The 72,089-nt window shown below is 28.7% G+C and overlaps 8 protein-coding genes and 1 non-coding gene across 12 annotated transcripts in view; 4 read left to right on the top strand and 5 right to left on the bottom strand.

Moving 5' to 3' along the window:
- The window catches only part of LOC101511464 (uncharacterized), a 5,109-nt gene extending 4,720 nt beyond the window's left edge, over window positions 1-389 (bottom strand). Inside the window, exon 1 of the mRNA XM_004485688.4 lies at window positions 232-389. Within this exon, the coding sequence (XP_004485745.1) occupies window positions 232-297 (66 nt within the window). The 5' untranslated portion in view covers window positions 298-389. The remainder of the gene's footprint in view (window positions 1-231) is intronic.
- A 1,064-nt stretch (window positions 390-1,453) lies between these two features.
- LOC101511152 (COP1-interacting protein 7) lies at window positions 1,454-6,404 on the bottom strand. Its single transcript, XM_004485687.4, has 8 exons — window positions 6,100-6,404; window positions 5,805-5,981; window positions 5,246-5,373; window positions 4,997-5,049; window positions 4,864-4,913; window positions 4,603-4,755; window positions 2,084-4,010; window positions 1,454-1,994 (listed from the first exon to the last, which is right to left on the bottom strand). The coding sequence occupies exons 1-8, from the start codon at window positions 6,156-6,158 to the stop codon at window positions 1,779-1,781; spliced, it is 2,763 nt and encodes a 920-aa protein (XP_004485744.1). The 5' UTR covers window positions 6,159-6,404; the 3' UTR covers window positions 1,454-1,778.
- A 10,546-nt stretch (window positions 6,405-16,950) lies between these two features.
- Window positions 16,951-18,036, top strand: LOC101510834 (probable 2' cyclic ADP-D-ribose synthase BdTIR). Its single transcript, XM_027334033.2, has 2 exons — window positions 16,951-17,518; window positions 17,714-18,036. The coding sequence occupies exons 1-2, from the start codon at window positions 17,082-17,084 to the stop codon at window positions 17,784-17,786; spliced, it is 510 nt and encodes a 169-aa protein (XP_027189834.1). The 5' UTR covers window positions 16,951-17,081; the 3' UTR covers window positions 17,787-18,036.
- A 5,714-nt stretch (window positions 18,037-23,750) lies between these two features.
- On the bottom strand, window positions 23,751-23,822 carry TRNAQ-CUG (transfer RNA glutamine (anticodon CUG)). Its single transcript has one exon. It is a non-coding gene; the product is annotated as a tRNA-Gln (tRNA).
- A 919-nt stretch (window positions 23,823-24,741) lies between these two features.
- Window positions 24,742-36,351, bottom strand: LOC101510831 (helicase-like transcription factor CHR28). 3 transcript variants are annotated; one of them, XM_073368993.1, is made up of 13 exons: window positions 35,843-36,351; window positions 35,536-35,600; window positions 34,668-34,741; window positions 34,082-34,384; window positions 32,731-33,965; window positions 31,085-31,156; window positions 29,466-29,543; window positions 28,493-29,369; window positions 28,107-28,237; window positions 27,734-27,955; window positions 26,453-27,070; window positions 26,046-26,255; window positions 24,742-25,168 (listed from the first exon to the last, which is right to left on the bottom strand). In XM_073368993.1, exons 1-13 carry the CDS (start codon window positions 35,969-35,971, stop codon window positions 25,064-25,066), a joined length of 4,119 nt encoding a protein of 1,372 aa, XP_073225094.1. In that variant the 5' UTR covers window positions 35,972-36,351; the 3' UTR covers window positions 24,742-25,063. The 3 variants fall into 3 exon arrangements, with proteins under 3 accessions (XP_073225094.1, XP_004485743.1, XP_027186047.1); XM_004485686.4 differs by lacking the exon at window positions 35,536-35,600 and having other exon boundaries at window positions 34,668-34,746; window positions 35,843-36,350; XM_027330246.2 differs by lacking the exon at window positions 35,536-35,600 and having other exon boundaries at window positions 35,843-35,984.
- A 3,653-nt stretch (window positions 36,352-40,004) lies between these two features.
- LOC101510080 (protein GID8 homolog) lies at window positions 40,005-44,479 on the top strand. Of its 2 annotated transcripts, none has more exons than XM_004485684.3 (7): window positions 40,005-40,192; window positions 40,307-40,433; window positions 40,965-41,124; window positions 41,217-41,323; window positions 42,553-42,684; window positions 42,892-43,048; window positions 44,134-44,479. In XM_004485684.3, the coding sequence occupies exons 2-7, from the start codon at window positions 40,383-40,385 to the stop codon at window positions 44,250-44,252; spliced, it is 726 nt and encodes a 241-aa protein (XP_004485741.1). In that variant the 5' UTR covers window positions 40,005-40,192; window positions 40,307-40,382; the 3' UTR covers window positions 44,253-44,479. The 2 variants fall into 2 exon arrangements, with proteins under 2 accessions (XP_004485741.1, XP_004485742.1); XM_004485685.4 differs by having other exon boundaries at window positions 40,009-40,170.
- Window positions 44,480-55,730: 11,251 nt separating this feature from the next.
- Window positions 55,731-57,113, top strand: LOC101509433 (F-box/kelch-repeat protein At1g16250-like). The gene has a single exon (XM_004485681.3). The coding sequence runs from the start codon at window positions 55,892-55,894 to the stop codon at window positions 56,999-57,001; it is 1,110 nt and encodes a 369-aa protein (XP_004485738.1). The 5' UTR covers window positions 55,731-55,891; the 3' UTR covers window positions 57,002-57,113.
- A 5,050-nt stretch (window positions 57,114-62,163) lies between these two features.
- Window positions 62,164-66,077, top strand: LOC101509108 (uncharacterized). The gene is made up of 2 exons (XM_004485680.4): window positions 62,164-62,713; window positions 65,655-66,077. The coding sequence occupies exons 1-2, from the start codon at window positions 62,393-62,395 to the stop codon at window positions 65,832-65,834; spliced, it is 501 nt and encodes a 166-aa protein (XP_004485737.1). The 5' UTR covers window positions 62,164-62,392; the 3' UTR covers window positions 65,835-66,077.
- Window positions 66,078-70,231: 4,154 nt separating this feature from the next.
- LOC101508789 (uncharacterized) lies at window positions 70,232-71,023 on the bottom strand. The gene has a single exon (XM_004485679.2). The coding sequence runs from the start codon at window positions 71,021-71,023 to the stop codon at window positions 70,232-70,234; it is 792 nt and encodes a 263-aa protein (XP_004485736.1).
- Between the last annotated feature and the right edge of the window lie 1,066 nt (window positions 71,024-72,089).

Below are 72,089 nucleotides of genomic sequence, written 5' to 3'. Positions count from 1 at the left end.
ATCTCTACACATCTTATCATATACATCTTCTATACTAATTGTCACATAAATCTTTGTGAAATCATGGTTTAAATTACGGCAATAATATAATAATTTTAGATGTTTGCAACGGGTTTGCAATCACATTTATATTCGATAAGATAATTCACAACATAATAGTTCACAACATAATTGTAACCGAAATTTAAAATATTTACATAATTAAAAAAGAACAAAACCTTAATTAGTTACCTCAAAAGAACTTGATTTTCGACGAAATAGACACGGCTTCAAACCACATAATCTCACACTAGACATGCCTTAAGTTAAGTCCTTAATTGCTTATATTGCCTAGAAACTCTGGAATAAAAGAAACAAACATATGACGCCATGATGTGCCAACCATAAACATCACAAAACGCGTATAAGCTTGCTCAATCAATTAATTAATGTTTATCATATAGTCAAAACCCATAAAAAATATTTAAAAATAAAAATAACTTACAAGCAAAATATTATTTTATTTTTTTGTGAAAAAAAGGTTCAGAAATGAATATTCAAATTGGGTTGACAATAGAAATACGAGACATGCATGCAACTAAGGGGGCTAGGACCTAATGGTGGGGTAACAAGTTTTTTTTTTTTATTCATATAAAAAGATGATTGATTATTAATTTTAAGCTGAAAAGAAAATTGAGGATTGTAAAGTCACCTTTCCTTTCATGTGTTGTGAATTTGACACGAGTTTGGTGTTTATGCTTTGTATCTTCATTATAATTAACAATGTCTAAGTCATGAATTGTTGTTACAAATTCAAGAACACCAAATGACCAAAAGAAATATGCAGGTTATCAAGTATTGTTACAAATGAGTATTTTTGTGATTTACTCACTTTCCATATAAAGAGGTTCCATTAATCACAAAATAAAAATTAAAGTAAGTTAGAAAATTAATTAACTGTATTCCGTGCAAACACATTACCGGTATAAGGTAAGGTGGTTTTTCAAACGAACAGTTTCTAATTCCTTTTGATATCGATGCTGCTGCTAGGAGTTGTTGTTATGTTTCTATTCATTTTCTAAATATAATCAACTTCTCTATTATTCAGTTCTAACATTTAACAAACTAATTATCATTTTGTTTATTTATTGTATATTAAATGATTACGGTTGCTGAATTTCGTGAACGATTCATCTATAGATTCTATACACATTTTTCGTTCTAAACCGTTCCAACTTATTACTATCAACCGGTAAATTGTAATAATAAACTTTTTCTATTATAAAAATGTATATTATTATTATTATTATTATTATTATCAATATTGAATAATTTTATATTTATGTAAAAATATTACCGAGACAATTTATTCGGTATTGATGTTACCCTAAATATAGAGAAATCTTTTTTTTTTGTGAATTTTTCTTTCTTTTTTCCTATTTTTAGTATAACTGAAAATGGAAACAAAACAAAATGACAAATTTTCATTCATTGCTGTTTGCACAAAAACAAAGCTACAAAGGTTTCATACATTATTACAATAGAATAAAGAATACTAGGATATACAACCATGAATCAAAATCCAAAAAATAATAAAAAATCTCTATTTTGAGTAACTATAGGTCTGAATACTTCCAATGACCTGAGAGTTTATTTATAAAAAAAAAAAACTATTTATTTTAATTTAACTTAATCACATCATTCAATCATTTAAATACACTTAACCTTATAGACTCACCAAGGCTTGTACCTTATAAGAGCTGCATTGAACTAAATAACCTTTATGCTGACAAGTTTTTCTAAATTCCCCTGATTTTCACAGAACTGATTCTATTTGTATCTTTAACAGTTTGAATCTTATTCTTATCAGTTTTTGAAGAAATCCTTGCCATTTTACCTTCAGTTTGGACTCTTCCGGACACGGTTCGAGTAACACCAGAAGATGCAGTTCTTTCAGCAATTCTCCTCTGGCGTTCATTCAGCTTTTCTTCCAACTTCTTCCTAATTTCATCTTCCTGTTTAACACCACATAATTATAAATAATCATCATTAATCAGAAGCTAAATAAATGAATGTTATGAGAAAATTATAAAATTCACAGTACCTTTTCCCTTTGGCTCTTTTGAACTATAGGCCTACTCGGAAGAGATGGTTTTCTGTTCCTAGGAATGATTTCAGGCTTGCCTTTTTGCGACATTCGCGAGATTTTACTTTTATTTGTGTTGATTTTCTTTGGACTAGTAGGAAGGTTGTTATTCATATTAACATGTGAATCATCAACAGAAGATCTTCTATCAGTTTCTGAGAAAGAAAAGTCTATTTCATAGTCCATGGCCCGTGAGGCCTCAACAGAATCCAATCCTGAATCACGTTGTAGAACCACACAGAGGTCATTTGGTTCCTCTGTCTTTGATAATGCATGCTTCTCTTTTGAAGCAGATGTGTCACTTTCTAGCTTGTAAGAAGATGTTAGATCATCAACCATACTCATATCTGTCTTCCATTGCGAGTCGGAAAGATTATTATCTACCAAATGACCTTGTATCATGAAGGAATCATCAATGAGAGTTCTTTCATTACTTTTTTCAGCATTGGAACGATGGTTCGCCGAAGATAAAGTGACATCACCATCAAACACTATAGGCACAATGGAGGGATCATGGTTCCTCATGTTTTCCAAATTATTATCAACAATAAACCAATCTTCTGCTGCTCTTCCCTTGGTTTCCAATGAATCAGAAACAAAAGTATTTAATGGATCACCAAGTTCATTTCTTGTTTCTCTTGATCTGTGTGAAAACAATTGATTTTCACTTATGTTATTCCTTATCTTTGTAATTGAGCCATAGTTGTCAACATATTCATCTAGCTTCGATGCGCCTTCATTTCCTCCTTCTCTATGATTCACAATAAAGGAGTCATTTGCAATAGCAACTTTAGGATTCTTCGGAACTTCTTTGAAATCCAAGTTTGGAGCAGAACTTGCTGCATATGGCATTCTTTCTTCATTGTTTCTCATCACAAAATGTTCATCTTGGACATCAGTTGATTCCATCTGTTTCAATCCATCAATTTCAGTCTCTGAATCTATCTTCAAAAGGCTCTGGAATGCATTCCAGTTCTCATTTTTGTTCCCATCTTCAGATGCATCACTTGAATTTTTAGTGGCATATTCCTCAGCAGCAGCATCCCTTGATTTAGTTACATAGCGTTTAGACACTACGTTTTTCCTATTAGAACGTTTTTCAGCTTTGTGGACCTTTTGCAATGATTCAAGTGCAACACCAACCTTCTGTTTGATCATTTCTTCATCGACGACATTGTCATCTTCTGAAGCAGATTCATCAGAGACACCACTATCATTTCCATTTCTCCTTTTCGGGGTGATGTAGTTGATATTCCGTATCACAACTGTTCCAGATGATTTTCTTCTGTTTTTTTTCCTCTTATCGTCCTTCAAAGAACTATTCGAGTCTTTCTGTTTATCTGAATCAGATTCACTCCCGGAATCAGTGTCACTGGATTCTGTTTGCTGGTCTTCATATTCTTCTGATCCTTTCTTATAACGAGATTTTTCCTTTTTGGGTGCGGATGGTTTCTGAGAAGACCAATGCATATTATTTTGAAGGTAAGGAGGAACAGACTGCATATTAGTCAAAGGATACCCTTGGTATGAAGGCATTTGCTGAGTAGGATTTTGAAGATTATACATATATGGTGGTACATTGTAAGGCCATGGCATATGCATTGGCATATGAACATTAGCCGTTTGTGATGGTCTCTGATCTGGTATAGCAGAATTTGATGTTTCAAGAAACACATTTTCGTCACCAGAGGGAATACTGTCTGTGGAGCTATTGTTCTTGTTATTCTGGTCATGGCTGATTATATCATTTGCTAGTATAATTCCCGATGTTCCGGAAAATGAGAGAGTTGGTGGTAAGCTTGACTGCATTGCAGCAACTTCTTTAACCCAAAGATCATCTGCATGCTTTTTCTTCCACAATTCCTTAAAATTAATGCAGGCTTCCCTACATATTTTGAATATCAAGAATTAGAATTGGTTTTGAAACTCGATTGCAGGTTTCTTCTAAATGAGGCAAGATCCACTAATCAACAAACATTGCATTGTAAGAAAACAGTTACATTTTATATAAACTTCACACTAATTTGACACAGACGTGCACAGCATAGTCAACTAATATGCTCCTCATGCTGGATGACATTAACAGTTCAAATGAAACTAAAAATTTGCACAAATAGGTTCTCGGTTATCCTTAGATTTTCAAGGAATTAGAGAACTAACATCAAAAGTTGGTTGAACCTCCAATGGCAAAAAGAGGGATCCCCTTAGACAAGAGAAATTTCACAATCTACAAAGTAGGGTCAATTGTCAAGATAATTTTTATGTCTGAGAAGAAAGGGAAAGGTTTTTGAAGGAAAAAAAAAAACAGTACTTTCTGAAAACTGGCAAGAAGAACATAAGCATCAAACTTCTTAAACAAAAAAAATCACATAAATTTCTGATTAAATAACATTGACATATATAGTAAGAATTGAGGATATTTTCCATTGTACAGTATCCAAATAAGAACTTGTAAGTTGTATCTTTCCATTCCATACCTTAAACGCGATGCTCCAAACGCATTTGCAAAATACACGAGATCATCGATGTTATCAATATCAAATCCAGCAACAAGACTACGTGTATATGCCATTGCTTGCTCTTTCCGGAGTAGAGCGATTCGAGACTCCAAAAGACGTTGCAGGGAAATCCTAATCAATACAGCAATTGAATGTGTTAGGAACAGTTTCTAATGAACTAGCCAAACAAAGGGAGATTATATTTCATCAACAAAAACTATACAAGAAGTAGAAATTTACTTTGAGTTTTCCTCTTCTTTAATGTCAACCCCTTCAGATACTTCATTTAACTGAAGCATATACAAAACATGAATCAGTAAAAAATCAATAGAGATTATTAGGTAATTCTTACATTACTTAAGAAATAAATCACCTTTGTAGAATCACTTAATCTCCTTGTGTTGCCATTGGTTTGTGACAAATTTCCTGATACACAATAGAACTTTAGTAGAAATCTATGACTAGGTGAAGGAATCTATACATAATATAGCTTCATTGATTCATAGGCAAAAGGAATTAACAAGTATTGTTTCTAAAAATTTAATTCTAGCACCTAAACCTAATCAATTCATACAAAAACATCAACCAAACATGAATTTTAAGTTGCAGCTCCTAACAATACCTTCATCCGGGTTCGCAACAGACAACGATAACGCATTAGCTTGAAATTGACTTTCAATCTGCTGGATTTCTTTTTCAATGCTAACAAACCTCTCCAAAATTGCAGGTGTGCTAACAAAGCGCACGAATCTGTTCAAAAAACAAAAAAAGAAAGAGCAAAGTCAGCTTCACAAATAGAGGTAATTTGATTCAAGGATTCTTCAAAATTGACTGGAAAGTTGAAACATATAAAGATAGTTCTTGAAATCTGTTAGAACAGCAACTCATTTCAAAATAAAATAGATATGAAAATCACAAACAAAGAACACGACATTTGATCACGGAGTTCAACCAAGTGTGACTTCATCTCCTACTACATAGTGACTGCAGTAACTTTCTATTATGATTCAAATTTATAGTTTACTGTGTACATATTTAAATACTACACTCCAGTTTACAAGATCATCTCGAACAATACACAACAAAATCAAGGAACAAAGGAAGAGCCATTAAGAATCCAAAATATGAAAAATAAAAGTAAAAAAATGGGAAAATGAAGACAAGAAGTTGAAAGCACCAACCTCTGAAAGGTGGATTTAGAGAACCAGAAAGCAGCGTTGGATGGAGGCAAAAGCCTAATAGAGTATCCACCTTTAGAGATCTCATCTTTAACAAATTTGAGGTGAGAAACGAAAGGTTCAAATAACCCAGAAGCTATTTTCTCACGAATACCTCCATAATACACTAAAAGTTCAAATCTGCAAAACAAAACTACCCAATAAGTTGAAAGAATAAAAAGTAGAAAAAAGGACATTTTTTTGAAAACCGAAGAATGAAATAAGAGGAAATAGCAAAATGGGGTGTGATGGGAGTAACCTGGTTCTAGTTGGGGTGAGTTGAAACAGAGCATAATCCAGAATGGTGTTGGAATCCATGGCAAACAGAACAGAGTTTATGTTTGGAGGGAAGGGTGTTGTTAACGTTGTTGAAGTAATTTAGAGGTGGAAGTTGTTGTTATGTTTCATGTGAGAGAAAGAAAGACAGCAAGGGACATGAAGCATCGCACATGGAGTGTGAACTCGGTGATTCTTTTTCAATTTCAATGCTAAGGCCACATGCATTCATGCATTCTTATTACTAAATACCTCATATTCTTAGGATAACTTTATCAAATTTTATCTGATTTCAAGTTGAGAGACTTTATTTTATTTTTATAGTCCGTTGAGAGACTTCATTTTATTAGTATAATTAATGAATTATTAATTTGATTGATGATTTAGTTTTTTGATTGAGTGGATGATGGACTTAAATTCAATAACATCAAATAAATGTCAAAAATGGTTAATTTTTTTCTTTTTTAGTTTAATATATTTATACCTATATTAAAGACAATATATCATTTTGGAGTTATCTATTTTACTTTTAATTATATTATTTTCATTTTCAACTATTTTTATCCCATTGATTGAAGTAGTTATTGATGTGTATGTTTTTGATACCGATATAAAATATAACTGCATAAAAACATCAACCCTGTAAATGTATATGTTTAATTTTTCTAATTAAATTTAATCAATTCCAGTATTTTAGTTTTAAATTAAAATGAAAATTGCACAAAAATTATTGTTCATCATTAATTGTTATTAGTGCAATAGTCCACTTCCTTTATCTCATTATAAATATCATTTCAATAAAAAGAAAATTATCTAAAAGAGAATGTTATTTATAATTTTTAATATAATTTTAATTATTATTTTTTATATATTACTCTTCAATTATTATTATATACACAATATCTATATTATTATTATATTTTGTATCAATAATAGTAAAAAATATATCGATAATTAAAATGAGTAATTTAATAAAATAATATTTTTATTTTAATTATTGAAAAACCTTAAATGATAGACAGTATATGCTAATATTAATAATGGGGGCAGGTGAAAAAACGATATGTGTGTGATTATAGGCCCCTTTTTTGTTCATGACTTTGTTAACTCTTTACCACATATATCCACAAATAAGTTTCCAAATCATTATCATTTGATAGAAGACATTTGGAAGCTCTATCTTTTTAGTGGTTGGTCATCTTGTATCTTCCAAAAGAGGATCATTAATTATTGAAAATATGTTGGAAAAGGATATGCTCATTTTATCTTATAGTAGTAATAGTTCACTATTCTAAAAAGATTGGCAACTGTTTTTCATTACAATACTTCCTAACATTTATATAATTATAGATTTATAATTTTATTAGACTCTTATAATATAATATAGTAAATAAAAGTTTAATTTTTACCAAAAAAAAAATATTTGACGTGTCTTGAATAAAATTAGATCTAATTAAAAAAATTTATAGGAAAAAAAACATTCATATGACATATGGTTAAACATGAATTATTTCATTATAATTAAAAAGCTTAGATCATTAATTGTATTACCGATGACAATGTTTAAAAAGTACATAATGACTATTGTATAATTAAGACGATTAGATTAGATTAAAATAAATTAGGTGAAAAAATAAAATAGAGGTAGATCTGAAGCCAACTATAAAACAGATGTATAGGTGACTTTATTAGCTGGAAAGCAATGTTATGCATGTGTGGGGTTCTATTATGATTTGTTGTGCGATTGACAATGATTCAATGAATAACCTTCTAAAACAACACGACAAAATTTCTTCAGCAACTTGACTAATCAAAATATATAGTATTCTATGTACTACACCAATCAAAATATTGCCTTCAACACTTACTTTCACTGGAGAATAATCACTATATATTGTTGATACTCAAGAGATAAGAGGTAGAATTATTCTTTTATTATTACATAGAAAAACGAGGTTGAATTATTGTTAATAAAAAAATTAGAATTATTGTAGCAGACAAAAATATATTCCAACTTAAAAATTGATCAAGATTTTACAAACTGACGATTCTAAAGTGATAATTAATATATTAAAAAGATTATCATTTAATATAAATGTATATGTTATCTATTTTATTTTTATCAAGATTTACATTTCAGAAGTGGAATGACAAAGTTAATAATCTTATTTATAAAATATAATAACTGGTACTCAAACAAATTAAATTATAAAAAAATATAATAACAGAGACTGCTTTTATGTATTCAATAATTGTAATAGAGATTATTGTGAGTAATAATTTCCTGATTTTATTAACATCAAATGAACCAAATATGGGCCTATTTGCCAATTTTTTGTCAATACTACCAAATAATGCAATCAAGCTCAACTTACTGGCCCATTTAACAACCAAAACGGGCTTAAAATTTCTTTTAGGTTAAGTGTGGTTTTTTTAAAGAAAATAATCAAATGCGCTTTTATTTTTTATTTTATTTTTTAATTTCATTTTTAGTTAATGTAAAACATATAGCTTTAAAATACTATCCCACAAATAGTTTTAGTAATTGTTGTTATATTAATATATATACGTTTTAATAATTTTTTTCATATTTGTTTATAATGTTATAAAAAGTTTTTTTAAATGAGTTTAAAATTTGATTTTTAAATTCATATTTCCGTTACTTTTACTTTGTTTTTCGGTATTTAAAAAATTCTAAATTTTGTAGAGTATTTTTTTATAATATTAAAATTTTATAAAAATTAAAAACATTAAAAAATATAATAAAAATATGTCCCAATTAGTCATCTATTTCCATAAACTTGTTGAAATTACAAATTAATTAAATATTTAGAATACAAGTAACTGAGACAAAAAAAAATATTCTGATTTTTTTACTTTTTGAAAAATACCAAAAAAATAATTGCATTATAAATATTTCATTTTCTAAAATATTCAAATTTCCTAATTTTTCAAAAGCCGCAAATTTAAAATTACTTTTCACATTTTATTAAAATTAAAAATTAACGTCGACCAAATAACAATAAAATTGACACTACAAACTGCATTTACGTTTGATGTATCAAAAGTGTCTTTTCTATGTTGATTTGTATCAAAACTATCTTTTCACAATATTAATATGATTCAAAATTTATATTATTAATAATATAAAAAATTCATAATTTTAAATTTTTTAAATATATTTTTAGTCCCGAATAAATGAGGGATAACCAGTAGATTTTCAAGTGTTTTTAGCACAATTATCCACTTCTGCTGTTATAGATCTTCCAAGTGATACTATATGGATCTGCGTCATAGCCGGCCCAAAGTCTTTAATCATTTATTTATTTTTTATTTATATTATATAAGATTTTATTTTTTGACCAAATTTTATTTTTAAAAATAGACCTTTTATTTTATGTTAAATAGATAATAAGTCTTTATGTTCACCATAATTTATGTCACTGTGACTTTGTCATTGGTTTGAAACTTAAGTACTAAATTTATAGAAATTTACAAAATTAACTATTTTATTCTAAGGTTTTTCATCATCCTGTATAGATATATCAACATAAAAAGCACACGTGGATATTCATTTGAATTTGTTTTGATTTAGATGGGAAAAATCAGTTTGAATGAGTGAAGATGTAGGTGCAGGTTTCTCTGAAATTAAAATTCGGAAACAGGAACGGGTTTTGAAGTGTTGATATTCATCCCAAACTCATCCTACTAGTAATATTATTGTAATTTTTAAATTTTATATACATAATATATTTAATATTTTTTAATTATTAAAAATTATAATCTCACCTGTATAAAAAAATGTTTTTTAATTTGATTATTGTCTAATAATAATTATTTTATTATAATAGATATAATTTTTAAATTTATAATTATATATATATGAATTAGTGTCTTGTGGGTAGAAAAATTCAAAACCAGCCACAGGTGGAGATGGGGCATAGATTTTACATCTACTAAAAAAGATAGCAAATATAAATTTTATCCGATTAGTCATGTGGGATAGATGGAAACAAAATACATCAATGTCCTATTGCCATGTCTATTTCTATAAAACAACACTTAGTATAAAATACAATCAACTACTAATGAACTATTTAGATGCAAAAATATGCTTTTTGATATAAAAAAGTACAAAATATTAATATTATTATCCATTAATATGATTATTGCTACACAATATTCATATTAAAATATTCAAAATATCAATTTACACAATCAATCATATAAAATAATTATTTTAGCTTTTAAAACACAATTGTATTATCTCTCTTATATATCTAACATTTATTACATTCACAATTGAAGTATAACTTAATTATTCACATTTAAATATAACGTTGAAAAATAAACAAAGAAAGAATTTAAGTAAGACAATGAAAATGAAAACACAGGAAAGTAGTCTCCGCCTAACTAAAACCACGTGGTTTTAGCATTCTTATATAGGAATAGGAGTAAAGTTTCCTAAAATAGCAAGCAAATAGGTGACTTATGACTTGTTGATCACTCTTAATATGTTCCTTATATTTGTGATGTTTGAATCTTTCAAACGATGATAGTTCCTCTTCTAACAGCACAAAGCCAACACAGTATAATAAAAAATTTAAAAATAACTCGAAGTATAAAGAATTACAAATATTTTTGATATTTTAAGATGTCGATTAAAATTACTATTATTTTAACTCTAGAGTTGATTTTATTTTAAAGTATTTATAGTTTTTATCTTTAAAGTAATATTTATATTAAAATTTGTCGTTTAACTTACTTCCGTGTAAACAAATTTAAATCTAAAATTATTTATATTTAATTTACTTTTAATTAAAATTAATTTTATAAAATAAATTCAATTAAAATAAATCATTTTCATAGTAAAATCAATTACATATTAAACAGTTGCGAAAAATTAAAAATTAAGTTTACAAATGTAAAAAATTCAAATATAACATGAAAACAAAAGAAAAACATGAAATAATAATAATAATAATAATAATAATAATAATAATAATAATAATAATAATAATAATAATAGTAATAATAATTTTCTATTGAGGTATTTTTGTAAAGGCTTATAAAGGAGAGGATGGAAATATAAATTAAAAAAAAAATTAATTCAAACTCAAACCCAAATAAAGTTTATACTTTGAGGCTACGTTATTCTTGATTTCTTGATATTTAATAAAAATATTAGAGAAAATAGATTATACACCATTAATAAATTAATTTTACATTAAAAATAATTAAAATTATTGATTTTTATATGTCATTATATTTTTGTTACTATTTGAAACATTAAATGGAACATAATGAATTATATATGTAAAATAGTGTTAACTACACCGACAATTGATACTCATTAATTTCATAAGAATATGAATTTATAAACCTAAAACAGAAATTGAAATTATGGAAGATTAAGGGAAGAATTGTTGAATTTTCAGAAGTGCTATATATGTACACAAGTTTCTCAATTTGAAGTTGTTCATGCAACCTTGAATAATCGCGACTCAAAATTCAATATTGACTCGTGTACTTTCCTTTGTACTTCTTTGAAAGTGAAAGGCTAAAGTTGTACTACAACTATTCAACATGCATGTGAGGAATTGATCAATTCCTTTTACCCACCAAATTTCTTTCTGTTTGCTTTTAAACATCAAATCTTTTTGCTTCTTAGAAAAAAACATCAAACTTTTTTCTTTTCATATCTAACGTAAAATACATTTAGTGTTTAAATGAATAGTGAAATAAATTTTTATTTAATATCGTTTATCAAAAGTATCAGCAAAGTAACATTTAAATAAATCGGTTTTATTATTTCTAATAATAATGAATGTTGAAGATTTTTTAAGAAAATATTTAGAAAATTAGTGTTATGTTTGTAAACATGAGAATGATTTTTTTTTTTATAAAATAATTTTTCTTAAATAATAAAAGTTTATAAATAGTTTTTTTATTCTCAAAACGATCATTAATTTATTAGTAAAATAAATTATTGTAGCGGAATCCAACACTTTATCAATGTTTCATAGAAGTTTTTTTAATTAAATGTCAACAATAAGATAGGTAGAACGTATAATCAATATTACTCCCTCCATAATGAAATATAAACAATAATAATATCTAACAAATTGATATATCTAATTAAAAATTAAAATCGGATACATTAATTTTTATATGTGTTTTTTTTTTTTTATATTTCATTCTAAAATATTATTTGAATTTGGGTCAGACGTATTACTTTCACCTCTAGATTTGATAATGTTAGTATTGGCCCAAATAAAATTAAATTTTGTGTATATTATATGGTTAAATATGTTTTTAATTATTAAAAATTATTTCAAAATTTCATTTTTAATTCTTATAAAAAAATTATTTAACTTTTAGTTCCCATAATTTTTTCCGTCGGCCATTTTTATAGTTTCTTTAAATCAAAACAAATTGAGGCTTTATAGAAATACTCCAAAATTTGCATATATATTTTTATATTATGATAGAAGTCTCTACAAATAATGAATTCAAAATTTAATTATTTGCCCTAGATCATTCTCATTATTTTAATTTCTTAAGCTTTTGTTTTATTTTAAAATTCATATGTAATTTATCAATTGTTAAAAAATTCAACATTTTTGTTGGTGAGATTTTTATAATATTATAAACATAAATGAATAAAAATCATTTAAAACATTCAAAAAAATACACATGACTTAACTTAGCCATAGAAGTAATTAATCGAGACTAATGTGCATATGCATATGTTTTTATATGAATATCATAATCGGTCTCAATCAAACCTAAAATTAAGTTTGAAAATTTGGACGAAAATATATTATTTATAATTTTTATTTTTAATACTATATTTTTAATTTAAAATGGAATTAAGATTAGTTTATAATTGATTTGTTAAGATTAATTGAAGAGTTATATTAGATTTGATTTAAAACTTAAATTAGAAGTATATCAAAATATTTGATTCAAATTTAAAATTATGATTAAATTCAATTGTTTGATTTGGTAGAAAAATATAAATTTATAAATAAAATAATTTAAGAAAAAAATAAATTTGGGGGAAAACAATACTCCAAAACTTGCTATTTCACGTAGATAAATAAATGTGATGTTGCCAAGCCTTTTTATGTAGGTTTCTAGAATTTTGTTTACTCGATGTAGGTTTCTAGTTTAGCACCCCAAAAAATGGCCAATGTGCATGACTCGTTCACTTCATTTTTTAAGGTTAACTAAATCTAAAATCAGCAAATTAAATGTTCCATATAAAAATCAACATCAAGGTTTCAACACACAAAGTTTGGAGCGTCGATTTTTTAACATTTTAATTGATAAATTACTTATAATATTTTTATATTAAAATTTTACATCGTAAATATATTAGATAACAAATTTGCAAACAAAACAAAAGAGAGAGGGGGAATTAAACCTAGAAATTGCATAAATTTTGGAGAAATACAACTATGAATATTATATATCATTTTGGTTTATTTTTTTATAAAGTAAACATTTTGAACATTGTTTTAAGTCTTAGTTCAATTAATAAATGTTATTTTTGTTAGGTTGAACATCTTATTTCGACTTTAAATTGGGAATTTTACAATTGTGTATGAATTTATTGTGTTACTTATCATCTCTTCTAAAATATTTTGAACACTAGTTTGGTTGAAGTTTTACAACTTTTGTTTAATCGAGTTGATATTTTTAAACATTAAAACACTTATTTTAAAATTTTAATATTTCTAAATATAAGATTTTTTATCCTATTAAAACAATAATATAATTTTTTATGACACGAACAAATAAACTATAATAAAAATAAGTAAATATAATGATTATAAAATTATGGCTTATATAATACACATTTTTTAAAATAACACTAATGATATAATGTGAAATAAAATATAACATTATTGTTAGAATATTAGTGGTCAAATTTTTAAGTGACCTGAAATTATAATCAATATTAGGTGGAACCAACAAAAAGTGAATGGTGAAAAGTGAAGAGAAATCATCTATACAAAAAACACTTATGTGTATAATGAAAAGTGTTATATAAATATTCGTTTTATAATATTCACTCTTATTAAACGAAATTCATGTTAATTATATCATTAAGTATATATGACTCATTAATTTCAATCAACAAAAATGAGGAATACAGTGAATATTGACAATACCGTGTAAAATATATGAAGTATATTTTATTTTCATAAAATGTCAAAATATTGTATTTATATATCATTTTATGTTAAATTTGTATTTTAATAAGATTATTCTATTCTTTATCAAGCATTGAATTGACATTTGAAAGAAAATATAAATATACACTGTTAGCTCCACCCTACCATTTTGTGATTGAAAATTGAGATCTCATTTTTCCCTATTAAATTGCATAACTTGCCTTTCAAGATTTCCAAATCTTGCACACCATATCATGACATGATGAGAAAACGTTTATAAAAAGTAAGAAAGTATATTCATAGACCATGTTCTTTCCGAGTAAATGCAACACACAATATTAATAAATTTATTTTATAGATGTGAGATCAAACGGTTTAAACTATATAATTTATTTTATATTATTAATCAATTTCGTTCATCGATTCAGTTCAGACGACAATGTAGTACCGTGTGATATGGTTACTGTGTCAAATTCATATGTATTGTAATAATTAGGTTTAATTATACTTTTAACTTAAGTGTAGTTTATGGTTAATTGTTTTGTCTTTTATGTAAGTAGTTTAATTTTTGTATTTTTAGTTTCTTTTGATCATACATTAGAAAAATTGTAAATTTTCTTTTGTTGTTGTTTTATACATGTTCTTTTGTTCTTTTCTAGTTTGTTATTTGAGTAGTTTAGTTGTATTGCTTGAAATGTTTATTTAATATATTCAGCTTTAGCTTGGTCAAAAAAATTATACTTTTGATCTATCTATTCTATCACACCCACAAAAATAGTATCTCTATTTTAAAAATTGAACTTTTTGGTCCTTGAATTATCACATTAGTTGCAATTTTGATCGACCCATGATTTTTATCCCAAAAATGATAATTTTCTAACTTAGATATTGTAATTTTTGTTGCCTTAAATATTATTTCTCTTCAAATTTAAAATAAAGACAATAAATTATCATTTTTTTAATAAAAAAATCTAAGTTGAAAAAACTGCAACAAATATGATAATTGAGAGATAAAAAAATTCAATTTTAAAATAAAGACCATTTTTGTGCGTGTGATAAAATAAAAGACTAGAAATACAATTAAACTTAATAATTAAGAGCATCATTAACCAATGAAAATAAAGGTATTTACATATTAATTAAGACCAACAAATATTAATATTAATATGTGGCATTTTAAGATATATGATATAAATTGTAGGACTTATTTTGTGTTCTTATGAAGTTCACCAGTCGACAAATATTGTGGTTAATAAAATTGAAATTATTGGTGTTTTCAAGTGTGAGTATGAGTCTCGTATTAAATGAAAAGTTGATCTTAAGTATTATATAAGTGAGAAGACTCATATATATGATATTTTAAAGTTTTTAGTGAAAATGTGGTGTCCAAATCAATTGTATAGTTGTTTCTGACTCAATATAATGATCTCTCTAATCCAACCTTGATATTAGAGTCGATGGTTCGACTGAATTCTTATATCAATTTTTTTTTACAACTATAATATAATAATCTACTGACCCCATTATATCCCAACATAAACAAATAGCTATAAATATATTAGTAATAAAATAAATAAAGTATAACCAACGAGGATTAACTTTAGGAGAATTTACTAGACTCCTATTACACAGTAAATTTAAATTTGAATCTTTATTAAAAGAAATAATAATATTTAGTGTTTGACGTACTTGAAGTATGTATATTTCTTGAGAGGAAACCTATAAAAAAACTATATAATAAACAAAGTATAACAACATTTTAAAATATTTTTAATATTATTGACTTTATTATTAATAAATACAAAAATCAAATTTTCACGGAGAACACCGAACAAATGAATGCCTTCAGATCATAAATAAACCATTTGCAACAATATTGGATGCATTCCATTAATAATTTTTTTTTTTGCAAAAAATACCTATGATTAATTTATTTTGTTATTGTTGTATGTAGTTAAAAAACATTAATTAATCAGTTGAAAAATATATTAATTAAATGATAATTTTAAACCATCTATACATTAAATAAATAAATTTAATACATTGTTTAATTTTCTCATATCTATTAAATTATCAAATTGTGTTTATAACAAGTGGAGACTCGAATGTTCCGAATTTGAATTTTTAAATCATAATTTAACTGACAAATATTAATATTATATAATTGATATTTTATTTTAAATTCAAACCTATAATTTTGCAACTGCATTTAAATTGTGTTTATAATAAGATAGAGATAACACTGCGCATTAAGGGCCCTCATGGAAGCAACCCGTTAGTTTCCCCAAAAAAAAGAGGCAGTGAAGAACGACTATTTCAGCGGATTTGAAAAGCTTGTATAAAATTTACAAACATAATTTCATTTTAAAAAAATAAACAAACATAATAATATAAGGTTATGGACACGTATACATCCAAAATAAAAATAAAAATAAAAATAAAAATAAAAAGCTAAGGACACATGTGTAAGAAGGACAATTAGTACCAAACATGAAACCATTGACGGTCAGAAAATTCAAACACTTATACTCTTTTTCTTTCTGTTCTTTCGTGTGTTCTCCGTTAAATTCTTAGTATTTTCTTGGATAATACTTACGCCCAACTCCAACTTAAAGTTAAAATTAATATTCATATAAATAATTAAACACATCTTCTCCAAAATTTACACGAACATAAACTATATATATAAAGACACGATTTGAAACATTTCCAATTAAAACAAAACATAACCAACAAAGACACATACGTAATTGATTAATTTAGGTAGCTTATCGAAGAAGCCATGCAACGTTTTTGCCAAAAAATAGTTCAACCACCATGTCAAGTTTTCATAAACCACCGTGGAATAGACACAAAAAGAAACGTAGCGGGTTTATTGTACAATGATTTAACAAAGATGGGAGTAAGAACATTTTTGGATAGCATGAACATGAAACCTGGGGACAAACTCTTTAAACATATTGATAAAGCCATTCTTGATTGTAAGGTTGGTGTTGCTGTCTTTTCTCCTCGTTATTGCGACTCTTATTTTTGTCTCCATGAACTTGCTCTGCTCATGGAAACAAAAAAAAGAGTCGTACCTATTTTCTACGACGTTAAGCCGTCGCATCTTATGGTCAAAGACAACGGAACATGCTCTGAGAAACAACTTCAAAGGTTCAAGTTGGCACTAGAAGAAGCCAAAAACACCGTGGGATTAACCTTTGATTCTTTGAATGGGTCGGTACATATATAATATATACAAATATATTATTATGCACATGTACATTAGTACATATTGATATTCTCTCTCTATTTTTTTCGTTTATTAATATTTTCTCCAATAAAATACAAAAAAAAATTATTAAATTATTTTATTACAGAACATTAATAAAATAATTACTTAATTTTTTTTAATGGTGAATTTTTTTTTAGGGACTGGTCGAAATTGCTAAGGGATGCTTCAGATGCAGTGATTATTAACTTGTTGGAGGTAGAAGGAAATTAAGCACAAAGCAATAGAGCATGGGGAAGAGATGGTGAATGCTTCAATTAATGTTCACTCTTGGATACTATAATAAAATATAGTAATTAATTAATTTGTTTATTAATTTTTTTGCGTATGAGAGACCATATGCTTCCGTTGACATGATCACTCAGTTATTTGGCCTGAATTATATTAATTAATTGATTCAAGCTTTGATTCTTTAATTTGTATTAATACTATTTTTTAATTTCACCTCCTATTTGGATCCTTCTATGGTAGAAAACCAATGTATGGTGCATCTTTTGTATATGATCCCATTATTCGGGATTTATATTTTAGAGTAAAATTCAGTAATTTATGTAATTAAATTGTACATTTTTTTTGCTTAATTAAATTATTCAAATCATGTTATTTATGTATTTGTTTACTAACTACAATATATAAGTGTACCTCAGTACAATATCCAAAAAATGAAATGAATATAGTTTATTTGATATTTTACAATTTATCTAATTTAAAAAAGAAAAATATATTTTTTCTTTTCCTCTCTCCAAAACACAAACATGCAAAAGCAATAACTTTACTACTCGTGTAACGTTGGTTGAGAGATATTAGTCTTTGAAAAAAATACTAATCACAATTAATCTTTTAAATACAAATATCCAATTTGTACCATTCAACTTTAAAAATTAATTAGAAATGTATCAATTTAACAAAATAACCATTCCTGTTAAATTATTGGTCATTAACCAATGCAATAATTGCATAGTGTTAATTGATAAAGTTTCTCTGCAATCATTTAATTCTTCAAATTTGACTTAATTAGCTGAAGATATCAATCAACAACATTATATGGATTTTAAAGCAATTTATACATCTATTTTTTATTTTTGAAGATTTAGTGTACAACATAATTAATCGTCATTATCTTAAATAATCAGATTCAAGTGGGTGTGTGAGTCCTTAAAAGTTGCATGACTCATACTAAAATCAAAAAGAAATTTCAAGCAATTTTCCTATAACAAGTTGCAAACCGTCCAAGGACATTCCTTATCAATGCCAAGAAGTTTGACCTGCAAATTCTGGGCTACTTCTTAAAGATGGTTTAAAACCAAAGTGACCTTCTTAATCTACATAATTTATTGGCTATAATTTTTTTAATTTTAATATTTTAGATAATCGAAGATCCGTAAATATATGGATATTCCGGATCCTTTATAATTATGCGGTGAAAAAAAAAAAAAAATATATATATATATAAACAACCAATATTAGAATTTCAGAAAATTTTGTTTATAAGTTTTCTCATAAAAACTGTAAATTAGGTACATCTATATAGTTATAGATCAAAGAAGAAGAAGAGATTTGTGGACGTACGTTAATGTTTGTTATTTAACAAGCATATTAATGCAACTTGATGCAAATATATATGTATAAATATTTGTTACTTGAGATTATTAAGTTGAAAGGTATTTAACTAAATTAAATAAATAATATTATTATTCTAATACGTTTTGTATTTTCAGTGCTTCAGCAAAAAAGTTCATTAAAAATAATTGTGATGCATAAATATGATAAATATATTAAGCCAGATTTATATTCTTGTAGTATGCTGTCGTTTTCAATACAACTAATAGTACTACTAGCTATTTCATCAATGGTTAACACATTTAACAAATAAAAAATATAATTTCACACTTCTTTATTTTTTATAACTATTTCAGTCCTATTTGAAATACTTCATCATTTTCTATTTTAAAATATAAATTTTACTAACAGAACTTTTTATTCAAAACAAATGTTTTAATGGTCATAAGAAACTACTTTTATGAATTAGGTTAACAGTTATCTGATAATAGATAGTAAATAAACCAATAGATTTAATTGAAATATTTGATAAAATTAACAGCTGAATTAATTGAAAAATATAAAATAATATAAAAATATATTTAACTACTATTATAATTTTTTCAATTAAGACATTGGAAAAACAATTAGAAAAAACGATAGACTAAAACATTATTATAAGTAACATTTTAAAAAAATGTTATAAACTTGTGGCAAAATACTATAAAGCCGTGAGAAAAAACTGATATCAAATAACTATATTTTGATGTTTGATCATATGAACTTACAAAATTATTTGTTATATCTAGTACTTTGAACTTACCACACAGTACTACATAAACTTATTTTCCTCGGCACGTCATTTATATAACTAAACATAATTGTTTTTTTTGGAATGAATACAAATATAATTTGTTTTAAATACCATCAATTGTTGGACCTTAAAAAGTAATACAGTATTGAGGGTAATAGAAATAAAAAAAATAAAATAGAGCTTTGGAAAGTTAATTTTAGTATAATATTTAACGAATAAGTAGGTGCAAATAGCATCTATATTTGAAGAAATCCTTCTCAGAGTAATAGGACTCATCAATCCTTAAAAAAAAAAAAAAAAAGTTAGGTTTTTTACCTCCACAATTAAATTTATACTCTCCAATTTGTTAAAAACTTAAAGTTGTTCTTAAAAATGACTTCAAATTCTCACTCTCAACTAAATTTCCGATACATAATATTTGTTCCCTTAAATTCCTATACACAAAAGTATATTATTGGAAATTTCATATTTCAAATTTTCAGTAGTTCAATTAAGTTATTAGAAATTTCACCACCAAATTTCCAGTAGGTATTTTTAATATAGGAAGTTTGTGCCATGAAATTTCTGATAGTTACATTTCATTGACCGGAAATTTCAAATCTTTGAAATATCCGGTAGTTATATTTTCATTACCGGAAATTTCAAATTTGAAATTTTCAGTAGTTATTATTCCTAACCAGAAATTTCAACAATCCGGTATGTAATTATTTTTTTTAATATGTTTTTTTTAATAGTGATGGCAAAAACACAACCAGTATGTGTAGATTTAACCGAAGTATTTACAACTGATCAAATTTTTAACTCACGAGAAGTTGTCATATCATGGGCAAGAGATGTCGGTCGATAAAATAGAGTAGCATCTATCATTACTCGATCTGACGTAGAGACTGGAAAGAGATGAATGAAGTCAAAATTAATTTTTGGTTGTGATAGAGGTGGAAAATATAAGTCAAATAAAAGTAACACAAGTACGTCAACTAAAAGGTGTGGTTGTCCGTTTAAACTTAGATCGAGACCATTGAAAATGTTGAAGGATGGATTATTAGTTTAATGTGTGGACTTCACAACCATGAGTTAGTGACTACTTTTGATAATAATGCATTTATGGACCACTTAAAAGAAAAAGACAAGAAACATGTTGACGAGCTGACAAAGTATCACGTTGCACCGAGACACACCTTGTCATCTTTGAGAGATCGAGATACGAAGAATGTGACTAATATCTATCAAATTTATAAGTGATGAAGCACATACAGGAAGAATTTGAAAGGACCTAGAACTGATATGCAACATTTGTTGAAGTTACTTGAAGCTAAGAAGTACGTTTGTTGAAGTAGGACTCATCGAGACTTCAACGTTGTGAGGAACATGTTTTGGACGCACTAAAATTCCATAACTTTGTTGAACATATTCTCTCTTGTATTGATCATGGATAGCACCTGCAAAACCAACAAGTATAGGTTATCATTGTTTGAAATTGTTGGTGTAACTTCGACTGAGTTGACATTTGCTTATATGGATTCTGAACGTCAAGAAAACTTTTGTTGGGCATTGGAGAAGTTAAAATAGTTGTTTGTTTCAAACACCTCATTTTCTCATATGATCGTGACTGATAGAGAACTTGCTTTAATTAATGGAATTAAAGTTGTATTTTCATCTTCAACAAATTTACTTTGTCAACTTCATATTAATAAAAATGTTGGAGTCAAATGCAAACAATATATATTAAAGAAAGATATGCAGGAACTCATTCTTGAGTTGTGGAGGAAAATTATTTATTGTTCTGAAAAGAAGGAGTACGAGGAACTTTTCCAAATATTTGAGCAAGCATGTGTCGATAATATTATTTTCTTTGACTACGTCAGAGACGCATGGTTGAATCCTAACAAGGAAAGATTTGTTGAAGCATGGATCAATCGAGTATTGCATCTAGGAAATACTACGACTAATAGGTATGTCATTAAAACTTTGCATTTTGTATTATATTTATACTTATATAGGACTAAATATGCATGATAGAATTTTTATTGAAATAATATCAAATATTTTTTATGTTTGAATATTAGGGTTGGGTCTGCTCATTGGTCATTGAAGAAATTTTTGGAACATAAGTAAATGAGATTTCTGTAAGGCATGAAATAGTATGAATGACATGTCGAAATTCTAAATTATTAAGATAAAATGTTCATTTGATATAAGTAAGGGCCACAAAGAGCATATACACAACAACACATACTGAAATTGTGTCATAGAGTTCTCATCATAATTTGACATCTAGATAATATCAGTATCTCTCAAAGCATCCAACTTTGCTTTGTAGTATGCAACGTTCTCAGATGTTTGTTTTGTCGTCCATCGAATCATTCGTGACATCGAAGATATAGGCTCATCCATATCCCATTTACAAATGTCAGGGAAATGCTCATAAGTCCATGTCTGTAAATAATTTATAAAAAAAATACAAATAATCAAATAAGCATCTTATGAAATAACAATATAATAAGTAACAAATATAATAGTACGTGAAATAGAGATAAGTATCTTCCAATCTGCTTCTTTGCAGGCAGTGTATCATCTCTAAGATAGTCATATAAAACAACAAGCGCATCTGATCCCCATGCCCATTTACCACAAGTATCAAGGTCTTGAAAAAGAAACAAATATTTTGCAGATACAAAAGTAAAACTTTTATCAGCTAGAATGGTACACCTTACCAAATGAAGTAGGTATGCCCTCGCTGCACAGTCGTATCGTCCTTCATGAAGTTTCTTAAAAAATACAACTTTCAACCACTCAAAACTATATGAGGCACCTCTATTGGTCCTAGTTTCAGTTACAACTTCATCATAATCAACTCCCAATAACTCAACAGCAGCAGCAATTGCCAAATCTTCATTAACATTAGTGGGAGGTGTGAAAAACTCTCTATAACATGGGGTGCTCAAAAGACCCCTAACATCATCAATATATCAGATTGTCGTCAATCATGTGCAAACTACATATTTGCAGAGGATGTAATCCAGATATAGTAATTCAATGATCTATTTGAGCAGATAATACATATCTGATATCAATGAATTTGTTTTGCTTTTTGCCATTTGAAACAACTTTTAAAGCACGTCTATCCTGTTTAATTGAAAATAACACACAATAACTTATAATCTAAATATACAATTATTTCATTAAAATCAGCTTTGTAATAACATAAAATCAACTTACGTATATCCTAAAATTAGCTTTATAATAACATATACTACAAATATATTAAAATAGACATATTATGCTATATTATAATATGTAATAAAATAAATTATTTACTAACATGTTCATTTCATACTTTAATTGCAATATGGTGCTCATAATCCTTAAGGACATAAAGATCGTAAGGACCTCCAGGAAATATAGGTTCTTTAGACTGCTGATGATGTTCGTGTTAAAATTGGTGTTGTTGATCATGTTCATCATCAAACACATGATCTTTCTAGTGCTGCTGATCATGTTCTTCATCAAACACATGATCTTGCTCAAACTCATGCGTCTGCATTTCTTCGTTCCTCTTTCTTCTTTTTTCAACTGCAGCTCTCCCATTTGATTGTATAGAAGGTTGAACTCGAGAATGTTCGCCGTCTGTTTTTGCTCTTCTGATACTCACTAAAAAAATAAAATTAAAAAAATGTTAAAAATTATGTAAAGAAAAATACAAAACTGTTTCACAAACCGTGAGGAGTGCTAATTATCACTATAATTTACTCATTAACAAAATCGATCCACCAAGTCGCGAGAACTAAAAGAAAACACCTATATTCATAAAAATATAAGAACAAAGGTCCCACCGAGACTTGAACTCGGGTTACTGGATTCAGAGTCCAATGTCCTGACCACTAGACCATGGGACCGCTGGTGTTCATTCAATTCGGAAAACATATATATTAATAGTTTAATGAAATTTTTCCGAAATAATTCTCTCCTTTAACGATTATTTGTGCTCAACGCCACTCCGTCGAAATAATACCAAATTAAAGTTTGAAATTTATATTATCATTATAATTGTAACTAATACAAAATAAATATCTAATAACCTTCCTGGGTTGCTCTTTTATTACTCGAAGTCTCTTATGCCTTATTATAAGTGCCGTTTTAAACAATGTCCACTTAAAAAAAAATTAATTGTGATGATTTACAAAATAAATAAAAAAATGATATAAAGACAAAATACTTATATAATTTCATCCTAGTTGAAATTAGTAGCAATGAAATTCTTAGATATACAATTTAATGGTGTAGGGATGTTATTGGAAAAAATGTTTTAGCATTTCAAACAGACAAATAATGAGATTGGAAGTAAGAATTAAGATAGCTGGGATGTGTTTGTCGTAAACACTTGAAGTCTATACTCTAAACTAATGTATATTATTTTTCTTCATATATATGAATACAAAGTCCATCCACCATGTTATAAACAAAACATCAACTATTCAAAATAAGTAAAATGTAAAAAACAAAGTCAAACAGTTACATCTAAATTTTGAACTTCGAACAAGAACAATGGCGTAAAGAATTCAACAAGTTAAACAGCTATTAATTTTCATCACAGAATCAATCATAGATTGTTATCAACCCAATAGAGATTTTAGACAATTACTCAACTGCACTTTCAATAAATAAATAAAAGTTCCCTTTTAAATGTCAAAACCATACTCCCCAAACAAGACCTCACGCACAGTTGATTGAATAATCATATATAAAAGAAACCTACAATAATAGAAAGAATTAAAAGAAACCTACAATAATAGAAAGAATTAAAACAAACCTAAATAAAGGGAAAAAATATTATCTATTTTATATATTATTTACAATAAGAACAAGAATTTCTATGTTACTGTCTATGCTACTGCTCTCTACATCCTATACAAATATCAAAAGACTAAACCAAAATTTCAAGGTGTTTACCAACGAATCATCAACTGTAACCACAATTCACATAACCTTCATGTCAAAAGTCAGAGAGGCCATGTTAGACAAATTTCACTGTTTCTTCTGCTGTCACCAAAAAAGCAACCTACAATGACGCCAGCTCCCAGGTAAAAAAATACCAATTCAAAAATTTAAAATTATATTCCTAAGTATGTATGCCTAATCACATCATGAACAAGTATTTTAAATCATCCACTGTAAGGCGACTTTCACGACCACCAGTTCCATCCTCTCCAAAAGCAGATGAAACCATCTTTCGCTTCTTTTGCTGCAAAATCAAATATATAAATGATCATATCTTCAAGCATCAACAACCATCAATATTTTTGCATGGACACAATAATAGAATATTTTAAAAAGCACAAGAACGTGAAATATGCAGGCACCAGAGAACTAAAATAACCAAATCTGACATCTTAAGAGGCACGGAAGCATCATTGAAAGATAAATGCTACAGAATACATTGTTTGGCGGTCAACCAACAGAAAATTTACACATTTTAGTGATGAAATTACAACTACTAATTTTGTTCATGATTACTGTTTTAATTATGGACAAATTTTATATAGGAGCAAATGAAGCAGACCATAGGCCCAAGAAGTGTGGGTCACACTGTCGGACCCACCCGAGCAAAATTAGATGAGTATCTTAACTAACTGCTAAGCTGGAGATGGTGAGGGAAGCTGAGGGGAGAGGGAAGAGGCAGGCTGGAAATCAGTTGGGAATTCAGAAGAAAAAAAATAAGCTTCTCAAATTGCCTAATAAAATTTCCATATTAATGCAGTTGAATTCCTATTTTTGGGTGCCTATCAGCAAATTAGATAGGAAAAGAATAATCGTCAACAGAAAAATATTACTTAAAAGAAATTGTAAATTTATTTAGCACCAGACATATATGTGTATGATGCATCTTTAATAGAAAGACTTCTTTGCATCGATATTTCTTTCTATCCGTAGTTATATAATTGTTCCTCAAAACTGTAAAATTAAAAAAGCCAACCATGTCAAAATTTCCATATATCTGCTACTGAATAATTTAAGAATTTATTAAGTGAGGCACCTTCTTACATAAAACTAGAACAATATAAAACACATTTCCTTGACAGCAATGAAAATAGAAGCTAACATTGAACCAAGAAAAGTACCTGCAGAGCTAAAATACGGTCTTCAACCGTATCTTTGACTGTTAACCGTAAAACTGTAACAGGACGAGTCTGTCCAATTCGATGCGCTCTGTCTATGGCTTGATCTTCAGTTGTAGGATTCCACCATAGATCTAGCATGAGAACGTGGCAGGCTGCCACCATGTTCAGACCAAGGCTAGCAGCCTTCAAAGACATTATCATAACTGATACCTGAAAGATAACAAAACAAGCTTAACAAATATTCAAAACACGGATAGAACCATACATTATTATTTGAAGTATCTAACTCAGAATACTCATACTACAACTAAAGCCTTTTCTAGGTGAGGTTTGCTAACTCACAATACCATTAAGATGAAAAATCCAGAACTTCAGTAATTGATATCATTGTCTATAACGTTACAAACCTCAGGGAGTGTGTTAAAATCTTTAACGGCTTTATCTCTTGCGATAACAGACATTGTTCCATCAAGTCTTCTATACTGAATTGAAGAATTCTTGAGACACGCTTCAAGTAAATCTAGCATCCCGGTCCACTGAGAAAACACTATAGCTTTCTCCCCAACAGAACCAACTGAACTGTTAGAGCTTTTCTCCATAAACACACTTTTCTTTTCGCAAACATCATTAAAGGATTGTCCATTATCAGCAGAAGTGGAGCTGCAATCAGTACTTTCCCTAGAAGTGCTCTGCACAGAACTTTTTTGGGAAATATGGCATTGTGGCTTAGACAATGAAAGCAACACCTCCAGTGCAGCCTTTATTTTTGAGGAATCGCATGGCTGAGCCCGAGAACAAGGTTCAGCCTCCACAACCTCAGAACCAGAGTAACCAGGTAAATGATCACATGCCTGATGAGATGGAGAACTGTTCAGTGTGGCTTTGGAAAACACTGAAGACGTGCTTAGTCGAGTTTTGCAGTTTGTTGCAGGGCACTGGTTGTCCTCACCAGTAAGGTGTTCAGAAATGCACTGGTTACAGAAAACATGACCACAGACTGAAACAACGGCATCATCAGGAGCATCCTGAATAGAAACATGAGAGAAGCATGTTAGAGCAAAGAAGACAATGTACCGAAATATAATTTGCCAAAAAAATATGGCCAATCGTGATGATACATAATATTACTCTCAACTTCAACTTCCATCAAGCAAGAGGGTTTGCAAAAAACTCTCAGTCATCCTTTCTATCTATCTTGAAAAGCAAGAAGAAAAAGGACCCCAGATTCCCTCATTTTTTATAATTTTCCTCCACCTTTTTCAATTACTCCCACCTACCCCAAAATAGTACATAACTACAATCATTTTGCAAGCCAAGTGAAAACAAACGGAAGTAATTAAGAAAGACATTTGGGATTAAGTTGCTATCTGCAGTGCACCGAAAGTAAGTTGTAAGTGTCGTTGAGTAGCTGTGCTATTAGAATAAACAGAAGCATAAGATCAGCTAATATTGATTTGACTTGTAGGTGGAATTACCTACCTAAAAAATCATTTTTCTAAACATAAAAAATATATATATATAAAATTACATTTTTCCAAATCATTTCACCTTTTCTCTCCTTTCACTCTAAAAATTACATTTTTCTAAACATAAAAAATACATGTGCACACACTGAATCTCATGCACTGACATCAATCCATATATATATATATATATATTTAAAGTATATAAAAAAGGGACAAACATACATTACAGATACCACAGAGGGCCAAGGAAGCCTCTAAACATTTTAAAAGAGATAACTGTTTCTCCTGAGGAAGCTTCTTTGCCATCTCAACTGAAGATTTCCACAGAGAAGTAGAATTGTAACGCTTGACAAGCAAAGGGTGATCGCAAGCTTGTCTAAGGCGCAAAAGCATCAATAAAATGTTGACATAGTTTTGCTTCACAGTTCCAGCATCAGCATATTCCTATTATATAAACAGAAACTCAATAAGGGTTACCATGAAAATAAGCTACAAGAAGCAATACTCTTGATATGGAAATGAAATGAATACAAAGACTGAGTATCCTAATCTTTCAAGACCTTTCAAAGGAGAAAGGACTAAGGATAGATCATACCTGAAACTGTGCACGTGAATCAGCCTCTAGCTTGGAATAGAAATCACGTTCCTCCTGTGAAAATTCCACCTTTTTCAACTCTACAGACTTAGGTGGCAAAGAAATAATTGGTTCCCCGTCAAGAAGTGTACCTACAGTAAATGATCACACTTGCATAGTCACAAACAAATTTGAATCTAGTGCTAGTGACAGTCATTCAATTGAATGAATCCTAGCATAATAAAACAGCTAACAAGGCAAGAAAATAAGAATGTAAAATATATTTACAGAACCTGTTCCAAACTGATTTCTATCACATAACAAAAAGCATTGCATTCCCAAGCAGAGGGCAATCTCGAGTAATGACTAACTAAATGATGATGTAAAATTCTCGCAGCAAGTCTTACCTTTGGTCCGGCGTAACATTATCGTCTTTAAGACAGCTTGTAGCTTTCTATACCCTTTTGATGGATTTCTGCTAATAGGAATCTTGATGGTGGAACAGAATGATGTGTACACAGCATAAGGATCATATCTAAGAAATCTAAAGTAACTGTAGAGATCATCAATTGCATTCTGGATGGGAGTCCCTGACAAGCACCATCTGCGTTTAGCTCGAAGACCCCAGCAAGCCCTTGCAACTTGAGTTCTGTGATTCTTTATACTCTGGGCCTCATCCAGGACAACTCTAAACCAGGCTACTTTTGCAAGAGAGCGTGCAACAGCCTCACGCATCATGCTATCTAAACCCTTCTTGCCACTTTTACTAGAACTAGGAGGGCATTTCCTTTTTTTGCTCGGCACAGCATGATCTTCATAAACTCCTTTCTCTTGGTCATCTTTGTCGACCAGAGGCTGCTTAGGGACCTCCATGCTGACAATAGAATAAGTTGTCAACACAACGTCATACTTGGAAAGCTCATAAGGATCTTTGGTTCGACTGCTCCCGTGGTAAACAAGCACAGAGAGATTTGCTTTGCAAGTTACCTTATTCTGCAGCTCATCAGCCCACTGTCTTAGGACACTAGTAGGACAAACAATAAGGGTTCCCGCAGATGGCCTGCCCTTTGCATGCACCAACAAATTCACACTTGTGATTGGATTCCTATTAGATATATCTTGGCACATGTTAGAAACTTTCTTCACTACTCCATTCTCGGGAAGTGGGTCATCATCCAAATCCAAAGTCTCTAATTCATTTTTTAGTGCATTATTGCATGTCTTCAGCAGTGGAGGCCTTTCTTTTAGTATTAAAGCAATAGTTGACACTGTTTTACCAAGACCCTGCAAGAGAGCAGCTTTTAAATCAATTAATTCACAAGGAAACCTGATAATTGTTGACAGCCAATTACCGTCCCAGAATGACAACAGTGCACTGACCTGGTCATCTGCAAGAATTCCTCCACAACAATATAAACTTGATGTTTCCTTCTGAACCATCCATGATAAAGCGATTCTCTAACACAACAACTTTTATCAGTTGGATGACCCAAAGATACAGAAAAAGAAAGTATCGGGACATCAAAAAGAAATTCTAGGGGGGTGATAATAAGATACGTCAAACTGATTCACACAAGATTTTTTGCAGTCAACCAACAGTGTACAACTTTAAAAGGAAAGCAAATATCTGATGCAACAATGTTCGATACCTTATTGGGGGAAAAAAGGACTTATTTTCAGAAATTTGGAAGCAATCTATTGTCCATTGTCAGATATATTAATTATTAAACTAGGAATAGTATCCGAACTAATGCCACCTTTCAACTTCGCTATCTTTAAAAACCAAGGTGTGCCGAAATTCACAGAAGTCGGAACTATAGGCAAATGCCAGCAGACCACTAATAAAGGGTGTTCGCAGTGCGATTTAGATCGGTTATAAAGCAAAAACAAATTTGATCCAAAGATTAAAATAACCGTGTTCAGTCTGTATGATATCTTTAAAAAAATCCAATTTGAAACAAATTAATGCAGTTTAAATTGGATAGGTTTTCGATTGATCTAAATTACAATTATAAAAAGATTGTTTTAATACTAACATTATAAAGTTACATAAAATCAACAAGTTTGAAGCAAAATATAACATACAATAAACTAAAAATTAACTCTACAGAATAACATAGATCGATTATTTTTTAAATATATGAAATAGTTATATAAATATATTAAATTAAAACTAACAAATAATAGATTAATGCAACATCTCATGCTAATAAAAAACAAATAAGTATTAAAAGTTATATATGCAGTTTAGTTCGGTTTTGATAAATGAATCCAAAATCCAACCCAATCCGAGCGGTTTTTACAAAAGAAGATTCAGACACATCCTATAATATTTGGTTTTGTGCGGTTTTTGGTTTTTTTTTTATCAATTTGGATGTGAACACCCCACTAACTATCGATTCCTAGCATCATATGGTTACTCATATTATTAAGGCAGCAAGGATGCAGTGACCAAGGGTCAAGATAGGAATGAAAGGTGTACCTCCCTGCAATCATGACAGTTAAGTGAGGGTGTGAAATCTACTACGATAATGATGAAAGGCAGAAAGAATGAGAAAGGGAAGGTAAGTATGCAGTTATCAGTAAGGATTGGGAGGTTAGGGAATGGAAGAAGTATTATACCCTTAAAAGGCACAGCAATATTTCTATCTTTTGATCTCATGTTTGGTGGGTATGCAAGCAAGAAACCTGTGACTCTTTTTTACATTAGAAACGTGTGACTTTGATCCCTGTAAACAGGAGTTTTCCTTATTTTCTTAAATAAAACACCAAGTTCCAATCATTGATACAATCCATTCATTAATATGATGAATAAATTCTAAAAATGTTCCATTTTCAGTTTGACTAGCAAATTCCAGATCCAGACCATCAAAACTCACATTCCCATTCATTTTAATGTGAACGCTGCTCTACGGGTATGGGAAACCTAAATACACCTATAACAACATTTTTAAAGGAGACTACGTCAAAAAATTAAAAGATTGAACTTGTAAAGTAACCTGATGACGTAACAGAGGAACTGCCAGCAGTCCATCTGGTGGACTAACTTCTGCCTTTGGCTGTGATAGATCCTGCAATCGACCACAGAAATTAGTTCGCTCAAGTTTCAGACATGTAGGACATGGTAAACAAATATATTATATGTTTGACAAGTCATGCAAAAAATTTAGGGGTTAAATATGTTTTTACTTGTAGTCCCTTAAAAATTTCAAAAGTTTGTTTATTCCCTCAAAAGTTTTTCTTTGACTTTTAGTCCCCGCAATATTTTCAACCATAGCTTTTAGTCCCTCTTGTTAAGTCAACTCAAGTTCGACTAATGGAAATCCATGTGACAATGCCATCTGGACATTTTAAATGATGTGGATAATTAATAACATTGAACATGTATTTATTAATTTATTATGAAAAACAAACCCAAATATCAACTCCCACACTCACCTAAGTCTCCCCCAACCCACCTTCATGGCTGCTAACCCACCCTAAACCATCTTTCTTTAAGATTAGTTCTTCCACCATTAAAGATCCATTGAACCCTAACCTCCAAAAGCATGACTAAGCTCCACCATCAAAGATCCACTGGATCTAACACCCAAAAGAGTTGAACCAACCTCATAGAATGCAGCTGCGAGAACCATAGAAGTTCAAGCAGTGGGATAACAACTATCATCGCTCATTTGCAAGAACAACTTGAGAGCATAAATGCGAGTGGTTCATCATGAATGAAGTTCACTAGATGCAAGAGATTCAAAACAAACCTTGCTTCTTGTGGGGAAGCACACGACTTGATCATGGAGTTTCCAACATTTTCAGTTGCACAAAGAAACCCATTGGTTGGAATGAACTGTGGGGATGAAACCATGATGGTGAGATGGATCCATCGGCAGAATTTTATGGCGGTGAGAGGGTGAAGGTTAAGATTGAAGAGAGAAGTGAGACGGGTTGGGGTTAGAGAAGGAATTGAAGTGTTATCAGATGGATCTTATTGCCAGTGGGGACGAAAGAGGATGGTGAAAATATGAGAAGGGAGATCGGGTTGGTGGGGTTGTTCATTGAGAATGAGAAGAAAAGAGTTTTAGGGAAATAATTGAATATTAGAATTAAGTAGTATTAATTAATGGATTAGCTAACCTAATATAATAAATAAATAAATAAATAAAAACATGTTCATTATTTTTTAATTAACATCCACATCATTTAAAATGTCCTCGTTGTAGCACCAGCAGACTTCCATTAGTCAAACTTGAGTTGACTTAACAGGAGAGACTAAAAGTTTTGACAGAAAATATTGCGAGAACAAAAAATGTTAGAAAAGATTTATACAGACTAAAAACCAAATTATGAAATTTTATGGACTAAAAACATATATTTAAGAAAGGGGGAGAAACAACAACACATCCAAATTCTTTAAGACCCTACCCATCCCAGAAAAAGAAACATCTTACACAAAACAGTATAAAAAATTATATCACAAAACAAATGAGATAACAATAATTTAAATCATGCATGCATTCTGCACCACCAACTTCTATCATATTCATATTCCTCAGATAACGATTATCAATTACTACAAAATGATTTAACATCACAATAAGAGGAAGGAGTGGCATGTGAAAAGAATACTTGTTGCAAAAATAAAAGTAGCAACCTGCAATGCAGCTCGTAATACGTATTGCTCGTCGCGTGGCTTTGGTCTTGTGCCTCCCACCATATAAGGTTGGGTATAATCAAATCTAGAAGATTGTGACATATTAAGGGAATTATCTGGTTCAGAAGACCAACTTGTAGGTGCAGGGTGACTGATGTCTTCAATAATGCAAACATCAAAGTCATCCTCGACATTTGATCCCTCAGTACTTCTTTTTGAAAGTTGAGAATCAATACTTTTATATTCAGTTGGTTTATCCTCTAGCTCACTTACAACACAATTATAGTGTTTCCCGTTGATTGATGCCTGGGCAATAGATCGAGATTTATCTAAGGATTTTGAATTCAAACTTCCAATGTTTCTGGGAAATTTATTAGCAGTTTCATCAATAAGAGCTTGATAGTAATTGGCATTCTCAGTTGTTACAATTGTATCACTATCCTCACTCTTGAAAAAATCATTCTGACATCCAATAGTAGGGAACATACCATTTAATTGTTTCACCTCTTGACCTGCATTTAACTTGGTATCCTCATTATGAAAAGAATTTTGATAAGGCATAATCATTTCATCTCTTTCAGCTTTGACAATATGCGACTGGTCTTCACTAGAAATATATGGAGCACATGATAGTTTTGCTGATTCACTGTCTTCAAATAGAACATTACCAGGAAAAAATGAAGGATATTCACTATCTGCTGGCATAAATTGACTATCCTGAAAAGGCATCCGACCAATAGTCCTCAAATGCATGCCACTGATCATATTTGTAGTATCGGTTAAGAAATCCATTCTTTCAGCCTTCATATTACTTACCATCTCTTCATTTTTCCAGAATTGAGGACAAGCACCATTAGGCAAATAACCAGAATCCATTCTTTCAACCTTCATATTACTATTTACCATCTCTTCATTTTTCCAGAATTGGGGACAAGCACCACTAGGCAAATAACCAGAACTGTCGAAAACAACAGGTCTAACATTTATACCCTGGTAACTATTCAAAGATGGATAGTATCCATAAAAATCAGTAGGAACGTCGGAACCTTGACAAATAGTAGAATTGGTTGAAGTTCCAAAATGTGTAGGTCTGTCAACATCCACAAACGGCATTTCAAAAGATGTACACGAGTCATTTTCCTGCTGCCTAGAAACTCCAATAATGTCTTTCAAAGCTGTTCCAAAATCTTCAAAAGTTCCATCAACATTCTCAATGATAGAGCTGTGTGAAGCATCTGCAAGGAGAAAAGATAATCAGACTGGTGTGACAAAGATGTGAAGTAAGGTTTGAAAGAATGGTGGAAATGCAAATATCTAAATATAATGATAAGCCAGTGAAGATTTTGCATACGTTCAGATTCTACATCATCTCCAATATGTTTGATTTGGCTATCATTTTCACCCTTCCACATACTTGAGTTCAAACTATCTCCACAAACAGTTGGGTAGTTTGAATTTGCCTCGGCCAAACTTGTGTCCACACTGTAAGAAGGCATCTCGCGTTCAGAAACTCCATCCCTTTCTACATAATAAATCTCATCACTTTCAACAACAGAGAACGTGTCCCTGTAACCACCAGCAAAAGCATATGGGGAAGAACACGTCTGTGATGAAGGTCCCTGGTTTTCAAGTTCGGAGTCAGGCATGGTATTCCCTGCAGAACCAGATAAATGAATTGAGACCCTGATCCCAGAATCTGACCTTTCTGAACAGAACTTAGAACCCACAAAAGTAAAATCTAGGAAAAAGTGGTTATTCCATCACTGGAGAGTCTAGGCAAGAACAATCTACTATAAAATATTTGCAACTATGTATTTCACATACAAAATTTAGAAAAGAAACTGAAGAAAGTGCCTATTTCTCAATTTAGACAGATCAATTACATCCAACAAGGACAAGAATCAATGACCAAAAACATGCCAAAGAAGTTTACATACCATTTTGAAGTAAAAAATTATCATGGACCCCAGATTCACCAGGTGAAACGTCTTTCAATGAAGAATCCTCGTGACTACTCTGCAGTATTATTTCCATAAAATCATTATGATAGGTAAGATACACATGAAATTTGGGAAATCAAATTTGAAATCCTTTTAAGATGTATTCAAACAAAAATATTTAAGAAAGAAGGGATGATATATTTTCTAAGAGAAGATAAAGCAACATAAACTGTGACTTCCTAGCATTCATCCAAAACAATAAGCCCTTTTCTCCAGGAGAATAAACACAGGCTACCTATTCAGCACTTCCAAAATCTAACTAAAAATATGAGGAACACAGGGCAACACAAAATTGTCAAAAATATCAAATACCCTTCCACATTACTATAAGAAACTGAAAATGAAAGGTATGGGAAAAATAAAACAATTTCTTCATGCATATGGTTTAAAGACCAAGACATATAAACCAGCCGTAGTAACTTCAAGGGATGAGGAATTAAAAACTAAGGACCTTCATCCAAATTTAGCAGAACAAGTTGGTCAGAGTGACATGCCATTGGAATATCCAACAAAGCATATCTTACAGAAAAAGTTTACTAAAACTTTCCTTATAAAACAATTGCACTTTGGTGTTTCCTACTAAACCACTTCCAATAATTCAGTATATGCATGCCTCGACATAAATTAATGTAGCGGAAATTTCCGAAGTTGTAAAACACATAATGAATTACCTTAGACAAAGTATAAAATACAGTAGATATATACCCAAAATGGCTAAAAGTTTCCCAAAGTACAAAAATAAGAAAGGCGCGAACTTAAACTACATTTATCATAGTAAAAAGCCCTTGTTTCAAAAGGAAATTACATCAATATATTTACTTCACTGGAATGAGTACGCCCTGGAGCTCTGTCGAAATTCCAAGTTTTATACTACAAGAAATTTTACAAATCAAAAAAACCGCAAAAGGAAACAAAGGTAATAATACTGCAAATCCCACCACTCAATGTAATCAATGAAAAAACAAACATGCAACGACCACCAAAGCGTGAATATAATTACAGAGCACTAGATACGACCCAGTCACAACATTAACAAAATTGGTGGGAGAGGGTTTTCTTTACACACTCAAATCAAGCACAAAACCACAATTATCAAGTCCGTGTAGCTATACCTCGGAAGGAACACAGTCTTCATCAAGAACGCTAAGAAAGGATTCGATATCCATTGCAAGCTTTTCGTCATCGGATTCATCTCCATCGTCCCCAAACAGTGTCGGAAATTCAAATCCATCATCCGCCATGGTAATCAAGAATCCAACAAGCTCAATCGCATCAAAACCCTAATTCGCTTTGTCCGATTCGTGTCCCCGAAATCAAAAACCTCCGGCGCTGATTCTCGAAATCGAAAAGCAGCGCGTTGAATCGCATTCTCCAAAGAGACAGAGGTGTGAAAAAGGAAAATTGGCGTGTAGCGTGATGCGGGTTCGTGAAGAATCAATGAAGGTTTCTGAGAAGGTTCGCGATGCGACTTTTTTTTCTCGTGGAGAGAGAAAGTTAGAGAGAGAAAGAACAAAAGATGAGAACAAGACTCGATCGTGTATTGTGAAGTTAGGTTTAAATAGGGTTTGGGGTACGTAGGGTGTGCGCACGTTAATAAGGAGTGCGCTCTCCGATGATTGGGTATGTTATTCGAGTTGTTATATAGTTATAGTGGGCGCGCGGTTAAGCTGAATGTACACGTAATTGAGTATGTACGACGCCGTTTACTACCTCATTGTAGTGGAGGCTGCTACAAGCCTACTGCTATGTTTGGATCAGAAAGGAAAGTAAAAGGAAAGAATATTAAATAAACGAAAACCACTAAAAATAAATAAAAAGTAAAATAATTTTATAATTTAGAGTTATTTGCTATGAGTGAAACTGACAATAAGATGGAAAAAAGATGTACATATTTAGTAAATGACATTAAACTTCTATGTTAATATAAGATATTATTTATGTGTATATTTATTTATATAATATAAATATATATAATAGTATATCTGTATATTTTTATTTTTATATAATATTTAATTTAATCGATTATTAAGTAATGGCATAAAAATAAAATACAACCTTGAGAGTAATGTGCACGTGAAAATTCTAGAAAACAAATGCAATTTTGTGATTTTAACACATTAATTTTTTTAACTATTTTCTTTACATAATTGATTTTTTTTTCTATAGACTCCAACTAAATTTGTCTTTTTTTTGGTCTTTGACAGATGAATTTTTAATTCTTTTTATTTTTATTTTTTATTCACTACATTTAATTTTAAATTATTTTTTGGTTTGGTGACTTTTATTTTCTTATATATCAAAAGTTTAGAGTGGATGATGGGTGTATGTTTAATTTTGCGATAATTTTAGTTGAATTTGAGTTAATTTATTTTAATTAAAAATGAGATGAATGTATAATGATTTATATTTTGATGTGTTTCGGTAAAAGTGAATTCAACAATATTTTTTAGTAAAAAATTACGTTTTAACTCAAAAATTATAAATCCTAACTTCAAATTATAATCAATTATAAATGTATAATTAATTTTACTCGACATCATCTAAATATGTAAAAATCAGTTTTAAAACTCCATAATTGATTTTAACCCCTTCAAAATTATTGACAGTGTACACCTTTACGACATGAAATTTCAAATTTTATGACTACGACTTTTTATTTCTCCTATCCATTGCATTCACATGCCATATTTTCTCTTATTTTCTATTTATTTTTAGTAGCACACCACCAATGCACCTCCGTGAGTATCCTCCGATGCATGTCGTGCCACCAATGGTATATCCCAACCTTCAATAGTGAAGTTTTTTGTTACAAATTTTTTTTAAATGGTCAATATTAGTAGTTATTTTTTGTTACAAGTTTTTAAATGAATCTATAATATCTTTGTCACTCAAACTGTCAAAACCACTTTAGGACTCCCAACACAATAATATAATAGATATTTGATTTTATGATCTTTTAAATCCATTTTTTATATTGTTAAAGTTATATTAATTTGGTTAGTTAATTACGGAATTAGGACTATATGGAATATATTTGTGTTGTAAAATTATTATTAAGTTTTTTTATCTATTTGAAAATTGGGATTATTAATATTATTTTTAATTAAGGATTTTTATGATTATGAGTGCATTGTGTCTCATAATTGTTGGGGTATTAGTTATTATTGTGGATATTCCACATTGTTGAAATTGTGTTTTTGTACTAGCCATGGATTGTAATGAATATGAACAATTGTTATTATAAAAGACTAATTGCCATTGTTGACATGTTTTTCTTAATTGTCATTGTCATTATTGTTGTTTTTTGACTAATTGTTCTTCTTAACAATTGAGATATGTGTTCAAATGAATTATATATTATATAATTGTTAGTGATCCAAAGTGATGACTACGTGCTTTAGATTCAAATTGTAGATTTGCTCATCACTCTATATACTTTAGATTAATTAATGTGTAACTCCAAGATACTTTTCATATTATGACTTATCTATTACAATTTTGTTTCTTACTTACCATATGTGAAAACATTTTTTCATTTTCCATACTCAAAGACACTTTCCTATTTATCAAATTTTCCCACTTTTTCATACTTTAGTTACTAATTGTGATTTATTATTGTTGCACTAATTTTTAAATTATGTTACTTTTATAGTTTTATCTTTTTAAAATGTTTATTCAGTTTTTGTTTGATTTTGTTTTGAGGTTTGTTGTTATATTAAATTGGAGTTAGATTGTATGTGTGATCTATTAATTTACTAGTCTAAATAAAAATGTATATCACTTACCACTTATGTGTGAAAATGATTAAATAAATTTAACCGCAAGAGTTGAGCAATCAATAAAGAAAATTTAGCTGAAGTTCAAAACAACAAAAATAAGTCAAAATTAGTCTACTAGAATGTGAGACAATGCAACAGTTATTATAAAAGCTATAAAACTATAGAAAAAAGGGGCGTGTGTAGTAGCCTAAAATAATTAGAGTAAATTTTTGGTTTATACTCTATAATTGACACAGATTCATTTACCCCTAATAAAATAATTAGAATATAAAATTAATTTTATTTTCTTTTTACAAATATTTTGAAAATTATTTATTAATAATATTAGTAGTGGTGGGAGACAATCGACCACATTAAATTATAAGAGATAAGTAGTTAATCAACCGCTATAACTACCATCAATAATGAGGTCAAATCAACGTATATCTATTACTATTATAATAATTAATAATAAACTTCTCTCTAATTCCCACTCAATTTAGAGTGAAAAATAAAAAAAAAAAGTTATTTTGATTCTTTAAATTTGTTTAGAGATCGAATTTAATATTTGAAAAAAAAATAAAAGTATTTTTTAGTTTACAAGAAAGATAAACCAAGTCAAATTAATTTCTGATAAATTTTAAAAAACTAAATTAAGTGTTTAAAGAAATTAAAAACATATTTTAGTCATTAAAAAAAATAAACTGACATAATTTAGTTATTCGCTCAATTTAGAGAAAAAATAAACTCTATTGTTATTTCATTTAAAGAAACTATAAGTCTAAGATAGAAACCATTTTCATATCATAGTGGTATGTGATTTTAAACGTGTAATTTTTGTCGTATATCTCGATTGTTTCATAAGCTGCATTCTCTTCTCCGTTCTCACCATTTTGTTATTCGCCTCCACGTTTCTGAAGATGTGTTATTATTCTTTCTGCTCGCGTTTTTTGAATGTATGATTTCATGTACCATTCATGAAAGATACTGTTGTGATTTAATTTAGATATTAATGGCGTTGTTTTTTAAATTATATTTTAATTTAGTGATTTTGTTGTTGATGGAATTAAATTATTCATTTAATTATTGTTAGAAACTTAATTGTCTATTTTTAATCATTGTTAATGACTTAATTGTGATTTTTTTTATATAAATACTACACATGAAAGAATTAAATTTACGAGTCATAAAATAAATTACCAAAGATTTATTTTAGAGATTGAGAAGTAATTTTATTTTTCTTAAAGATTAAAATGAATCTCTAATAATTTCTTAGAAACTAAAATGAACATTTACTCAAAATTAAATAAAGAACGTTAACACGTAAATATAAATGATTCCTTATCTACCTCACAATATTTATTTAAAATGTATAAAAATACACTAACAAATAAAAAATTGCGGGGTTGACACCACCTTAAAAAAGAGGGTGTGGGTAGTAGTCTATAATTAAAAACCAAAAAAACCCGGCCCATACAAGAACTGCAAAATGAAGCGAATCCGAACCAAAGCAAAAGATCAAGCTGAAGCACAAGTTCTGGAAGTTCAGAAAACCGTACGATTGAATTGAAGAAGTTTCAAAGAAAAGGATCGTGCATCACGCACTCACATTTCAACTTGTTCCACCAACCACTTTCCAAAGAAAAATATCAAGAATCAATTTCCATCCCAATTATTTTGCGGTGAATCACTATCTACCTTTCGGTAAAGAGGGTTTTGGATTTTGATTGTTTTAATTTTATTTTATTTTTCAAATTATTGATCGTAAGAATGTGAAGGTTTTGATTTTGAATCATTGATGTATTATACGACCTGCAGTTTTGGTGGACTTATTTGGAATTTTAAGGAGTGTGATGTCGTTTAGGGTTAAAATGGGGTTTGAGTCTGTGCACTGATGTCATTGTTTTGGATTGTGATTCGTCAACTTGCAGAAATTGAGGCAATGGTAATTGGCTTTATCTCTTTACTCTTTAATATTTCCCCCCAAATTTATCTGTGGACTTGTATTTTATTCTTGATTAAAAAAAAGTTATAAATTTTTAAATAATACGAGTTGTGCAAATGATCTAAAATCTAAGTTTGTTTAAGAGCCTTAGTGTTTTATTTTTCTACATTATTTTTCGTTGTGATTGTAAGGAAGTTCAGAAACAGAGTCCAGATTTGTTCTCTTTTGTGCTTTAATTTCTAGAAATTGATGTGGGAAGTAAAGAGATGAATTTATAATTAATATACATGTAAGGTCACTGTTTTCTTACATGTAACTGTGAATTAAAACAATGATGTAAGTCAAGTTCAATTGTTTTATCTTTTACACAAGACAAAAATGTGTTTTGTTTTGTATAAGGAGTTAAATTTAGTCTTTTTGCTGTATATATGTTGTGCATCTTGGTCGATGGAAATGTAGTGATTCGGATTCCCATGTATCTCATGGCTATGGTATGCTAATTATTTTTGTTTTTAAAATACACGTGTAAAGGCGGCATCAAAGAAAGTGATAACAAGGGAAGATTGGGAGAAGAAGCTTAATAATGTCAAGATTAGGAAAGAAGACATGAATAAATTGGTTATGAATTTCCTTGTCACTGAGGGTTATGTTGAAGCTGCTGAGAAATTCCGCAAGGAGTCTGGAACTGAGCGTATCCTTTTTTCTATTTTTATTTTCTTTTTTGGGGAGGGATGGGGGAATCCTTTTTTTTATTGATCTATGATTGTCCTTAATGATCTACAGCTGACATAGATCTTGCTACGATTACCGATCGGATGGCTGTTAAGAAGGCAGTACAAAGTGGTAATGTTGAGGATGCAATCGAGAAAGTCAATGACTTAAATCCTGAGGTGATCTTGCCATTCCCTTTTTTTCCAATTTAATTATAAGTTTATAACTGTGAACTGCCACTTTCTATGAATTTTCGTTGTCCAATTTTTTATGGAGCAATGCACATAATTAATGCACACATTGTTCATGATTATGGCCAAATTGATGCAGAATTTAAATAGAACATGACACCGCCTCTTTTATTTGGTTATCTCACTATCTCGGTATCTCCTCCCTACTTTCCTTGCTTGATTCACTTACATTCTTATGAGGATGGCACCATAAAAATGTCGACAGCATAGGTCTCAGAATTTGGGTTGGACCTAACTCAATTCTAAAAGCCAACACAAAGGATGAGGATAAGTTTATAAGAACTAATTTGGCCACATCTCTAGTCGACGCGGGATTTCAACATACCCTCTCAAGTCTGGTGGATGTAATCAATTTTGTTATCAGAATTTAAGCAGTACATGACACAATTTTTTTATTTGGTTATCATACTATCTCCAACCGTGCTATACTATCCTTACTTAACATCATATGCTTATTGGGACGGCATCATAAGAATATCAACAATAGAGGTCTTATAATTTGGACTAAACCTAACTCAATTCCAAAAGCTAGCTCGAGGTAATATATCTGGTTGATATGGGATTTGAACACACCTCTTCAAGCCCAACATTTAATTTTTTGAGTGTGGACTGTGGAAAAATGTGGATGCCTCATTAGCAAATTAGGATAGGCTTTGATACATACTATTTTAGTTTGCTAGACCCAACTCTACCCCACAACGCTAACTCAAAGGGTGTGGATAGTCCATGCTTATAGGAACTAATTTGGTCATATCTCTAGTTGATGTGGGACCTCAATTTAAGGGGATATAACTTGCCGAAAACAATGTTGTTATCTTTGAGTATATTCTTTAATTCCAAGCATTTTCATTTAATTGTTTAAAATTTTTGTTTTCTTATTATTTCTCATGTTTTATCAACAGTTTATTTCGTAGGTATGTTTTATGTCCTCATATTATTTTATAAATGAAAAATTGCGGAGAACTCATTTTCCATTTAGTCATTAATTTCTTGCCGTAAACTCCTTCTTTGTCTTTGTTACTTGTTTTTTCCTTTACTCTTAATGTGTGCAGAACTCGTATAAAACGCTTTGTACTCATCGGAGCATTCATTGATCTTATTCTTATTCAACATTCTGCTCTGAAAAATTAATATTTGTTGTGTAATACTGTCTGCAGATACTAGACACGAACCCCCAATTATTTTTCCATCTTCAACAGCAACGGTTGATCGAACTAATCAGGAATGGAAAAGTAGAAGAAGCTTTAGAATTTGCACAGGAGGAGCTTGCACCAAGGGGAGAGGAAAATGTAAACCCATCTAATTAACTTTGGTGTCTCTATTGTCATATCATATCTTTATTAGTGAAGTATTTCTGGCATTCTCATTAATGGTTTTTTAATAGTTTTGGCTGTTTAGTTACTTGGATTGCCTATAGTCATGAAAAAGCAAAATAGGAACAAAAATATTTTTTGCACAGACTCGGTGCTAACGCATGCTTGAAATTTGGGTGCCAGCAAAGCTTTTTGGAAGAATTGGAGAGGACTGTTGCACTGCTTGCCTTTGAAGATGTTTCTAATTGTCCTGTTGGAGAGCTTCTCGACATATCACAGCGTCTAAAAACAGCAAGCGAGGTGAATGCAGCTATACTTACAAGCCAGAGTCATGAAAAAGGTTTGTGTTTTCTTCATAAATCTGTTTGTTTCTATATATAACTTTGGTATGTGAATGGTTTTAAATACTGTTTTGCTACTTAGTTTATCTAAGAAATGTGTGTAATTTTTATGCATTGCTGCATGTTGTGTGGTGATTAAGATATATTATTTATATATATATGTTTATTGAATAGCTTGTTGTGTTGTAAAATTTGGGAACAAAATAGAAGCTTTGCCAGATTCACCCGATTAAACAACCACTATCCCATTAGTGTGCCTTGTGATGGTTTATACCCGAAAAATCGATTAAAACTTATAACGCTTGTTAGTGATTAACATTTCTGAAATATTTGCCTGCTTTTACAAATCTAGATTCCAAGGAATGCTCTGAGGACTTACTCATATTCATTTGTTTAGCCAGTTGGCATCCTTTACATTTTGGTATACCACAGTGGCAAGAAATTTTAAACCTATAGCTTGATGCAAACTACCAAAACCTTCACTATTAGTCAAATCCTATTAGTTTATTTGATTTCCTTTGCATGCCATTGGGACATAGGCATTGTCTATATATATGTCCCGTCTCTATGCATTGGAAAAGATTTGGCATGGTGTTCAGCTTCTCCAATTGAATTGCGATTGGAATCCACTTGATTGGTGAAGTTGCTTTTTTTTTTTAATACGACAAACCATTTTGTTCATGCTTAACAAGAGGACAATGAAGTGTGTGATGTACAGGGATGATAACAAGCCTAGAGCCTTAGAATTCAGGATTGAGTTTGAAGTATTACTTGGGTTACTGCCATTAGACTTCGTGCATGCTTGATTTTGCAGTGGAATTGACAAAATCATGTGGGACCAAATCACCGTGATTTTGTAAATCCTACCGTGAAACTAAGCATGTTTTTTTTCCTTTCGGTCATACTTGTTCATTTTTTGTCAACCAGGCTTTCCGGCATGTCTTGTGTTCCGCTGCTATGAATTATTTTTTCTAAATTGTTACAAAAACTTCAATTTACTTTGCTATATGTTTCATTACCTGGAGGAGAATTTGGTAATTCAAAGCTCTAGAGTTTGCTAATAGTATTTTTGTTCTTCCACCAGACCCAAAACTTCCAAGCTTGTTGAAGATGCTGTTATGGGCCCAAAACCAGCTGGATGAGAAAGCTACTTATCCTCGCATAAAAGATCTATCCACGGCTGCATTAGAAGATCCTGTTTAAATTCTTGTAACATTTTAAATTCAGTTTGGAGAATTTTAGGTTCTAGATGAAGTGATTGTGGTCATTGGTGTTAAAAATTGTGTATTACTTTGATCGAAAGATGTTTGATAACATTGATGTTCGTTTTATCCTAGATAGCTGCTCCAGTGGTTTATACCGTTGTACAAAAAGATTGTCAATACAGTTATTATCCATTCATTTTATCTTCAAGTTACCGATTATTAACATATTCTGTTGCAACTTGCATAAGAAAGTTATATAGTACTTCTGTTGCATATGAAAGTAATAAGGTTTAACATCATGATAGTAGAATTTAGCCCAAATAAGACACGATTATTTATTTTCTACTACCAGGGACCGTTACGGTTCAGAATTATCTTCACTTCTCTGCTATGCCTCATTAATGAAGCGACAATTCTCTGGCAAAAGGTGAATAACACTCGTGCCTGTTTCTCCATAGAGCAATTAAATGCTGCTTCTGAACCGTGTGTGACAAAATTTATTTAGCAAAGTTGTACCATATTATAAACTCTTGCTAAAGACATAATATTATAAACTCTTGCTAAAGACATAATAATGAAAAGAATGTAATGTATAGTACACCAACAAAAGGGATGGCAACAAGTTCCTCAATAATTAAAAAACTGCCATTTTTTTTGTTATCTATGAAACCAGAAACATAATAAGAACATAAAAAAGGCTGCCTCAAGTCTTGATCCAAATGACATAAACCCAGGTTGTGCTGTCAATGTCTTTGAACTCTTGAACAGGTGCATCTGCAATGAATTTCTTTGGCATAGTATCTCTAAGATAGGAAGAGGAACATCCATCATCAAAGTTAAGTGCATAGCTTGAAGGATCATATTGAAATTTTCGCCTCTGTTTGCCTCCATTGTTCAAAGCCCTCTTCACTGCAGCTCTCATCCTCCAAAACAAGCTCCTACAACGTTTCTTTCCATAACCATTCACCCATTCGAAGTTTTCCAACAAACCCATTTTGTCAAAGAAAGAAAGTTACAAACTTTGAGCAATTTCCTCAATGGGTATTTATAATGAGGTTGAAAACTTTCTGATAGTAAACAAGTGATGGAGGAAAAAGAGGGAGAGAAGAGTGTTTATGATGTAGGTGATGGGATGGGATAGGATGATGAAAATAGTTGCAAAAGGTTAAAACTTTTGATGTTGGGTTTGGAGAAGAAGAAACACTGAAATAGAAAACAAGTGACAGAATGTTGTAATCTTTTTGGTCTTCCAAAGAAGCTGCGTATACTTGGTTTATGTGTATCTATAGAAGAGTGTAGTCACGTTGGGATGCTAAAATTCCATCCTCTCTAGAGAGAGAGAGAGATGAGAGAGAGAGAGAGAATGGTGGTGGGGTAACATAGCAGTGGGAAGAGAGTCTAACAAGGTCGTTGTTTCTCTATCAGAATCAGAATGGAATTCAGAATGTTGTTGTCACTGTATAATAATAATAAAATAAATAAATAAATAAATAAATAAATAAATAAATAAATAAATAAATAAATAAATAAATAAATAAATAATAATAATAATAATAGAGTGAGTGAGTGTATATCTTCTCCGGTTTTTTCTTAACTAAATTATTCTCTCACCTTTCTTTTTCAGCGATTCTAGAGCATTAGCTTGCAATTATCTCATCTAAGTAGGTACGATTTTTTTGGATTTGAATGCAAAAAATTCTCATTTGTTACATTTCCGTCTAACTGTATAATGACTCATGAAAGATACTTTCCTAATTATTTGTTTCTAAATTCAATCACACGATCTCTTTATTTATAAATATATTCCAGAAATTGCTAAAATTTTCAAGTAACAAGTAATTATTATTGTTTTTTATACGGAGCATAAGAAGTACTTCCTCTAGTTTAATATAAGAAGAAAAATAAAACAATATCAAAACCAATGAAATTATTTATTGCGGTAATTTATTCGATATTTTTTCAAACATGCCATCTTAAAAAATTGTCATATATTAAATGCATTTACTAATATTAAAAAGACATATGTTAAATGAGAGTAATAATATTCTTTTAAACAATAAATACTTGGCAAAAGTTGTGACTTTTCCTTATAAAGAAGATCCAAAAGATACTCTAAAAATTTTCTTCTAATATAGATCGAAGAGAGTAATTAAAAATTGTTAAGACCTGTCCATTTTTTCATTACTATAATTTTTAGACAAATAAATGATATTAATGCACATATTCTTAAAATATTCAACATTAATTAAACATATATATACCAAAACTATATTAATGGAGATCTTTATTTATTTTAAAAAATAGAGAAGATCTCTAACCAATTATTAACAATTAAGTTTAATAAAAAAAATTATTAACAATTTAGATTTTATTTGTTTAATTCCATTTTTAGTTCTCTAATGTTCAGACTAAGTGTGATTTTCATCCCTAAAATTATAGTGTAATCAACTCTTATACTTTCTATTGCACAAAAAACAAAAAATCACCTCTCCTGTTTTGAAAATTAAGTAGTTATTGTTTGTTATCAATTTTATTTAATAAAATATTTTTTAATTCTCTATGAAATAATTTATGAACAAAACTTGTGTGTATTTTCTCATTAATAAAATTTATGTGTATTTCTGTTAAGTTATCAACTACATGAAAAAAATATATAAAATTTAAATAAAAAAATATAAAATATGTACCTAAGTTTTATCCCATAACATATTTACAAAATAAAAAGTTAAAAGTTTAGCAAATCTAAACTAGTAACTACTAATTTTATTTGGATGAAGGTTTTTTTTGGATAAATTTGACCTTAACTACCTAACTCATTTTCAAATTTAAATTTAAATCAACATTATAATTAAAGGAACACTAAAACTAACCAAATTTTTTTTATGTACAAATTTTTCGCTTATAACAACACAATATTCTTTTCAAATTAAAATTAAAATTTTAAAACACGCAACAAAAATATAGAAACTGAATTTTATGAAAGTTTAAATGATTTTAATATATTATATACCTGAAACAAACTAATTAAATCAAAACATGCACTACACAATAAACTATAATAAAATATTAATGCAACGAAATAAAATAAAAATGAATAGACGAACACATTTGATATGTTACCGATGTATGTTAAGATTTTTTAAATACTTTTATCATACAATGTTAATATTGACACAAATCTATAATATTTCAAAAGATTTTATATTTATATGAAAATTTATGTAAGTAATGTATATGACATAAACATTAAATTTTTCTACGACGATTCTACAAGTAATTTAGTAAAGAGTTATTATTCTGCTTAATAGTTCAGTATAAACAATCAATTATTAATTCAAATTAACGTGTAATAAATTTTTAAAAATTATAAATAAATATCAATTAATAAATTATATAGTTATAAATTTTAGATTTATATAAAATTTTATGTGTTTGATAATTAATACATTATATCAATACAGTTGAATTAATAAAATTTATAATTTATATAAAGATATTAAACGAAATAATTTATTTCAGACTTAGTTATAAAGTTTATATATTAAGGTATTCAAAGGATTTTATAAATTGTAAGATTGAGATTTGAAGAGGAGAAAATTGAGCTTTTTTAATATTGTATGAAATTTAATATTTTAATGGATAAGCTTTGAGACCTGTCCAAGAAAATGGACAAGCTTTCAGTAGATATAGCTAGATTTAAACAATTAAATTTGTTCAATTTGAGATAAATTTGTTTTTAAAAAACTACAATTAAGTTAAAAAGAACTTTTTTATTAATTAACCCATTAATCTAACAATCAGTTGCATAACTACTACTACAAGCAATCGGGATTCAAGTTTGAGTTTGAATGGTTGTTTCCTTTTTCTCGTAATGAAAGGGCAAATTAGTTGTGAAATGAATATTGGTTGACAACTTATTTATTTAATATATTCAAGATATATTCAAAGTCACATCTTACAGAAGATTTTATAAGAAATTACATTAACGAAAGAGAAATTATCCTGGTTTGCAACAAATTAATCCAACATTATTTCTATATAAATACGAGTAATTGAAATTCATTAACGAGATAGTTTTAAAAGATAAGACATTTAGTAAAAAAGATGTTAAATGAAAACATTATAATAACATTTGAGAACTAAATCTACCATAATCTTAGAATTAAACTCAAATACGAAAAAAATAAATAAATTTATAGTTAATTTAATACTTAACTAAAGGGTTCAATCCACCCAAATTAACCACGTTATGAAAATCCAATCAACTATAAAAACTTTGATGAATTTGTCATTAAAATCTCTATAATACGTTCGCAAACACTATTAGTATTATTTTTTAGAAAACAAGCATTATTATTAGTAAAATGAATGTCAAAATCATCCGCATTAATCTCACACTCATAAAAATAATGAATATATCTCAAATAATCTTAAAAAATTATACAACTATAATGGAATTTCTACGGCAAGAAATTTTTTATTTATATAAAATCATACACTAAGGATTTATTTGATGTTGAAATAAGATATTGACAAATAAAATAGAGGAGATTGACAAAAATGAGATAAGTGATAGACATGACAAATTCTTATTTTATTTGTGTAAAATTTAACTATCATTGTATTATTTTATAATAACGTATTTAAGTTGAATCAAATAATTTTTAAAAATCAAAACTCATATTACTACACAATACTCAAGTGAGATAAGTCATGAATTTATACATTGAGAAAGATAAAATCCAAATTTTATCTTCTTTCCTTTATGACATATATAGCAATTGTTTAAATGGGCTACTTGGTTTCTTTCTCTTCTAGCAAAAGCATGAGAGTAAGAAGGACAAAAACTTATTATAATGTAAATGGATGTTACTTAAATTTCTATATCTTTTTTTATCATCCATGTCTTTTTCTCTGGGTACAATCCATTCATGTACTTTTACTCACAATGTTTTAGCTATTTTGTACACATAGCATCCTCTTAAGATCAACTTTTAACATAGTATTGTGTATTATACACATAGATATTTTAATAAAATGAGTTTTATATTTTTAATAATTTCTTTTTAATATATATAAAAATCTTAAATGATATTTATTATGAAACAAAGTAAGTATGAAATTAATTGAAAATAAAAATTACAAATTTTTCTAAAAAGAAATTGTAAACAAGCTAGCTTAACAGTAACTAACCAGTAAGAAAATCTGTCATTTCACTAGTGATCAGAGTTTACCTATGAACCTATCAATCACTGTCTATTTCACATAAGAAACCCAACTAGACTAGGTAAAGCATCTTCCATTGAGTGAATCTCTCCACTACTATTACTAAACTAGAGAAAAAAAAAAATGGATCAAAATATAAGGAAAGTGACTATGTTTAAATATAGAATTAATTTTAATTTTATAATTCTTATTTTAAATTATTTTAAATTTCAAATTTATTATTTAATTTTTTTAGACGATATAATAAATATCATTAGAAATTTTACATACAATTATGAAATTTTAAGTTTAAATTTGAAATATAATATTCAACATAAAAATATCGTTATTTATCGATTAAATTAAAATATTACAATATTTAATTTATTCTTATATAAATATAATTAAATGCATATAACTTTATACTCAATTTATTTTAAATTAAAATTAACTATTAAAAAATGAATTTTTATAGAAACAGAATTAACCACAAATTTAACATTAGTAAAAACTATTAATATAAAGAATAAGAGTAAAGTTGCAATGAAAAAAGTTGATGGTGATAAATCAAATCGAACATATGCCTTTTGGCTCCCAACTGCTTTGTCTCCCACATCATCCAAACAAGAGCAGAACAGAACCCATGTGGTCTTTCTCTCATTACCTTCTTCTGCTGATTCTCACTCTTTTTTGTCTTTTTTCTCTAAAGTCTTTTTGACTTTTCCTTTATGAATAATATTCTTTTATTTAAATTCTCTCTTGTCTCATTCTGCAGCACCTAATATTACTACTGCCCCCACTCTACTGTATATTGTGTGGGGATACCCTTCAAATGACTTGTCATTCTAAGCCAACAGAGCAACTCTTGGCACCCAATGTAATGTCCTTATCTCTTATAGTAACGCAAATGTGTCAAATTTTGGATTTTTATATTTTTTGGCGATTTTAGTCCCACTAACTCGTTTTTTAGACACTTGGTATGGTCCTAAAAATGTGTCCATGTTTTGGAAATAAATGGGTCACTTCCATTTGTACCTTTCTATAATATTAATCACACAAAATAATATAAACATACAAACGTGTTTAGTATTCCACATGCAAGACCAATTATTATTATAAAATTAATATATGTTTGTTTTAATGGTGAAAGATTTAGATACGTAACAAATGTGGCAGCTGTAGTTGGATCACAAATTAGTTAAAAGTTTCGTTTTGTGGTGATATATAATCAATTTTTAAATTAAGAGTCTTAATAATATACTTTTTATCACACATTTTTTATTATATTCTATTTAATTGGATAAAATTTACATAAATTTCATTAAATTATGTGGGTTCCACGTGAAATTGATGAGACTTATATTGATTTTAATCAATCAAATAACGTGTATTAAAGAATGTGTTGTTAACATTATTCTTCTTAAATTTATTTAAAGTGACAAAAATATTTATGGACTCAAGTAATTTTAATACAAACTATTTAAATATTCAATAAAAATTAGTTTTATCATGAATGTATACAAATATATTTTTGTTAGATTCAAATGTAATTGGTTAAATCATAATCGACTAAAAACGTTGTAAATGATAGATATATAATGTAACTTATATACCTAATTTCTTAATATTTGGATTGAGATTTGGTCTCAAAGTCTCTCGTAAGTCATTGAACATTTGTTTCGTTATTGCTCCTAACGCTTCTTCGGACTTCCAACAAGTGGTATTAGAGCAATTGTTTGAATTGGTGGGGGACAAGAGTGCATCATGGTGTTGGACATTTGTATCAAAAGTCATGCAAGAAATGTGTTAAATATTGGATAAATAAGAATGATGACTCATATCTCTAATGTTTATCTTGTGGATAATGAAACATTTGGTCAATGCTCTTCATAATCTCTCGAACTCCCCAACAAAATTATTCTACATGTATGTTTGGAATTACATTTGTCACACCCCAAAGCAATTTTGCCTCGAGTTGTAATGTATGTGTGGATGGACACAAGGTTTAACAAAATAATTTAATTTATATACACCACAATGTAAATAATTTTTATATTGCCAGTGAATCGCAATCATCTAATGTTAAAAATGTTTGACTTGTATGGTAATAAACTTTAAAGTAATGGACATGAGTGGTTGTGATATATCAACCGTGTAAAATAGCATTCCATACAAATTGAATTATTAGCAAAATCACGATCATACCGTGATTTTGTAAAGCTCTCACTTACCGCTTTTTTCAAAATTATAGTGGTTCATTATAATTAGGTCAATCTCATCTCCAATCCAAACATGTGTTTAGTACGCCTAGTCACAAAGTTAATGGCAGTAAAAACAAACATCTACTAGTTAGTTACAAATTTTGTTCCTTTTATAAGCTCTCATCGACTTTTCAAAAATATTAAGAAAAATAAAGAATGAATTTAAAATGTCAAATTTATGTATAGATGTTCTCATAATAACCTTTGTATTCGAATGTATTTAACTTGAATTTTCCTATTATAAGATAAATTAATAATATTAATAAAAAATATGTTTAAAAAATAAATAAATATATTTAGTGTATGTTTAATTGTACTTTTGATGGAGTCAAAGTCAATTTTAGAAGTATAGAATTGATTCTGACGTGTTTGGATAATGTTGAGCATAATTGAATTTTTTTGTTCAACTAACTTTTGTTTAAAAATATGCCAACATAAATAATTTCAAAATTAACACACTTTTAATTAAAATCAATTTTACAAAATCAATTTATTTTAGTCCGGATATAACGAAACGTAATTTGAAATAGTTGATATTTATAGATAAGTTTGATTCTCAATTGTGCTTATATTTAATTAGAGATCTAAAGGTAGTATATTCATACAGTACTGTCAACTCAGTAATTCCCATCCCTATCATTCATAGCTGGACTTTTAATTGTATGCTATTAATTTTGATTCTCCTTTTTTTTTTCTTTGTCATGTGCCCACTTATTTTCACAGGCCTTAATTGAAATTTGAACCAAACCCACCTCCATTCTTTTTCTTCTAATGCATGTCCTTTTAAATTGTTGTTTCTGTTTTAGGACCATTGGCTTAGCTATGCCAATATAATGTTTAACTATGTAACAAAGTGTTTGTTGTCATGGGCATGTCTTTTTCAGCCTTGTTATTTTGAAAGATTCTTGATAGCATTCAGAACAAGCAATTAGTCATCATCGTGCAGTTTTAGGAGCAAGTTCCCATAAATTGAACAAACAAGAGGTTTCCTCCAATATGATATCTATAACACATCAAAAAGTAGGTATAGTTGCTTTCATTATTGCCTGTCTTGGTCAAATAGTTAATTTCAGAACTCAACTACATATAGTTAAGATCTTTATGCTTCTTTCTCTATCATCATAGTCCAATTCATGATATCAACAAAATGGGCCATGGGCTTAAAAGCAGATAATACAAAAACAAACCCAACAAGTCATTATGGATAAACAAAATTTACAATTAACTTTTTTTCTCTATAAACATAACTTTTATGTAATGTCAAACACATAATATTGGGCGGATGCTACCACCATATGTGTGCCACAGTAGAATATTGTTTAAAAGTTATTAAATGATTTTAAGGAACATCAACTATTTTTAAAATATAAGTTAAAGATTCTGTTAATTTTTATGATTGAAATAATGACTCAATTGATTTAAGTTCAATAAAAATAAAAATAAAATAAATCGTTGAATAAATATTAATTAAATCATTGTTTTAATGTAAAGACAAATAAAAAGATTATTTATACTTTTAAATAGTATCGTCAATTATTATTAAAATTTAATATCATTTTTAATCACTAACTTATTGTGGATCATCTATCATGCAATTTTTTCTATTGTTTTATCGATAGTTAAAAAATTTAAAAGAAATTAAATGATTAAATTTAACTGATTAATAAATTTTAATTAACAATTAATTGTTAGTAAGAATCTAAATTTTAAATTATAAATAAAATAATTCTTAATTAAATTTTGAATTGAATTCCACGTCACCAAAATCTATTTCCCATAACAACCGAGAACGAAGAAAAAATAAAAGTTAAAAAAAATATTGCTTTTGCAAAGTTGTTATTAAATGCCTAACGGTGTGAGACATGTGGGGATGTTTAGACATTTTTATAGTAAAAAATGTTATGGGCAACACATGTTGAATAGTAGTGCTACCAATGGCCTAATGGGTAGCACTCTTTTTTCATCCTTGAAGTTAGTATGTTATATTAATGTGTTTAATTTACTAATCACATGCAATGGTTATTGCTTGTTGATTTATTGCTGCTGATGACATTAAAAAAAATATAAATAATGATACACAAAATCTTCCAAAGTTGAAAGTAGATAGAGATGAGAGATTGCAAAAGCATGGTGTAATATTAAACCAAAAAGTATGGCATCTAAAAAAATAAAAGGACTATATTTTGATAAACACACCTATGTCTATGTAGCCGAACTAGTGTTTGCTTAATGAGAAAAAAGTAGTATCAAAGATCCCCACATTTCATGTTTCATGTTGTAATATTATTAGTACTATGTCATATAGATTTGCATCCATGCTGCTATCTTTTTAGATGCTTTCTCAGCATGTTGTCCTTGGATTTCTCTCCTTTGTTTCTTTCTGTTTGTTACCTTGCCTACAATATCATCTTTTTTTAGTATTTGTTATTCCGAGCATGTGTTATAAGATCAAATACATATATAGTATTTATATACACATATAAAAAAGAGATTTTTCTAATAATAATAAAAAATTAATTTTATTTTTTGCTAATATTTAAAAATAGTGTTTCTTATGTATGTCTAGACACTATTTTTTTAATTTTGTGACCGTACAAGAATATCAAGCTTGTGATCCCCACTCTTTTTCTTTTTCTCTAAGTTTAAGCAAGAGACTATTATTTCAGTATCCTTTTTGTTCCTTTTGATTCAAGTGTTCAATGAACGTAACTTTTTTTCTAATACATTGAAACTTTAAATTTAAAAAGCAGGGCCAAAGACTATAAGTTATTCCTAAATTACGAAATTAAACTTAGAATTAGAATGATCTCATTCTCACGGATAAAACATTTCATATACTTATGTTCATGAGTATAATTTCATTTCTAGTTTCTAGTTAGAGATACTTTAATTTTCAACGAAAATGAACTCTCATAATTTAGAGCAAGTTAAGTAGATTATTAAGAGAATTGCTATTTAATGCGAAAGAAGACAAACACTAAATACATATGTTACTTTTTTATTGAAATGTCAAACTAATATTTTCCTTTTTGGTGGGTTACATGAGAGAGAGAAAATATAAAATAAGTGTTAGGGCACTTCGTTTATTTTTTATAGTGTTGTTGTCATATTAGTCGTCATTTCTCAATTATTAATTACTTAAATATAATTAATATATTAAAAATTAATATAATAATAGATTACAAATATAAACAAAATTAAAAAATATTTAACTCAAATTTTAAGACACGCATTAACTTTCACTAATATTTTAGAACGGGGAAGTATAAAATAAATAAAATATCATGTAATTAATATTTATGCCCGACCCATAGTATCTGTAAGTTGAACCACTACATAGGATCCCAAAATTTTGAATACCCAAAAATATTAATTATATGTCTTGCAATTATTTAGTAGCATAATGTGATGTTTTTATACATGCAGGGTTGAGATCATCGATTTCTAAAAGTTACAATTTTTTGGTGTCTAATACTCAATTTTTAAGATTACACTGTAATCCAAAAGTTTCCCACTCATCACTATTCACACCCATACGGTATACTTTCAAATAGGAAGAAAACACATTCTACCAAAATTCCAAGTGCTAACATAAAAATCCACGCTAGAAAGGAAGGTTAATCAAATAAAATAAAATAATCCTTAAATTTTTGTTTCTACCTACTCAAACCTTGGAAAATCCGGAAAATTATTTGTTATGTGTCTCACATGCTAACGTAATACTTCCTCACTTCCTCGTTATTTTTACATTAAGAAAAATTAATATTGTAACTAATAAGACTATTTTATATTAAAAAATGATTAAAATATCTTTTATATATAGATGTATTTATATTTAGTGAGAAAAAAAAATCTTCTCGATAAGTATTTATAAGTAAATATAGAGGTAGTAGCAAAAAGAACATAAAATAAGACATAAGACATAACCACACCAAATTAATGTAATGATATATATATAGTATCACAAGAAAAACCTTTGATTTCAGCTCCATTAGTTCTTGCTAGTCGATGCTCACAAGTCAACAATTTTTTGTTTTCTCCGTCACATTTCTCTATATCTCTACCCTCTCTTTATATTGTTAAATTTCCCACTTCCCACTCACACAAAACATTACAATTGAAAAATATCACTAATTAATATACTTTTTCTATAATCTCCCAAATTTCTCCAATGGGGTCCCTTCCTTCACCACCACCATCACCTTCCCCTGAAAATCCCCTTTCCAATTATGTCATGGTAACAATTTTTTGTCCTAGAGAACCAACGCAAAATGTCACACTCCCTAATTCAATTGAACTTTATTATCCATCAATTAACACATGGACCAATGTTGGCACAATCCCTGGTCTAATTGATGATCAAGTGTTAAAAGATTTTGCTATGGTTTCATTAGGTGATTTTATTTATATAATTGGTGGCCAAATTTGTCACAAAGAAAAGGTTCATGTTAATGATGATTCAGCTGAATTTCTTGACGAAGGTATAAAAGTTGTAACAAATGTTCTACGTTACAACATAAGAACAAATCAATGGTTCAATTGTGCACAATTAAATGTTGCAAGATATGATTTTGCTTGTACTGTTTGTGACAACAAAATATTTGTGGCTGGTGGAAAATCCAAGCTGGCAAGTGCAAGAGGAATTTCATCATCCGAATTGTACGATCCAGATCATGACACGTGGACCCAATTGCCTAATTTGCATATTTTAAGGTACAAATGCATAGGTGTGACATGGAAAGGTAAAGTTTACATTGTTGGTGGTTTTGCTGAAAGAGAAAATTCTGATGTAACAATGCCAAGTATAGTGGAAAGATCTTCAGCTGAAGTTTATGACATGGAAGCAAAAAAATGGAATGTTATTGGAGGAATGTGGCAATTGGATATTCCACCTAATCAAATTGTGGCAGTGAATGACACACTTTTTAGCTCAGGGGATTGTTTGAATGCATGGAAAGGACACATTGAAGCTTATGATGGAAAACTTTGGAATGAAGTTGATGGGTCACATATGAGAAATCTTTCTACTTTGGAATATAATTATGAAAATTGGCCACTTAATCAAAGATTGTATTTGACCATGGCACCAATTGGTAATAGATTGTTTTTTTTGGCTGGTTATAGGGTAGGTGGTGGGGAATTAGCTAGGACTAAGTCTGTTGTTCATATATTTGATACTTCAGCTAGTGTAGATGCTTGGAGGAGTGTTGAACCAATAGAATTGGAAGGTGAGAAAGAGCTTTGTAGTCATTGTTGTGTTGTGCAACTCTCATCACCATAATTCCCATTACTCTAAAAGGAAAAAAAATGGTGAATGTTTAATTATAGATTATATGTTATGGAATGATATTAACATATTCTCTAATGCACTTTTTTTATTATTAAGTATAAAATTTACGTGAGTTGAGTTATGAAATAAAATATGTGGATTTCACTTGCTATTTTGAAAAAATTCGCATAAACTTTATTGGAATAGTAATAACAAGTGGATTCGAGAAGAATGTGTTAGAGAATATCAACAGTAATTTTGCATTTAGATGTTTAGAGAATATCAACTTTTCAAGTTGGATTAATTGCAACTTGAGTTCCTTGATGATTGTTTATTACTTACATCACTTGTAATAATCATTCATATGATCTCCATTAGTATCATCTATATGCTCTAGGTTCATAGCTAAGTAACAACTTCAATTCCCTCCACCATTGTGCATTGATTTCAAGTTTTGTTCTTGTTTGTAAAACAAAATAATGTGTGGTTGTTCATCAAGCCCAGTATCTGGTCCATGGACAAGCATAACTGGCCCACACTGTCCATTGTAGTCTCAAATATGAAGTTATCAAAGCCCATACGAAGGCCCACTACATGAATCAAGCTCCAAAAAAAAAAGTAAAAAAAGCCCAAAGCTGATTCCGTTGAAAGAAGCATTGGGAGTGGATCAAGTCAACGAGTGAAAAGTATTTTGAGGGCATGAAAAGAAGAGAAAGTAAGGTAAGAAAAGAGTCTATGATTGCACGAGCCACCCATACTCCATTGACCATGACCTTACCCTATCTCATGTGGGCCCCACATTCTGCTTCTCAGTTTTCTGAAAAGTGTTCTGTTCATTGCTTCAAATCTTCCCACGTGCCATATGTAGCAGCATGCACGCGTGAAGTTTTCTAATCACTGCTTAAATTTTCGTACTATTCAAATATTTTAGGAAATAAGATTAACTTTCTTAGACCATCTCCATTCTCCACCTATCAAAATTCACTCAATAAGATAGCTACTATTTTATTCTGCTACTATGGAGATACCAGTAGAAGACGTCAAAAAATATTAAAAAAAAGATACCGATTGATATTTTTTCGATTTTAAATATAACTAAAAGAATATTAAAAAAATCGATTTATTTAGTTTAATTTTTTTTAATAATATATCAATTTTTTTTTAACAATTTTTGTTTACATTTAAGGTTAAGTGTCTATTAAAGATGGTGTCTTTAATAAGGTAAAAAAAAATATAGTGTCTTTAATAAGATTTATGGGGAACCTATACATTTATAATTTTTAATATTAAAATACATGAATGATATTGATATTTGATCATTTGAAGTTATTAGTGAAATTTATTTAATAAGTTTTTTGAGTTGTTGAGTTTGAGAGATCGAGTAATGGTTAAGGTATTAACATTAAAAAATAAAAAAAAAATGAAATATACTTACACTTAGACTCATTTAAAGTATTCAAATGAGAGATCTCAATTGTAAATATTTTGCTAAATTCGTAAACGTAAATCATTTTGAAATAATAATTGTCTATTAAATAAATAAATAAAAATAAAGTTGTTTTTGGTATTTTTTTTTAGTAAATGTTAATCAAATTTGACAGACCAAAATGTTAATTTATTCTAAAATATTTTATAAATGTAATTAATTCAATTGATCAATTTTCTATAATTTTAAAGACTAACATGTCTATTTACATTAAAATATTTATTTGGAATTATAAAACAAATTGATTTTTGAAATTATAAACATCATTCAAATTAATCCATAAATTTCATTTTATAAATTGACATATATATCTATAAAATTATAAAGTATCATTCAAATTAATTCAATTGTAAATTTTTATTTTTGAAACTATTATGTGACAAACTTATTAAATATGTGACTCTTTTATGTTAATTTCACATCAATATTATTATAATATTGACTAATTTATCTATTAAATTAGATATTTCATCAATAATTTATCCATACACAATACAATTATTGAAAATTTTGCTTATAAGATATTAAATTTAATAGATAAATTAATCTTTGGTAAAATAACATTGATGTGAAGAAATCATATATTCAATTGCTATTAACTCTAATTGTTAAATTTTATAATTTCATGGATTTATTTATAAATATACAAATTTTATGAGTTAATTTGATGGACAATTATAATTTAGAAAGAAAAAGTAATATATATATATATATATATATATTTACTTTATTTATTTATTTATCATCCGATGTTGATTTTGTTTGTTTATGCTTTTGATTTGATTTTGATCTTGAGGCAACATAAACTGTTTCCTGATCATCTGAGCCTTGGAGACAACCTTGAGGGCCACATGATGGCTTTGGGCCTCAAAAGATCGACATATAGGAGACTTTTAGATTCCTCTTGTCTATTAAAATATGCTAATTTCCAATAATGCATGGGATTTACCTTCGGAGTTAACATGTGTTTGGTCACACGACCAAACTTTATTTTATTATAGTTAATTGTGTAAAATTAATTTGAGTTACAAATAAATAAAAAGAAAGCAAGCTAGAAATACAATTTTTAAAATATATTTTTTATTGATTAAAATTTATAAATATTTCATGAGTTTTGAATAAATTTGGTGTGACACATGAATTTAATCAATAAAAAAGTGTTTTACAAATTGTGTGTAAAATAGTAATTGTTAGTATTATTCATAAAAAAAAATGTATGTGTATTTTTTTGTGTACTTTTCGAATGATTCTTAATTTAAAATATATATTTTGTTATTAATTATTTTTAAGTTATAAAATAAATAAAATTTTCATTGATTAATAATTTAAGAATCATACAAATTTTTGTTAAAAAAATATACATAAAATTTATCTTTAAAAATATATTGAATATATAACATAATTTTTATTTGTATAAACTTAAAGAAAGTAAATTTATGTATAAAATAAATAAATAAATTTTATCGATTAAGGTGGCTTATAGGGGAGTTCACGTTTAAGCTGATAAACAAAAAAAAATTAATCCACGCGGCAGATGTAATATGATATCCTTTTGTGAAAATTATTCAAACCATACCAAATTTTGATCTTTCTTTTTTAATTCAAACTCAACCACATATATAAAAAATTTAAATTTGAATCATAAAAAATGAGTAAAGTAAAAAGGTATAAAATCAATTATTGTAATGTAATTTTAACAATTTCATGATAATTTATATTATATCTCTATAATATTTATTTTTTATTTGTTAATCAATAGTTAATATTATTCATTAAAATAAGTTGTTACTTTAGAGAATTCAGATAATATATTGTAATACTTATTAGTAATATTTTTATTGTTTAATAACTTTTTTAATTTAATATTTTTTTGTTATATTATAAGTATTAAATATTTTTTTTCTTGATAATTCACTTAAAGTTAAGTCACTTCAAGAATTCTCACACATAAAAAAAGAATGAAAACTATGGTGCAACTTTTATATTGATTATTTTATGAAGTTATTCGACTAATGATATAATTTGACCACAAATCTTCTATTCATGTCAACTAATTCACTTGTGATATCTGAATCTGCTAGCAATATCTTATATTTTTCCATGACAATGATATAATGTCACAATGATATACTTCAACTTCTTTTAGATATTATCAATTATTTTCTTTCACAAGTGAGATATGTTTAAAATTCAACTAAGAGCTTACTTTGGTGGTAATTTATTCAAAGATCAAAGTTTTCTTATCATTAGGAGTGTGAATAGGTCGAATCAAACTAGGTTTTGAAAGACATGAGTTTTGTCTACAATCTATCATACACTTTTTTTCGACATAGAATGACTTACTCTAAAAACCTATTTTACATTAAAGCATTTAAATAGTATATTTATATTTAAAAAAATGTTAAACTAGATGAAAAACTAATAAAATAATAAACATAAAAAAAAACTAATAAAATTATACTTTTTTTACTCAATAAATATTGATTTACTAACAAATAACAATGTTAATAATTAATAATCAATATATATATATATATAATCAATAAATAATAAATATCTAATAAATAATAATCGATCTGATCTCTCTCTCTATATATATATATCAATCTAACAGATTTAATAGTTTTTTTTACAAGTCTAAGTATGACTTATTTAAATCAATAGACTTTAAAAAATACTTAAATCTAATATTTTTATTAAATAAATCAAATCAAATTATATTTTAAGTAGATAAAGTTATAGATTCTTAAGAGACGATATAGTTTATTTTCACCTCTATTTATTATATATCAAAAAATGTTTGTGAATGTTTTTTGATATCCACAAATATTTTTTTAATTGATTACAAGTTAATATTTTTCCTATAATGATATATATAAATAACATTGACACCGATATTGCTTTACCATACAGCAATGTGAAATTTATCCCGATCATGTGTAATTACAACTAACTCTTATAAAGGAGCTCATTAATCACTATCTTTGTCAAACTAATGATGATGCATCCATAATGCATGTGAGAACTACTAACATGACTTTGCCTCGTCGGGTCAATTAAGAACTTTCTTCTTTTACTCACTAAGTTATTTTTATGCCATCATTAACATATTTTTTTCGTTATTATCTAATAAACTTCAAATTTTATTGTTTATATAATGATCGTTGAGTTATGTTGAATTTTAATAAACAAATATTATGTTTCTAGTTTTGACAAGCAAGCAAAATATCAATACAATTAATTCTATCTATCAACCCACCAACACACAAAAGAACACAGTAGTACAAAAATTTCAATCTACCCAATCTATATATATATATCTTATATATTTACTGGACACAAGTTTGTTAAGTTACACAATCCCTAATTTCCAACCTAAATAAAAAAAAAAGTAATGGAGAGTAAAAAGTGTAAACATAAGTTGAATTAGCCTTTCCATTTTCCAATGTTTAAATGAGCGACAAGGTAAGACTCCTCTTTTGTTTTTCTCTAAACAGTCAACTTAGTTTGTAATTTTTTAACTATACTATCCAATTTATTTATTTTACCCTCCCTCTCGAAGGTATAAACTCAATATTAAAAATAAAAAATAAAATAATCCAAAAAGGCAAAAAGCAAAAATATGATAAAAATTTCAACCCTTGTTGTTTTTCCGTTTTTATCGTTTCTCTCAAAACAGAGGAGAAACAGGGTCCTCTAATCCAAATTCCAAAGTTCCTCTTTTTTTCACCTTCCAACCCAACCCACATGCTCCACTCTCTCTCTCTCTCTCTCTCTCACTCATAGAATAGTTCTTGCACTATACTACTACCAATGTTATTGTGTTCTGTTTGAAAGAAGAAGAAGAAGAAGGTGTTGAATGATCATTAATATTATGGTAAAAGAGTGTAAGTGAGAAAGTGAAAGAAGAAAGCAAAATGATGATAATGGTTGGAGCAGAGGAGCATGTTGTTGAGAATGTACAATGGCCACCAATAGGGGCCCCACTAAATGTACAAAGAGATGAACAACAACAACAACAATATTGGAGTAACACCAATTTCGACAGTTCTGTTAATGCTGTCTCTTTTGGTTTTGTTGCTACTGCAATTCTTATTTCAATGTTCCTTCTTATGGCTATTTTTGAAAGGTTTCTTAGACCTTCTTCTCCTGCTTTTTTTCCAAATGCTCGCCGGAACCGTCGTCATCTTCACTCTCCGACCACCCTCCGTACCAAGCTTGCTCACCCATCACCAAAAGTGAGTTCATTTTTTTATTTTATTTTTTTCTCTTTCTTTTAGATTTTTGTTGTGAGTTTCCAATTTCATGGTACTAATATGTGATGATAGCCTTTAAGTTTCCTAAACCTGACAAAAATGTTTTTTTTTTCTTTCTAGGTTGCTTTTACTTATCACTCTCATTAATTGCTTCTGTTTTCCATGTTTTGTTATGTTTTTTTGTTGAACTCATTTTTCTCATTTCAGTATCTTGTTTCTTTATCTCTTTTTTAAGGGTTTGTATTTTTTTTCTGTTCGAATACCACACAACAATTTAGGATGTGTGTTCTTTCATATGTTTAAGCTGTTCTTCTTCACTTTGGTAAATAAATGTACTATTCTTTTCGATTTGAAATATAAATAAAGAAATCTGATGTATTTAATTCGAATTTTCGATTAAATATATTTTTTATTTATATTTGAAGAATAATTTAGTGTAGTGTTTAGATCTTATTCATGATTATTACCCAATTCCAAAGAGATTAAAAACATGTCAATTGTCAAATCTAAATTTAGTATCTGACCAACTTTTTTAATTTTTATGTTTATTTGAACTTAAGAACTCTATCATAAATAACCCCACCAAATTTCCCATTTCATTCCCCTTGCATTTTCTAGTACTATGAAATACCTTCATCATGAGTGAAATGTGTTGTCTTGTGCTTTTTTATGTAGAGATCACATGGTCTTTCTTATACAAGTTTTGTGTTGAAAGTTTGGTCCCTAACCTTGAGTGTTTGTATTGTACTTAATTATTTATTATCCATCTATGTGGGAGTTGAGTTTGAGACCCACATTGCCCTTCATGTTCATGTGCTTCCACCCATCACCTCCCAATCTCAAATCATACCCTACATCACCATTTCTTGTCTTATAGCATTCATTGTCTTCTATTATCCTAAATATAGCTACTAATTCAAAAGGAAACCCCACAATATATATATAAGGAGTGAAACTAGTTTATAAAAAATGACACATTTCAATATGTTACTAACAATACAAATATTGGTCGTTTCAAAACAAAACTCATAATGGTATTTCAATTAGAAAAAGGGATATATATATCGGAGAAAACACACTTCTAACATCATAAAGAGATTATACATGAGTTTATTAAAAGTTAGACCTCTTGGTTTATAAGTCGGGTTTTATCGGTTTATAAATATGAATTATTTCCATCTTAAAATTTAATAATGGCTAATACTTTTGTATTACTTTAGAGTTAATTTTCAATGTAATATTGTATGATGAGGTAGTATCATGCAACAATTCTCATGTCTACCTTGTGTCATTCCTTTGGAGGAACACACTAGGCCCACCCACTTATTTAACCTAGGGGTTCAATAGGAGGGCACAAATTGATTGGGACATTGTCTCTTGAGTTGTTTCTCTCAACTTTAACAAATGTAGTAATTATTTATCTAGTATTAGCATTGATATTTTGAATGCTAAACCCCACTAATCAAATTATATAGAATTTAATAATTTAGATGTTTGGCATTTTTATCACATTAGGGATTTCACTGTGGTGTTAATGGAATTGAGAATATTGGATTAGAGATCATGCTTTTGCACTTGGCCTTCAATTTGAGATTCTTTTTATTTTTTATGATAACGATAGATTACCAATCACGCATTGTGTGATTTTTATTTTTATCTATATCAAAGATGTATGATATAAAAGTTAGTGTGTCATTGATGTAACTAATCGTGCCCATTAGAAAATTGGATTAGAAATTAATCAATTCATAGGGTAAAGACAGGGTGAGCCCAAGGGCCAAAAAACCCAAGTAATTAGGCCTCAAAATTTTGAATAAAAAAGGTCCAAAATAATTTAATTTAGTTATGAATATATAATATGACATATAAGTTTGAGATGTTCATTAAGTTAGTTGGTCCAGATAAGGGCTCGTATCCGTCTGACTCAAGTTCAAACAAGGATGCAACAAAATTTGATTTTTTTAAGTCATGTGTTTTTTATTTTATTTAAGAAAACCTGATTATAATATTTGCTTTTGGTCTCTAAATATTATAGGTTAGCCCTGAGTAAAAATATAGATCCTCATTATTGAATAATTGTAATACCCATGTGATTTAAATTAATCTTCATTTGATGTGGAGTATTGATTTTCCTTTGTCCTTATCTTTACAAGTTAGTGGTTTCAATACTCAAGTGATAAACATGTAATACAAAAAATTCAATGATTTCATACATGTTCTGTTTTTTTATTTTATATTTTATTATAGTATACATGTTCTATTGTTCTATTTATGCTAGCATACACTTTTTAAATCCAAATGCAACCGTTATGCTTTTATTAGTACTTTATTTTCTGTAGATCCATACATCATTTTTGTGTTATAGTATATATCTAGGTGGACATATTTAATGTCCTTTGTATTAATATATATCTATGTTAAAACTTAAAAGTCAAATTTGTGATATGATGTTGGACAATGTTGGTGCCTTTTCTAACATGTCCTGACGTAAAGAAAAAAGAAATTGAAATGTTGGGTTATATGAATAAGTGTTGTTTCTATTTTTATTTATTTCATTTTGTGCACAAGTAAGGTCCACTAGGGAAAAGATTCCTTGTACCTTGTGAATCTTGTATTCTAATCTTGTTGTTAAATTGCTTGTGAATTATTAGTGCTTTGGCTAGGCTATTTTTTTTTTCTTTCTATAGATAAAATGGTAAAAAAATCTCGCACACAACTGCGAGGTTCTAGATACATGCTATTCAGTTTAATAATATTGACATTTGTCAGTTGAACATTAATTTTATTTTGTTAATTTGCTTGTGAATTATTATTTCTACGGAAAATGATTTGTCATGTTATTTATAGTGTCTTGATGTAAAATGAGTATTTCATTTGAGCACTACTAGTTATATAGCAGAATTTGATTAATCTATTTATGCAGATGAGTGTTTTTACAAGTTGGGTATCAGTTTTGATGCCTGGAGATGAGATTCCGACATTCATCGCGCATCCGGCGCCTGTACCGTGTTGCCCGGAACGAATTTCATGGCCTTCTCATCATCAGCATACAACATTGTCTTGTCCCAATTCCAACATTATGCCTAATATCAACCATGTATGAATGAGAGAATTGAATATTTGACAATGTTGTACAATCTGCAAATTCAATCAAGGAGTTGATGAATATTAATTTATGTGTGAGGATATATTGTTATGGAGGTTTAATTTCCATAAACATTTAGAGAAGCTATCTTTCTTTATGGTAGCTCATACTATGTATGTATATAAGATTTAGTTTAGGTGGTTCTCAATGGATGATCAAATGTTGTGATCTAAAAGTATGTATGCATGTTTTTTCCTTGTATTGTCATCTTGTTTTAATTTAATTTTCTTGAAAATTAAAAACAGCAAAAAAAATATCATAATTTTGTAATTAAAATTCAAGATGAGAAATGAAAAATTTATAGGATAAACAACAATCATGTTTAACTAATAAATGCAGGGTGCATAAAAATCATGATCATTCATATGATAAAACACTAAATCATCATTTGTCGGATATTATAGTTAACTAAACTTTACGTTCACCACTATGCCTTGGGCTTGTTTTTGGGTACAAGGTATTTTGCCTAATTGACTTGTACACGAAAACTCATTTTTTAATACTTTTTTGGATACTCAAAAAATATATTGTTGTATGGTGATATTCAAAAAATATATTATTGTATGGTGATATGACAATTAATTTTTTCCACCTTAGTTTGGTTTAATATTAGTCTAAGTGTGTTTGAATTTGTTCCAAGTCACAATGTGGTTTAATATTTTCCATTGTTGGGCTTTTGTATCATTTTACTATGTGATTAAGTTGGCTTTGGGCTGCTAAGCCCAGAACCAGAAGACAACTGCTCTTCACAATTTAATTGAATGAGATTATTTTCTCTAGCATAGCATGTTGTCTCAAAAGCTTATAATTTTTGTCATGTTCAAATTGATCAATTTAAATGTATATTTGAAAACACAACGAGAATAATGAGTTGAACTTTTTCTTATTATTTGAGTATTTGTGAGAATGACTGAATGACATACAAGACTGTGGGTAGCTGCTAATGCCTTACCACAAGCTAAAGGCAATGCATTTAAGAAAGATTATTTTTCCACTCCACGTGCACTTTGGAAGTATGCATATAAAGTAATATGGTACTTTTGAAGAAGAAGAAATTGTACTCTGAAAAATGTACTACTAGGCGAGGTTGTGGTTTGGTAGATGCATAGGGAGTTAAAAGTAAAAAATGGTGTTCAATCCCATCCTTTTGTGAATGTGTTATATTAGAGGTTTCAACTATTCACCACACGTTAACCTCTCACTTCTTCATATTATTTCAAATTATATTTTTACCCTTTTACTATCTATAAAACTCAAAAACAATTAGCATTTATTTTTTCACCTTCCTTTTGGAAACTTTATATAAATTATCCAACCATTCAAATGTTTTCAAATTTTCGAAATATAAAAAGTAACTTTTTTTTAATTTTGAATATTTCATAATTTCGAAACAATTATTATAAATTTTTTTGAATCTTTAGAATAACATTCAAGTTTCGAAATATGTTTTTTTCCAGATTTTCGAAAGTTTCTATAAATACGAAACTTTTAAAATGTTAATTTCTAATTTTTTTCAAAACTTTCGAAATATTGAAATACTCAAAACAGTAAATCTTTGAAACTTTCAAAATTAAAAAATTAAAAGTTTATGTCAAAAATTAAAAACGGTCAAATCCAGGCCAAACCTTTAGTAAATTGTTAATTTTGAAAGTTTATAAAAATTCTAAAGTTTCGTAATTTATGCGAAGGTTCCATTTCGAAAACTTTGAAATTCTAGAAAGTTTGAAAAATCTAGAAATTTTCATTTAAAAAATTTATAAATGTTCGAAAGTTTGAAACTTTCATTTTAGAATTTTTTAAAATGTTCAAAAGTTTCAACAATATATGGAAAATTTTCATTTCGACAATTTCTGAAAAAACTTCACTTCGAACATTTCATAACTTCGAAAATTTGAACAATCTAAAAAAATTTCACTTCGAAAATTTCAAAAAGTTCAAAAGTTTCAAAAATTTCTGAAAAAACATCATGTCAGACAATTCATAACTTCAAAAGTTTGAACAATCTGAAAAATTTTCATTTTGAAAATTTTCAAAACCTTCGAAAGTTTCAACAATTTATGGAAAAACTTCATTTCGAATTTTTTAATAATACTTACTTTTCGATTTTGAATATTTTGATACTTTCCAAAGATGGGGTAAAAAAATGAGTGTTAATTTTTTTTGAGGTTTTACATATAGTAAAAAAGGACAAAAATATAATTTCATGTAAGATGAGGAGTGAGAGGTTAAAATATGGAATGCATGGTAGAAACCTCGTTATATTATTATTCCTTGAAGATCCTTTTTCATTGGGCCTTATGATGTTTTTATTTGAGTCTAACTAAAAATAGTTTATTTCATAAATATACTATTTGCCCCTTCATTTTTATTTCTCATCTTTCAAAATATATGAAAAGACTATTTGATTTTTTTTACCCTCTACTACTTGATGTTTTCAAAAAAATTAATTTTCTTTTTTGAAATTTTAAATAAATGTGAAATTTCTGAAATACAATTTTTTAAAAAAATTTAAAAAGTTTTAAATTTTTGGATGAATGTGATACTTTCGAAATATAATTTTCTTTAAAAAATACCAAATTTTGGATAAATACAACTTTTAAAATGAATTTTTTCTGTAATTTTATAAAAAAAATTAAAAAAATTATAAAAAAGCTAATAATTTTGAAAATTTTGACTATCAAGTGGTTGGGATTAAAAAAAGATAAAATTATATTTTATGGAATTTGGGGAGTGGAAGATAATGGTGAAGGGATGGATGATAGATTTATTGTCTCTTTTGTTGTAAAAGGATTCGGCCTATTGGAGGCCAATGTGCCTCCTTGTAGAATAAAATCTCTTTTGACCAAAAGACACCCAATTTTTTGTAGTTTGAAAAGAAAAAACACACTTAAATTAGATTGTATTTTTCTAGTTAAACTAGAAAAAATGTATTATATAATTATTTTATGGAAAATTCAATTAATTTTATTTTACATGTAAAATTCAATAAATTAAATACGACAAACATGAATTTAGTTTATAATTTTTTTATGTAATTAATCTAGATTAACTAGGTAAAAATTATTATTTGGAGGTAAGGGATAGAATAAACTAGGTCAAATTCGATATTGTAAACTTGAATAAGTTCTATTTTAAAAATATTAAGTTTTATTTGAGTGTGGCATATCATATGTCATAAATTTATAGGCTCGTCTGACATGGTCTTTTTCAAATTAGTTAAAAGTCTACTTCACTTACAAAAGTCTATTTATATAATGTAAATTTTTGTAAATAAATTATTACATCAATAAATTTAAGTTTCATTTTGATATCTAACCTTAACTCTTAGAGATTTTAACAATGTATAATTTTTTATTTAAATTATATTTTTTAGTAATATCTTTAAATATGTTAAAAAAGTGATTTAAATTAATATGTTTAAATTAAAAAAAAAAAAAAAAACGATTTAACACAAAATTGATCGCCATAAAATTTCCGTGTAATTTTATATCATAAAGGATCATAGCCGTTTATTAGACATCAAATAATTGACATTACAAATTGAATTTGGGTTGCTCTAACCGCACGAAGCGGTTATAAGTTAAGAAATAAGTAGCAACTACATAATACGGGAATGTCTAAAATCGAAAACAAATAAAAGCAAGCGAAGTTTCCAATTGGAAGCTTGAGTTTCATACGATCTCTATTTAGGTGCTTTAATCAATTAATTTTATGATTTGTCTCTATTATGAAATTCTGTTGTCAAAGTAGCATAGGTGAATAATTTGGTACAGACTGAATCATATATGGCAGAAACGCAATCTTTCCTAATCTGCCCATCACTGCAGTGGAAGAAATCAACTCGCAGACCAGAAAAAGATATCACTCTACTTGCTTTTCACCATTGCCACCATTTGCGTATTCTACTATCCAAACCACTCTCTCTCTCTATGCCTTCAATTTCAATTTTTATATATCAATTTACGTTTTCAAATTATCAAAAAAATCAATCATTTTTTTGGAATTAGAATTCAATGTATATTTTTATGCATCATTGTACAAGTGAGCTATGGTAGTCCTTGCATTGGGTTGGTCCAAGATTGGCAAGTTGTAGTGATGACAAATATTTGGAATAATTTTAATGTAAAAAGCACATAAATATAAATTATTTCTTTAAAATTAATTTTTACCTTCTCCAAATATGCACTTACATTTCAAGGTATAAAATTACTATTTAGTCTCATAAAATTGACCTTTGACTTCAACAACTATTAAAACTTGATATCACTATTAATTGACTAAAGAAGATACACATTTTATGAGTTACTAATTCATACTAGAAACTAATACCTATGATTTAACATCAAGTTTACCAATTAGAGAAAGATGAAGCATTCCAATGACACAAGTGGATTTTCCAACGACTCATTAGCCGTTGATGGCCATTTACCCTCCATTGTTGCTGAATTTTCCATTTTCCGGCCACCATTCTCCGGCGCGGTGGTTCTAACCCTTGCAGGCGATTGGTTCATTTTTCTTGCAGATAAGCTCCGACCCACGACTGATCTTGTCGATCCATTGTCGGTGCGGGTGGCCGGCGATCTAGATCGGCGGCCGGAATTTTCGCCGGCGTCTCGCCGGTGAGACTGGTTCCTGATTCCCCCATTTCCCATTTGATCTCTCCTCACTGAAGCAACATTCCTTTTAGCCGGAGATTGCTCCGACCTCCTCACCGGCGACTTCCCCGCCGTCCACTCTCTTCTGTCACCGGACAAGGTGCGATTTTTGCGCATTTTAGCGGGAGATCCGTTGACCCTTTGGCGCGCTTCTTCTTCAACAGTGATTGTGGAAACACTTTCGCTCAAACTACAAACATCGGAAACTTCAGAGATCTCATCGACTTTGTAGAACGGTTTCTCAACTTTGTTCTCTCTATCGAATTTCACAAAACAGTGTGGCTTTTCACCTTCAAAATTGACCAAGCTAGGTTTCTTCCATTTGGGTGTTTCCGACAAAACTTCTTTCACTGTTTCTTCTTCCAAAGGAAGAGTAGGAGGTGCTCTGTTTTCTGATGATTTCACTTGTGAAATGCTAGATCTTGATTGTTCACAATCGTTGTTTTTTGTTGTTGGAGATGAAGATCTGTTACTACTAGCGCAACAACCCATTTTGGTTTACAATTAATTGTTTAATTTACTTTGTGTTGGTGAAACTATGTTGTCCTATGTTGTTTCAAATGAAAACACAAACATCATAGGTTGCAAAAATTTGGTTGGTATGTAATGGAAAAGGTATAATTCTTCTAGGATGAGTAAAACTATAGTATCTCGCAGTTGTGACTTGAGAGAAAAGAGAGCGAATTGCATTTGTATAAGGTCAATGGATGAATGGCATTTATTGTAAGATCTCAAATAGTTAGGGAAGTACTTCCATGGACTAGTAGTAGTGAACATTAAATACACTCAAAAGTTAAATAGTAAAAGAGTAATTTTTTGTGGACTAAATTTTTAGTTGAATTTTGTGTAAGACAATTAAAAAATTGATTTAATTTATATTTAAAGTTATATATACAATTAATGTAATAATAATTATACTCGTAATGAATTATAATCGTCAAATTCAAATATGAAGTTTGTATGTGTTTTTTTAGGGTCTCAACTATAGGTATAAATATCACATATGCACTTAAAAGATAACATTACTATTGTTGCATTATGGTAAAGTATTTCAATTTTTATTAATGTTATGTTTGATTTATAAATAACATGGAAGGAAATAAAATGTAAGGGGAAGAAAAGTGAAAAGTAAAAAAAAAATATGTTGATTTTTTAATTGTTTGGTTTGAGAGAAAGTTAAAAAAAAAAGGTAAAAACTTTCTTTTTTTTCAGTTTGATTGTGTAAAGAATGTTAAAACAAAAGAAAATGTAAAATATCTCAAAATGCAGGATATGACAGCAAAAAAAAGTAAGATTAAAATTGAAAGTAGATAATAAAAAAATGATCCGTTTTTTTTCAAAAATAGAGAAATAATGTTTGTGGATCCACTAAATACTCTTCGACTTCTCTAACTATTTATGATAAACTAAATAATAGAAAAGATTTCAAAATGTGTATTTTCTTTTACTTCTTAAGTTTTCTATTTCTTTTCTTTGTTTCAAACATAGTGTAGGAGAGTACTCTTGAACACTTCAACTCTCATATTTTCAATATTTATGTTTTTTTGTGTTATGATTT

This window comes from Cicer arietinum, chromosome 1, assembly GCF_000331145.2.
Source record: "Cicer arietinum cultivar CDC Frontier isolate Library 1 chromosome 1, Cicar.CDCFrontier_v2.0, whole genome shotgun sequence".
NCBI lineage: Eukaryota > Viridiplantae > Streptophyta > Magnoliopsida > Fabales > Fabaceae > Cicer > Cicer arietinum.
The sequence above is the reverse complement of the archived record's forward strand: the minus strand, read 5'-3'. Positions and strand labels throughout refer to the sequence as shown.

Excerpts from the sequence above, each read along its gene's own strand:
- LOC101511152 (XM_004485687.4), bottom strand. The coding sequence starts at position 6,158 with ATGGATTCCAACACCATTCTGGATTATGCTCTGTTTCAACTCACCCCA. Across the intron at positions 4,914-4,996 it reads GATTAAGTGATTCTACAAAG|TTAAATGAAGTATCTGAAGG; the intron begins GTGATTTATTTC and ends TATATGCTTCAG. Across the intron at positions 4,756-4,863 it reads AAAGAAGAGGAAAACTCAAA|GATTTCCCTGCAACGTCTTT; the intron begins GTAAATTTCTAC and ends TGTATTGATTAG.
- LOC101510834 (XM_027334033.2), top strand. The coding sequence starts at position 17,082 with ATGCAACGTTTTTGCCAAAAAATAGTTCAACCACCATGTCAAGTTTTC. Across the intron at positions 17,519-17,713 it reads ACCTTTGATTCTTTGAATGG|GGACTGGTCGAAATTGCTAA; the intron begins GTCGGTACATAT and ends ATTTTTTTTTAG.
- LOC101510831 (XM_073368993.1), bottom strand. The coding sequence starts at position 35,971 with ATGGCGGATGATGGATTTGAATTTCCGACACTGTTTGGGGACGATGGA. Across the intron at positions 35,601-35,842 it reads AAGACTGTGTTCCTTCCGAG|TATAAAACTTGGAATTTCGA; the intron begins GTATAGCTACAC and ends AATTTCTTGTAG. Across the intron at positions 26,256-26,452 it reads ATTTTAACACACTCCCTGAG|GTATCAGTTATGATAATGTC; the intron begins GTTTGTAACGTT and ends GTTATCTTTCAG.
- LOC101510080 (XM_004485684.3), top strand. The coding sequence starts at position 40,383 with ATGTCATTGTTTTGGATTGTGATTCGTCAACTTGCAGAAATTGAGGCA. Across the intron at positions 42,685-42,891 it reads CACCAAGGGGAGAGGAAAAT|CAAAGCTTTTTGGAAGAATT; the intron begins GTAAACCCATCT and ends TTTGGGTGCCAG. Across the intron at positions 43,049-44,133 it reads AAGCCAGAGTCATGAAAAAG|ACCCAAAACTTCCAAGCTTG; the intron begins GTTTGTGTTTTC and ends TTCTTCCACCAG.
- LOC101509433 (XM_004485681.3), top strand. The coding sequence starts at position 55,892 with ATGGGGTCCCTTCCTTCACCACCACCATCACCTTCCCCTGAAAATCCC.
- LOC101509108 (XM_004485680.4), top strand. The coding sequence starts at position 62,393 with ATGATGATAATGGTTGGAGCAGAGGAGCATGTTGTTGAGAATGTACAA. Across the intron at positions 62,714-65,654 it reads TTGCTCACCCATCACCAAAA|ATGAGTGTTTTTACAAGTTG; the intron begins GTGAGTTCATTT and ends CTATTTATGCAG.
- LOC101508789 (XM_004485679.2), bottom strand. The coding sequence starts at position 71,023 with ATGGGTTGTTGCGCTAGTAGTAACAGATCTTCATCTCCAACAACAAAA.